Source organism: Dasypus novemcinctus, chromosome 10 (assembly GCF_030445035.2).
Source record: "Dasypus novemcinctus isolate mDasNov1 chromosome 10, mDasNov1.1.hap2, whole genome shotgun sequence".
Taxonomy (NCBI): Eukaryota; Metazoa; Chordata; class Mammalia; order Cingulata; family Dasypodidae; genus Dasypus; species Dasypus novemcinctus.
The window spans coordinates 95,295,586-95,367,674 of record NC_080682.1 but is presented as its reverse complement, the minus strand read 5'-3'; the positions used below and the strand labels follow the sequence as shown (position 1 = coordinate 95,367,674).

General features: G+C 37.4%; 1 pseudogene; it reads left to right on the top strand.

Moving 5' to 3' along the window:
* The first annotated feature begins 34,259 nt into the window (after positions 1-34,259).
* LOC101434806 (olfactory receptor 52A1-like) lies at positions 34,260-35,196 on the top strand (annotated as a pseudogene).
* Positions 35,197-72,089: the final 36,893 nt, after the last annotated feature.

Genomic DNA, 72,089 nt, shown 5'->3' with positions numbered 1-72,089 from the left:
GAAGACTCCTTTAAGAGGCATGAAAACTTAAGAAGCGATTTTAGGTTTGAATATTGCCTTAATACACCAACCTTCCCAGACTTCCTGTCATCAGGGTCTCTTTGGTGCACGGAGATGAGCAGAAAGTCCCTGCACACATTTCTCCAGGAAAATTGCAGTCTAGGACCGCCCTGTAATAGTGTGAGAAGCTTGCTGCTCAGGACTACAATCCAGAGAGCTCAGCTTTCCCCAAAAATCATTCACAATCCTGCTTTCCTGAGCCTGTCAGCTCTGACTAGAAAGCTGGAAAACCCTCTGACCATTTTTCACCCAGCCTATGACACAAATAAGAATGGCTGGGCCCTCTCCCAGGGTTTCTGTGGGAATAGGAAGAACACTTGACCTCAGGAAAGCAGCACTTCTCTCATGACTTACACCTTTCCAAATGATCTCAGTCGTGGATCTGTTTCCAAATATCTATGTCTCCCATGGGTTTGTGGTGAGCGTGACCTCCCCATAATGTTAGGGAAAGAGGCCATTGAGAGTAAGATTTAAGTGGAGAATTGGACTTTTAAGTACTTGGTACTGACTTCTTAATAGAAGGAGAATCCAGAAAAAGGGGTGAGGAGAGGGAGGAGAGGAGTAAAAGTCTTCCCAACTATCTCTGGAGCCTGCTTCTCAGCAGGATTGCTTATGTTCCAGAATGTTGGTTCTAAAAATATCACATATATATGGAACAAGGGAAGACAAATATTTTCTAGTTATTTTGTTTTAAAGAATGCCTTCTTATTTATTTTTAAACTCCATTTTAAAAATTGATATATAATTCACACTCCATAAAATCAACTGTTTTAAAATATGCAATACATTAATTTTTAGTATATTCATGATGCTGTGTAATGTTCATAGGTTTTTTGTTTTTTAAATATATTTTTTATTGAAGTATATCATCCATACGTGAACACATAAAAATAAGTGTATAGTGAAGGTTGTGAACTTACAAAATAAGCATGCGTAACATCATACAGGGGTCCTTTACATCACCTCTCCACCAACACCTTGCATTGTTGTGAAACATTTGTTACAAACTGTGTATGAGCATGGTCAAAATATCACTACTAACTGTAGTCCCTATCTTATATTTGCTGTATTTTTCCTCAAACCCACCTATTTTTAAAACTATGTTTTTATTATAGAGTTTGTGAACTTGCAAAACAATCATGCACATGGGTAGAATTCCCATTCAATACCCTTTCACCAATACATGACACTGAGGCAGAATATTTGTTACAGATTATGAGTTAATATCATCAGACTATTACCACCAACTATTGTCCATAGGGTACATTTTGTACACTTTTTCCATATCCCCATTATCAGCACAGTAAATCTTTAGCACTGATGCCAGAATATTATAGTATTGCAGTTAATCATAGTCCATAGGTCGCTCCAATTATATTTTTCCCATGTTTCTTTACATTCCCATCACTCTGCAATGGTGATGTACATCTTCTCCAGCTCACAGGACAATCTGGCATGTGTACCATCAACCATAATTCTCATTCACCTTGAGTTCACTGCGTTATTTATTCCCTAGTTATGTTCTAGCTAACTTCCAATCGGCATTTAGTTCCTCAGACTATACTTTTCAGCCACAATCCCATTTATAAGCCAGCTGGTACTCATTGTAATGTGTTACCTTCAATTCTATCCATTTCTACACTTTACAGTCAAGTTTATTAAAATTTCTACATACATTAAACATCAGTAGTTACTCTTAACCCTCCCCTTATCTCTTAATAAGTCCTACTCTAGATTTTTAACTCCATGCATTTATTCTTCATATTTAGTTCATATTAATGAAACTATGAAATATTTGTCCTTTTGTGTCTGGCTTAGCATGTTTCAAGATTCATCCATTTTATCATATGTGTCCCAATTTCATTTATTCTTACTGCAGCATAGTATTCCATCTATGTCTTTATCATATTTTGTTTATCCATTCATTGGTGGATGGACACTTCTGTTGTTTCCATCTTTTCATAGTTGTGAATAGTGCTGCTATGCACTTCGGTGTGCAGATCATATGTGCAAGTCATAATTTTTTGTTCTTCTAGATATATTCCTCAAAGAGGAATTGCTGGATCATAAGGCAGTTCTAAATTTAGCTTCCTGAGGAACTGCCAAACTGTCCTCCACAGAAGCTACATCATTTTACAATCTCACCAACACTGAAGAAGTGTTCCTATTTCCCCATTTCCTGTCTCAGGCTCATCGTTGTTGTTGTTTTTTTTTTGTTTGTTTGTTTGTTTTGTTTTACTAATTGCTATTCTATGTGACATTAAATGATATCTCATTGTTGCCTTAATTTGCATTTCCCTAATAGCTAGTGATATGTAACATTTTATCATGTGATTTTGGCCATTCGCATTTCCTCTTTAGAGAAATATCTATTTAAATCTTTTACCCATTTTTTAATTGGATGCTTGCTTTTTTATTGTTGAGTTGTATGATCTCTTTATGCAGAATGGAACTCAAACCCTTATTGGACATAAGATTTCCAAATATTTTCTCCCATTGAGTGTGCTGTCTTTTTGCCTTACTGAAGAAATCCCCTTTGAATCACAGAAGTGTTTAAGTTTGAGGAGGTCTCATGTACCATGTTTTCTTTCATTACTCATGCTTTTGGTGTAAAGTTTAATAATTAACCACTTACTGCCAGATATTGAAGATGTTTCCCTACATTTTCTTCTAGTTGCTTTATGGTACTGTCTTTTATATTTAAGTCCTTGATCCATTTTGAGTTAATTTTTGTATGAGATAGGGGTTTTCTTCCTTTCTTTTGACTATGGATATCTGGTTCTCCCAGGACCATTTGTTGAATACACTGCTCTGCTCCACCCGAGTGGGTTTGACATGCTTGTCAAAAATTACTTGACCATAGATGTGAAGGTGTGTTTCTGAACCATCAGTTCAGGTCCATTGGTCAATGTGTCTACCCTTATGCTAGTACCATGCTGATTTTTTAAACACTGTAGCTAGGTAATATGATTGAAAGTCCAGAGGTAATAGTCATACAATTTTGCTTTTCTTTTTAAAGAAGTTTCTTGTTATTCAGGACTCCTTACCCTTCCAAATAAATTTGATAATTGTGTTTTCCATTGGTTTAAAAAATACTGGTAGAATTTTTATTGAGGTTGCACTCAATCTGTGTATCAATTTGGGTAGATTTGACATCTTAATGATACTCAGTCTTCCAATCCATGAACATGAAAGTTCTTCCAATTATTTAGGTTCTTTTTTATTTCTTTTAGCAATGAATTGTATTTTCTAAATATGATTGCTTTATATCATTGGTTAAGTTTCTTCCTAATATTTGATTCTGTTAGTTGCTATTGTAAATAAATTTTTTTCCTGACTTCCTCCTCAGTTTGTGCATTTCAATTGTATACAAACACTACAGATTTTTCATATTGATCTTGTATCCTGACACTCTACTGAAATTGCTTATTAGCTCTAGTAACTTTGTTGTAGATTTTTTGGGACTTTCTAGGAATAGGGTCATATCATCTGCAAATAGTGTGAGTTTTACTTCTTCCTTTCCAATTTTGGTGCCTTTTATTTCTTTTTGTTGCCTGATTGTTCTAGCTAGAAACTCCGGCACTATATTGAACAACAGTGTTGATAGTCGGCATCCTCGTCTTGTCTCTGATCTGAACAGGAAAGCTTTCAGTCTTTCATCATTGAGTACAATGTTAGCTGTGGGTTTTTCCATATATGGCCTTTATCATGTTGAGAATGTTTCCTTCAATTCTTCTCTTTTGTGGTATTTTTTTTCAAGAAAGGATGCTGTATTTTGTCAAATACCTTTTCTACATCAATTGATAGATCATGTGATTTTCTTCTTTGATTTATTAATGTGGTGTATTATGCTGATTGATTTTCTTGTGTTGAACCACCCTTGCATGCCTGGTATAAAACCCATATGATCATGATGATAATTATTTTAATGTGCGGTTGGATTCAGTTAGCAAGTATTTTATTGAGGATTTTTGCAACCATATTCATTAGAGTAATGAGTCTGTAATTTTCTTTATTCATAATATCTTTATCTGATTTTGGTATTACGGTGATAATGACTTCATAGGATTTATTTGGTAGCATTCCTTCTTTAATTTTTTTGGAAGAACTTAAGTAAGATTGGTATTAAATCTTTGAATGCTTGGTACAACTCACCTGTGAAACTGTCTGGTCCTGGGATTTTCATTGAGGGAAGCTGTTTGATGACTGTTTCAATCTCTTTACTTGTGATTGGTTTGTTGAGGTCTTCTATTTCTTCTAGGGTCAGTAGAGGTTGCTTGTACATTCCTAGGAATTTTTCCATTTTGTCTACCCTGTCTAGTTTTTTGGCATAAAATTTTTCATTGTATCCATATATGAGTGCTCTTGTTTCTGTAGGGTTAGCAGTAATGTTCCCCTTTTGATTTTTTATTTCATTTATTTGTATCATTTTTTTTCTTAGTCTAGCTAAGGGTTTGTCAATTTTGTTAATCTTCTCAAAGAGTTAACTTTTGGGTTTTTTTTAATTCTCTTTTTTGGGGGGGATTCTCAATTTCATTTATTTCTGCTCTGGTTTTTGTTATTTCATTCCTTCTGCTCCCTTTAGGATTAGTTTGCTGTTCTTTTGCTAGTTCCTTGAGCTAGTTAGGTCATTGATTTTATCTTTCTTCTTTTTTAATGCAAGCATTGAGATCTGTAAATTTCCTTCTCAGCACTCCCTTCATTCCATCCTACAGGTTCTGATATGTTTTGTTCTCATTGTCATTTGTCTCAAGATATTCAATGATTTCTCTTGAAATTTCTTCTCTGACCCACTGATTATTTAAGAGTGTGTTGTTTAATCTTTATATATATGTGTGTGAGTTTTCCTTTTTTCTGCCTCTTATTGATTTCCAGCTTTATTCCATTATGATCAGAGAAAGAACTTTATATAATTTTCATTTTGTTGAATTTATTGAGATCTGTTTTGTGACCCAATATATGGTCTATCCTGGAGAAAGATCCATGAACACTTGAAAATAATATATACCCTGCTCTTTTGGTGTGCAATGCTCTGTATATGTATTATGTGTAGTCTATTTGCCATACTATTCAAGCTCTCTGTTTCTTTATTGAGCCTCTTCTTTATTGAGCCTCTTCCCAGATGTTCTACCCAGTGCTGAGAGTGGTGTATTGAAGCCTTCAACTATTATTGTAGCAGTATCTGTTTTTCCCTTCAGTTTTACCAATGTTTGGCTCATATTTCTTGGGGCATCTTGGTTAGGTGCATATACGTTCATGATAGCTATTTCTTCCTGGTGAACCATTCCTTTTATTAATATTTAATATGTAATGTCCTTCTTTGTCTCTATTAACAGTTTCTCTTTCATTTTTTTTAAATTTTATTGACTTTGTAATAATATTACATTAAAAATATATATGTGAGGTCCCATTCAACCCCACCCCCCCACCCCACCTCTCCCCCCCCCCCCCCCCCCAGCAACACTCCCTCCCATCATCATGACACATCCATTGGATTTGGTAAGTACATCTTTGGGCACCTCTGCACCTCATAGTCAATGGTCCACATCATGGCCCATACTCTCCCCCATTCCATCCAGTGGGCCCTGTGAGGATATACAATGTCTGGTGATTGCCTCTGAAGCACCATCCAGGGCAGCTCCATGTCCCAAAGACGCCTCCACCTCTCATCTCTTCCTGCCTTTCCCCATACCCATCAGCCACCATGTCCACTTTTCCCAATCCAATGCCACCTCTTCTATGTGGACATTGGATTGGTTGTGTCCATTGCACCTCTATGTCAAGAGGAGGCTCAGATTCCACATGGATGCTGGATGCAATCCTCCCACTTTCAGTTGTAATCACTCTAGGCTCCATGGTGTGGTGGTTGTCCTTCTTCAACTCCATCTTAGCTGAGTGTGGTAAGTCCAATAAAACAGATTGTAGGTGCTGGAGTCTGTTGAGGCTCAGGACCTGGTTATCACAGTGTCAGTCCAGAGATTCAAATCCCCTAAATATATCTTAAACCCCAACATTAACTGCACCTCCAGCACATTAGCATGAAAGTCTTATGAAGGGAGATCCCATCTGAGTCCAGATTCATCACACATAAACACCAGTTCCAAAGAGGGGCCATCTGACCTGGTAGTTAACCCCATCGGCCATGACCATAACTCCCATGGGTCTCTTTAGCCCTCAAAGGAACCAATATCTGGGGGTTGTATCTGCTTTATCTGTCTCTCTGACTCTGCTCAGTTGTGCATGAGGGCAATCCTTCTGCCAGCCTCCAGACTCTTTTTTTAGAAACTCGTAGCCATATAAACTCATTTCTCCTTTCCATTTCCCCCTTACTTTAGGTCAAACAGCATTTTAAAGTCATGTTATTTTATGTAGACAGGGATATTCTGCTGATCCGCATTGAACCTTCCGTATAAGGTCATTTTCCAGTTGCATCATCAGTTGGTAGTTGATAGTGGTCCCTCGGTGCCAGGGAGGCTCATCCCCGGGTGTCATGTCCCACGCTGGGGGGAAGGCATTGCATTTACATGCTGAGTTTGGCTTCGAGACTGGCCACATTTGAGTAACATGAAGGCTGACAGGAGGAAATTCCCAGGCACAATGTTGCTCTAGGCCTTGTTCTTATTTTAGGCTTATCAGCTCACAAGCATAGTCATTAGCATCAGGGGCTCACTGTTGAACCCTCACTCCCTCCCGGTCCCCGCCGCTGCACCTGGGAGACTGTCGCTGCTCCCCTAGGGACCACGACAGAGCACCACTGGCCAGGAACCCAGTACCCCCCCTGCTGTGGTTTTTAACTCTTTTAAAGTCTATATCATCTGATGTAAGTATTGCTAACACAGTCTTTTTTTTTTTTTGGTTAGTGCATTAATGGAATATCTTTTTCCAGACTTTCACTTTCAATCTATTAGCATCCTTGGGTCTAATGCGAGTGTCTTGCAGACAGCGTATAGATGGTTCATATTTTCTTATCCATTCTTTTGTTTGTGGAGTCTAATCCATTAACAGCCAATGTTATTACTACAAAGACTGTTCTTATTGCTTCCATTTTGACCTTTGAGTTTTATCTCACATTTTTACCATTCTTTTGACACTTTTATTTACTGTTACTGATGCAGTCATCATTTCTAGGGTCTCTTCCAAACCTCCCTCCTGTCTTTTCTTTTCAGGCTGTAACACTCCCTTTAGTGTTTCCTGCATAGCTGGTCTTTTTTATAAAACTCCCTTACTTTCTGTTTATCTGTGAATATTCTAAACTCACCCTCATTTTTGAAAGATAATCTTGCCAGATATAAAAATCTTGGCTGGCAATTTTTCTTTTGCACTATCTTACATATATTATACCACTACCTTCTTGCTCCATGGTTTCAGATGAGAAATTGGCACTTAATCTTATTGGGTATCCCTTATATATTATGCATTGCTTTTCTCTTACTGTTCTCAGAATTATCTCTTTGTTTTTGCCTTTTGACATTCTGATTATGATGTGTCTCAAGGTTTGTCTATTCAGATTTATTCAGATGGAAAAACAATGTACTTCTTGGACACACATAATTATGTCCTTCAAAGGTTGGGAAATTTTTTATCATTATTTCATCAAATATTCCTTTGGCACCTGTTCCCTTCTCTGCTCCTTCTGCAAATCCCATGATACATATGGTTGCATGTCTCTTGCTGTCATTTTGTTCCCTGAGACCCTGTTCAATTTTTTTCATTCTTTTCTTCACCTCTTCTTTTGAATGTTTCTTTTCCGAGCCATGTCTTCAAACTCACAGATCTTTTTTTCTGCCTCTTCAAATCAGCTGTTATATGCCATACAGTTTTTTTAAATTCATTTCTTGCACATTTCATTCCCATAAAATCTATTTTTCTACGTGTGCTTTCAAATTCTTAGTGCTCATCCAGTATTTTTTAAATCTCTTTAGTCTCTTTAGCTATCTCGCTGAATTTATTAAAGAGATTTGTTTGAACATCTATGATTAGTTGTCTCAAGTCCATTGTCATCTGGAGGCTTTTCTTGTTCCTTTAAATGGGCCATATCTTCCTGTTTCTTTGTGTAGAATATATATATATATATATATATATATATATATATATTGCTAGTGTCTTCACATCTGACTTACTAAATGTATTTATTCTGGGTGCACTTTCTCCCTTTAGTTTAGGGTTTCTTCTCTTTTCTCCTTTGCTTGCTATGTAGTAGGTGCCAAGGATATTGTTGATGCTGTAAGATATGAAGGCTGAAGCTGCCCATGTTGCCCTAAGAATTGATAAAGCTTCTCCCACCTTTCTCCTCTGCCAAGGATAGGGACAGAGCTGGAGCAATTTGTAATAATCCAAGTTGTGCAGGACAGGACTCTCTATAGTTGCCCAGAGAGACTGATGAAGTTTCATACCCTTTCCTCCCCTACTTGGGCAGTGCTGTAGCTGCAGCTGTGGGCAGCAATCTATGCTGTGTGTATCCGAAATTACCACAGTTCACAGGTAGAATGACATAGCACTAGCCTCCCCCTCCCTGCCAAGGGTTGGGATGGACCTCTAGAGTGCTGAACAATCTAATCCATGTGGACCAAATATACCTGCAGTTGTCCTGAGAGGCTGAGGGACTCTGTCCCTTCTGCCCTTTAGGGGATGGAAATGGAACACCCAACAGCCAACAGTTCAGTTCCTTTAAGCGAAAAGTACCCACCATTGCCCAGAGAGGCTGTGGAAACACCAGCCCCCTCCTACTTTATTGGATGGTGGGAGTGTCTCTGCCTGTGCCCAACAATTTAGTACCTTTAGGCCAAGAGTATATGATATTGACCAGGTAGCTGCGGAAACACTAGTCCCCTCCTATCCAATTAGGGCATGGAGTTGGATCCACAGGAAACCAACAGTTCAGTCTCTATAGGCCAAAAGTACCCACCGTTCCCCAGAGAAGCTGTGGAGATGCAAGAACTCTCCTATTTTATTGGGGGTGGAGGTGAATCCAAAGACACCCAACAGTCTAGTTTGTGCAGGCCAAAAGTGCCTGCCATTGCCTGGAGAGGCTGTGGAGACACCAGACCCCTCCTATCATATTGCAGGTCGGGGTGGATCAATAGACATCCAACAGTCCATGCAGGCTGAAAGTGCCTGAGAGTTCCTGGAAAGGCCTCCTTTCTTTTTGGGAGATGGGTGGAACCACAAGTACCAAAACCTGCAGTTACCCAGAGAAGCTGGGCGAACACTGTCCCTCTCTTGTCCTATTGGGAGTGGGGATGGAGCCACAGGAACCCAACAATTGAGTTTGTACAACCTAAATGTGCCTGCAGTTGCTGTGAGAGTCTGAGGGAATACCAGCCTATCCTATGTGGGGGCAGAGGTGGAGATTGACTCAAAGTACTCAACAAACCAGTTCATGTGGGCTGAAAATGCCTACAGTTCCCTGGAGAGGCTTAGGCAACCCACCTCCTCTCCTATCCTATTGGGGTGCAGGGATACAGCCCCAGGTGTCTGACTATTTAGTCTGTGCCAGCTGAAAGCACCTGAAGTTACCTGAAGAGCCTGGTGCAGGTCCCACCAGCTTCCTCCCTATTGGAGATGGAGCTGAAGCTTAGTCTAGGGCTGCAATACAATCCTGGTGGATAGAAGCTAGTCACCAACTCAATTGTGATTTTCAGTCAGTCCTGCCTCCCCTCATTCCTGGGGTGGAGTAAAAAATGGTTACTGTCCACTTTCCAACTTGTACAAGTTCATTCTCTTAGCTGTTCCTAGAATTATACTTTAGCCAGCCAGGCCAACCAATCAGTAGCTGAAGACAGTGGACAGCTGTCTCTATCTCTCCCATTTATGGGAAGTGGAACTTCTAACACCAGTCACAGAATAGCTCCTGAAGTGGCTTGTGCTCCTTGAGTAGGATGGGCAGCAGCCTCTCTGGTGTGTCTTGCAGTTTTCCAAAGAGGTGATGCAGGTACTTCAGCTTCCTCTCTGCCGGAGGTGGGTCTAGACCGCAATCCTTTCTGGGTGGAAAGAAACAGTTCCTTACTGGCATAGTAATTTTCAATCATCCCTGCTTCCCCTCATGCTGGAGGCAGAGTTAAAATGGCAGCTACCAGCCTCTTTCTGACTTGGACAGTTTCAAACTTTAGCTGTTCTTAGGATTATACTTTGGCCTGCCAATTTTACTAATCAGTAGCTGAAGTTGGTGCCACGCTTAGTCTTCCTCCCCATTTTTGGAGAATGGAGTTTCCAACTTTAGCCATGGAATAACTCCCAATATGGCTTGTGCCATCTGCCCTTTCCTCTGCAGTGTAGAGGGCTCTACTCAGGAATCTTCTCTGTAGATGGGCAGTCTCCTCCTTCCATACATTCAAGGATGTTGCAGGATGCTCTTCTAGTCTCCTCGGGTCCCCAAACGGGTGCTTTAGATAGCTCTCCATAATTACCAACCACTCTGTAGTTGAGCCGACTCTTGGAGCTTCTTACTTGGCTACTATCTTGGCATAACCCCTGTTCATAGCTTTTTTCAAAAAGAATATAATTGGGATCTATGATTTTGTACTGGAAATCTGCTCAGTCTATGTGGGAACCAGATGTTCCCTTATTAATTTACTTATTTATTTTTTAATGAGGTGTTACATTTTTTTAAAAGTACAGAAGTGAACGTTTATGAAACAATCATGAGTACCATACAGGACTCAAATACACCGACTGACTACCAATGCATTGCATTGTTGTGGAAAAGTTGTTATAAATAGTGAAAGAACATCATCAAAATATTACTGCTAACTATAGTCCATATCTTACATTTGATGTATTTTTCACACAATTGTGTTAGTATTTTATATTTGTTATAGTTCATGAGACAACAGTGTCATATTTGTATTTTAACCACAGTCCAAGTACATTTTTATATTGTTATATGTGTTTCAATCTGTGATCTCTGCTTCATTCTCTTGGTAATTCATTAGAAATAAGTTTTATGGAAAATTCATTAAATATGTAAAATAAATAAAAAGTCAAATTTAATGAGATTGTATTACACGTAAATGTGAATGTGGAAAATCTGACACCTTTAAACATGCAATCCTAGATTATCGCTTGGTTTATCATGAATACCAGGCTTCCTTTAGATCTCTTCAAAGAATTTAAAGCACTTTGTGTCTATTCACTGAGTTCATTAAATGTAGAAATTGACTGTCCTAATGTGGGTCAAGTAATTCCATCGAATGCAATATAGGTGGAATTTCACAAGTAAATATATTATCTTTTGTTTTTATTTCTAACTCTACTCATTTTTTCATTACAGTTTTTCTTAACTTTTACAGAACTTTTGCAACTTGTTCATCTTTTAAATGGCATTCTCTTGGTTTTTATTGTTGTGTTAGCTACCACATTTATTATTTATCTTCATAATTTTCTCCTATTTTTTGAGGTATCATTGGTATTTTTTAATTATTAAGATCAAAGTTAATGCATCCTATTTATTTTGCATTTTAATACTAATATATCAAAAGTCATACGGCCTGTGGATTTGCTCTAGTGCTCAGGAGTGGAATTATGTCATGTGGATGACATACTGTTCTCATATTTTATAAATGCTTTAGATTTAATTTAGTATTTAATTAAAGAGTTGTTCTGAAGAGCACTTTTAATGACGTAATATTGAGTGTATTATACTAGCCCTTTACACTCTAATACCTTTTGGAATTTATATTTTTTTGCTGAACCAATTTTTTTTTAAATTTTTTAATTTTTTTATTGATTTTGTAAAAATATTACATTAAAAAAATATATAAGGTCCCATTCAACCCCACCACCCCCACCCCACCACTCCCCCCACCAGCAACATTCACTCCCATCATCATGACACATCCATTGCATTTGGTAAGTACATCTCTGGGCATCTCTGCACCTCATGGTTAATGGTCCACCTCATGGCCCATACTCTCCCCCATTCCATCCAGTGTGCCCTGGGAGGATTTACAGTGTCCGGTGATTGCCCCTGAAGCACCATCCAGTGAACCAAATTTAGTACCCAAAATAAATCTTCAAACTTATTTATTAAGATCCAATTTCCCATTTCTTTATCAAATAATTTCAGATTTCCTTTATTGTCTATACACTTATTAATTTTAAACTGAGAAACATCTGCCCAGGGTCTGTGAATGCCAAATCTAAAATTGAATGGTATGTTAATTTTGTGCTCCCTCACTATTCCCTATGCTTTAAAATTATTAATTTATCTAACTCTCCAACCCATATCTGAAGTAGGTGTTAAGAACTATAACACAGAAGTTATGCGTCTTCTATATATTTGCTGAGGGGGACTTTTTGCTCAATCTACTTCTTTTACCACACTAGAATAACAGTGATAGATTTTTATAGTTGTTTTTCAGGACTACTCCTCCCGTGATCTTTCTTGTTTAGATTATGGGTACAATGTACAACCATTACATATCTTGTTTGTAAAATGTCCTGAGAGTTGAAGGTAGGATTTCTGAGAATGCTAGAAATTGTGTGTATATCACTAAATTCTGAAAGTTCTCCTGCAATCCCTAGAACACTGTAGTGTCAACTTGTTAGAAAGGATGAAAAAGAGAAGCAGTTTGGAGGTTGAATAGATGATAGAGAGAGGATGTATAATGCCTAACTAGAAAATAGTTACTTGGTATTAAATGGTTCCTCCTCATTTTATGGTTAATTTGAGAAGATAGTGCGGAATTAGAACTTTCTAATTCCTTTGGAAGTTAAGTCTAGAATATAAATCACAAAAAAAAATGTTACATTAAAAGATATGAAGTTCCCACATACCCCACTTTCCACCTCCCCACCTCTCCCACATCAATAACCTCTTTTATCTTTGCGGCCCATTCACTGCATTTGGTGAATATGTTTTGGAGCACTGCTGCACAGCATGGATTATAGTTTACATTGTAGTTTACACTCCCCCCCAGTACATTTAGTGGGTTATGGCAGGAAGATATAATATCCAGGTCTGTCCCTGCAATATCATTTAAGACAACTCCAAGTTCTGAAACTGCCCCCATATCACATCTCTTCCTTCTCCCTGCCCTCAGTAATGACCTTGGCCACTTTCTCCAGAGATCTGCTACCGTTTCTCCCATTACTAGTCACAATAGTTCTATATTAAAATACCAGTAAGTTCGCTCTAATATATAGTTAGTTCCTCCATCTTGTGGACCCTGGGTTGGTGATACCCACTCTCCATATTCACTTTAGTATTAGAACAGATTCCAACCTAAAAAAAATGAGCACATACCATTGTGCCCAAGCACATGGTATTTTTTCATTGCATGCAACTTTGACTGCTCTGATCATCTATACTACTTCCATGCCCAAATATCTCAGCATTTTTTGGTTCCTCCAAGTTATTTTTTCTCCAAAATTCTGAAACCAATTCTTTCCTTAAGTTTCATTCACTTATGGTGAAATGACATGATCCCTTTCTCTAGAAGCATGGATCCCTACAACTTTTACTTGTAATATAATAATTAATTAGCATCGATTCAATTCTCTTCTCCTCAGTTGACTTGCTTAGGAAATGGTTGACCTGGTTAATTTTTTTCTGATTTGCCTGATACAGCCAGTATCTTCACTAGCATGTGATCACTTTTATTGATGTGTTTCCTCTCACAAAAAATAGTATTAAAATCATGTTCATATTTCTGACTGTTTAAACATATTGTCTTGTTTTCAACATTGTATTATATAAGAGTGAATAAACTGGCAAACATGTCTGAAATTCTAAATTGGAAAATAAATAAAATAGTGTTTAAGGTAGTTAGCTTTCAAGCCAGACTGCTTTTTGATTTCCACATCATTGCCTAGAAGCTGTGTTGACTTTATCATTGTTTAAACTTTCTCTGCCTTAGTTTCCTCAACAGTAAAATGGGAATATTGATAGTAGCTGTTTCATAAATTAATTTTTATACCATTCTATCTCCTACATGTAATTAAGTTTCAGTGGAATGGATTTCTAGGCAGCTTGAAAACCTCAAGCCTGTAACATTCAACAATGATTAACCATTGAGTTAAGGTTGGCTTGGAAAGTCAGAGAATGTATTTGGTCAAAGGAAAAGTCTCTCATCTAACATAGATGATTACAAAGTAGTGGAGCGTCACAAAATTTCTCCTGCTAAGTTGAGGGTCATGTTTTACAAGGAGGTGGATCTTGAGACACAGAACGGAAAAATCTCAGTTGGCACACCTGAAAATTTTGAAAATGCAGCCTAAAACACAAAACATAATAAAACAATAATGACAATATTCATTTGAAAATGAATAAAAAATTTGACATTTCCTGATATACCTCTTCAGATACTAAAGGCAACATCTTCTACACTGAGATAAAGTCTCCAAACCATTTACTGGGTAACAGGAAAAAAAAAAAATGCAAGGCTGTGTTTGGTCCAAAACAAGAAAGGGGCATGAAGTAGGTCTTTGCTGAAGTGTACACAGGGCAACATTTTGGATCATATTACCCGGCAGTTCCTTTACTAATGAAATAGTAGTAATGACAAAAGGTACCAGTGTAGTTTATGACAAACTCCATTAAGAGAAACATTATATAGGCATCTAGATTTACATGCCATTTGACACAAACAAGATAAACCTGGTTCTTGTTATTTTACCTGATACTGATACGTACAGATGTATAGAGCACTTGACCATCCCCAAAAGGGACTATAATGGACAAAAATCCCCATTGTTACCTAAATTCCATCTGATCATTAAAGTTTTAAGTTCAATGGAACAGCACAATTCATTCTATGAAGGAAACATATATCTTGGATCAGACACAGTTATGTGTAAGCTTCATAAGGCAGTGTCTTTGCTTCTGTGACATTCATTACTCTTGTATTATCACAATACACACCTATGGACCCAGTTGAATGAAAAGGAAAATTAATTCATTTGGGTTCATTAATAGGTATATCATTGCAACTAATGAATTGACTGCCTCTACACTGAATTAGTACTCAAGGTTGTCCCTGATAGATAATTGTTTTTTTTAATTACGTATTTTTTGAAGATACCTAGATCATGAAAAATGTTACATTAAAAAATATAAAAGGTTCCCACATACTCCACATCCCTCCCCCACACCCTTCTCACATCAACAAGCTCTTTCATCATTGTGGCACATTCATTGCATTTGGTGAATTCTTTTTGGAGCACTGCTGCACCACATGATAATAGTTTACATTGTAGTTTACGCTTTCCCCAGTACATTCAGTGGGCTATGGCAGGATATATAATGTCCAGCATCTGTCCCTGCAATATCATTTAGGACAACTCAAAATCCCCAGAATGCCAACACATCACATCTCCTCTTCCCTATCCCTGCCCTAGCAACTGCAATGACCACTTTCTCAAGAGCAGTGCTAAAGTTTCTTCCATACAAGTCACAATAGTTCTATAGTAGAATACAAAGTTAGTCCACTATAGTCCATATTTTATTCCTCCATCCTGTGGATCTTAGGATGGTGATGTCCACTCTTTCTTTACAACGAGAAGGGGCTTAGACCCACATGGTTGTTGGAAGCGATTCTCCTGCTTGGAGTTGTAGGCGCTTTCAGTTTCCTAGTGTGGTGGTTGACCCTCTTCACCTTCCTGTTAGCTGACCTGGGTAAGTCCAACAAACCAGAGAGGAGAAGTGTCAACTCTCCTGAGGCTCAGGGCCCAATTGGCACATGGCCAGTGCAGAGATTCAAGTGAAGAGGAATGCACCCAATAGGCATAGCTTTAAGGGGTGTACCTAATTTTCCATTTTGTGTTGATAAAGGAGTGGCATAAAGAAAGTTTATATACATATATACTCCTGGGCAGTCATGAATGGTTGCTTGTTTAGCATACTGGATAGAGAAATGATGGACTATCAGGAGGAGCAGACCTGGGGAAAAGACTTGTAACTGGATACAAAGGAGTGAACACAAAGTAAAAGTGTATGTATTTAAGGTTAATTTAATCAGAGAGTACTTGGCAGAGAAGATGCACAAAATAGAATAGGCAAAATGACTTGACCCATTGGTGGAAGCCATGCTCATCATTGATCATTCCCACTGTTGGAATAAAGATCAAGCAGCCAACATGGGGGCACAGGAGGAAGTTTTGATCAGGTGCAAATGTGCATACCAAGTATATGCTACTCATTGCTTCCAGAAACAGAGGTGATATGATTCCATCCATTGAGGAGAACATTTAGCCACTTGGTGGTAAATTAATTACATTGGACCCTGTTTACTACTAGGAGGACCTCAGTCAGAACAACTGTTTGGTTTATAAAGAGTTTGATTTCCCAAAACAAGATTTTGTAAAGTGACACAAGACCAAGAAAACAAGTTACAATTCATGTGTGGCAGTGGGCTCATGGCCATAATATCCACTAGCTCTAACATGTATCACATGACCCAGATGTTACAAGCCTGAAAAAGTAATGGAATAGCCTTTAAGGTACTCCAGTAGCAATAATCACACTTGGACTCCAGATCTTGATTTATAAAAGCCCACCAAAATAGATTACAAAGGGTTAACTTAGAACAATTTTAGCATGAAAACAATGAATTAATTTTGGATTATAACATGAAATTATAAAAGAAAGAGATAAGGAAGGAATGAAGGGAGGGAGGGAGGGAGGGAGGAAGAAGAGGCATATCTTGCATGCAGAATAATTAAAAATTATTTCAGTTGATATTTAGCCTCAATGAGATGGAGTGTAAGACCCCATGCCTTAAATGTGAATTGTGCATTGCCTCCTTTATAGGAACTGTATTATGAAAAGTGGCTAGAGGATAGCTTTCTCAATGGAAATCCTGAACAAACACTACTGCAACCAGGTGATCAAGTTTCATATCAATAGTTCCTTCATATTGGTAATATATTTTCCTTTTCTAACTTTGTTTTTTAAAAAGTTTTAGATTACAAAAATGTTATATCAGAAATATAGGGTATTCCCACGTACCTGCCCAATCTTCCTCTCACATTTTCCCTTATTATTAACACTTTACATTAGTTTGATACATTTGTTACAATGATGAAAAAGTACTGAAACATTGCTATTAGCCATGATCTATTTTTTACTTTATGGCTTAAACTTTGCACTGTAGATTTTTATACGTATTGACATAGTGAAGTATATAATGCACCACATCCATCATTGCAATAACACTCAGAATAATTCCAGTGCTCTAAAAAATACCTTATGTTCTACCTATTCTTCCCTTCCCATTACCTCAGAACCTTTGGTAACCACTATCTTTATATCAGTGTTACAAGTTCTTCCATTACTACATTAATAATGTCTACTGTGGTCCATGGTTGCATCCCCCCTTATATTTGTTTATTCCTCAATCTTGGGGATTTGGGCATGGTGATGCTCTCTCTGATTCAGATTGAGTGGGCACTTAGATCTTACAAAGCATATAGAATGAAGTGTTTTCCTTGCAGCTGCAGTACTCTTTGCTTTTGGGGATGGAGGTTGTTCATCATCTCCATTTTCTACATTGTCCTGGGTAGTGCTAAAGAACTGGAGAGTAGGTAATGACCATAACTTTGCTGAGATTCATTGCTCAACAGGTATTTGAAGAGACTGAAGATTTAAGTCTCTGAGACATGTTTAACTGGTATAGTGCTAATTATAGGTTCAAATAAAAGGAGTTGAAGAATCATGTGCAGGGAAATTATAAATGAGTCTAAATCTGTTACATTGGAAGAAATAGATTATCGTATATTGCAAAGAAAGGCCCCTGATTTCCTGGGGCTGTGTGGCTTGTGTACAGTGTTCAGGTGTCCCTAGAGCCTCTGGGATCCCCTCTCCTTGAGGTATGGTTTACTGCAACTATTAGTGAGATCCACCTGAGATGTGAATAAATGTAACTTCTAGAATACAATCCTGACTCATTTTGAAATCTCTTAGCCATAATAACTATTTTGTATTTAATTTCACCCCTTTTGGTCAAGGTCTTTTTCCAAATGCATCACTGGTTGAAACTTGTTATTAATCCCTCAGTGCCAAGGAGGCTTATACCTTGAGTTATGTCCTATGCTGAGTTTGACTTAGAGAGAGGGCACAGTTGAGTTACAAAGAGATTTTCAAGAGATCAATTTCAGGCAATGGATATTAGCAGGAAATAGATATTTCTAGGCTAAGTTTCAATTTTACAATATAGCATTCATTAATTTTGAGAACTTGGTGTATTACTCTATTTTCTTTTATTAGGCACTGCCTATATACTCTAAAAAGTCTTGTCACTCTATTAGAGAATGGAGTAGTAATTCTCTGGATGTATACTTATTCTTTTGTTTTTATCGTGTGGGTCTCCATACACTGATGCAACACACTATGACCACATGAACATATCTGTGTTGCATAGAGGTAAGCACCAGATGTACCCTTCCCACACATTGCCACATCACTACTATCCTTTACCAGTGACTTTCCCATGCCGTTGTAGCCAAAGGAACACTCCCATAATTGTATTCTTAATGGCAGTCTTCTATTTCCCCAAGAATTCACCTGTTCCTTCATCCAGCCCTCTGTACAACTCTATGGATAGCCCAAGCCACCCATCAATCCCACTCACACTCAGACTCCAGCATCGTAGACACCATTCACATCACTACATTGTCTTTACCCCTGTCCACTGCCAAACCTCCCTTATCCACCTTACCACAGATTTGGCCCAGATGGAAATTCAGCTCACCACTCTTTACTCCCTTTCTATCTCATGGTAACATATCTTCCAGACTCTACCTTTGCGAGTCTGATTAATACCCTCAGTTCAATCAGTGAGATGATGCAATATTTGTTCTTAGTGACTGGCTTACTTCATTCAAGATAAGGTCTTCAAGATTCATCCATGTTGTTGCATGTTTCAAAATCTCATTCATTCTTACTGTTCAGTAATATTTCATCATATGAATATACCATATTTTATATCCATTCATCCTTTTGATTGACACTTGGGTTGCTTCCACCTTTCGGCAATTTTGAATAATCCCACGATAAACACTGGTGTGCGTTTTTCTGTTCATGTCTCTCCTTTCAGTTCTTCTGGTTATATTCCTAACAGTGGTATTGCCAGATCATGGGAAAGTTTTACACTTTGCTTCCTGAGGGACAGTCAGACCATCCTGCACAGTGACTGCACCATTCTACATGCCCACCAGCAGTAGATGAGTGTTCCTATTCCTTCATATCCTCTCTAACACTTGTACTTTTTTATTTTCTGAATAGCAGCCAGTCTAATTGGTGTACAATGATATCTCATTTCAATTTTGATTTTCATTTCCTTAATAGCTAGTAATGTTGAACCTCTTTTCTTGTGCTCTTAGCCATTCCTTTTTCCTCTTTGGAAAAAAGTCTATTCAAATTTCTTGACCATTTTTAAATGTATTGTTTGACTTTTTGTTTTTGAGATGTGAGATTTCTTTACATATGTAGGATATAAGGCCCATTTTCTTCTAGGAGCTTTATGGTCTTAGCTCTTATATTTAGGTCTTTGATGCATCTTGAGTTAATTTTTTAATAGGGAGTGGGATGGTGATCTTCTTTCATTCTTTTTATTTATTTATTTTTTTGTATATCCACTTTCTCAGCACTGTTTGTTGAAGAGATTAATCTTGAGTGGGCTTGATGACCTTGTGAAATATGAATTGGCCAAATATGTGTGTGTCTATATCTAAACCTCAATATTATTCCATTGATCAGTATGTCTATCCTCATGCCAATACCATGCAGTTTTGGCCTCTGTATCTTTGTAATATGCTTTAAAGTTAGATAGTGTGATTCCCCCAATTTCATTTTCCCTTTTCAAGATGTTTTTGATTATTCAAGGTCCTTTATCATTTCAAATCTGTTTGACAATTGGTTTTTGCAGCTTAGTAAAACCTGTTGGAACTTTCATTGGGATTGCATTGGATCATTAAATCAATTTTTGTAGGATAGACATCTTAGTAATATTTAGTTTTCCAATCAATGAACATGGAATAGTCATCCTTTTATTTGAGTCTGCTTTGATTTCCTTTAGCAATGTTTTGTAGTTTTCTGTGTATAAGTCCTTGCCATCTGTAGTTAAGTTTATATCTAGATATTTTATTCTTTCAGGTGCTATAGTAAATGGAGTTTTTTTTTCCCCTTGAATTCCTCCTTGTATTGCTCATTACTAGTTTATAGAAATGCTACTGATTTTTGAGTGTTGATCTTATATCCTGCTACTTTATTGTATTCCTTTATCAGCTCTACAAGCATTGTGGATTTTGTGGGATTTTTATGTATAGGATTATGTCATCTGAAAATAGTGGAAGTTTTACTTCTTCCTTTCCAATTTAGATTCCTTTTATTTCTTTTTCCTGCCTGAGTGGTCAGGCAAATACTTCTAATACTATGTTAAATAAGAGTGGTGACAGTGAGCATACTGATCTTGTTTCTGATCTTAAAAGGAAAGCCTTTATTCTTTCACCATTGGGTATGGTGTTTTTTTAAAATGTCTAAGTTCATTAGAGAGTTTGTTCTGTAGTTTTCCTTTCTTGTAAAATCTGCATATGTCTTTGGTATTAGCTTGATGTTGGCATCACAGAATGAGTTAGGTAGTGTTCCCTCCTCTTCAATTTTTTGGAAGAGTTTGGGCAGGATTGGTACTAGTTCTTTCTGGAATGGTTGGTATAATTCCCCTGTGAAGTCCTCTGGTCCTGCACTTTTATTGGTTGGGAGGATTGATGACTAGTTCAATTTCACAAGCTGTGATTTGTCTGTTAAGTGCTTATATTTCTTCTTTTCTCAATGTAGATTGCTTGTGTGTTTCTAGAAATTTGTCCATTTAATCTAAATTGTCTGTTTGCTGGCAAACAATTTTTCAAAGTAAGTTCTTATGATACTCTATTTCTTGTGCTTAGTAATGATATTCCCTTTCTCATTTCTGATTTTATACATTTGATTCTTCTTTCCTTTTTTCTTCATTAGCCTCATAAGGATGTGTTTTCTCAATCTTATCAAGGAACCAGATTTTGATTTTGTTAATTTTTATAGTGTTTTTTTTAATTTTTAATTTCATTTACTTCTGCACTATCCTTTATTTCCTTCTTTCTTCATGCTTTGGAATTAGTTTGTTGTCTCTTTTCTAGTTCCTCCAGGTGTGCAGCTAATCTTTCAAATAGCACTTTCATCTTTTATAACATAATTATTTATGGCCATAAATTTAACTCTTAGCACTGCTTTTGCTACATCACATAGGATTTGCTATATTTTGTTCTCCTTTTCATTCATTTCTAGTCAGTTACTGATTTCTCTTGCAATTTCCTCTTTGACCCTTTGGTTATCTAAGAGTGTTTTTTTTTTTAACTTTCATATCTCTGTGCTTATTCCGGTTATCTGCTCCTTATTAATTTCCAGTTTCACTCCATTGTGGTCAAAGAAAGTATTTTGTATAATTTTAATCCTTCTAAATTTACTGAGAATTGTTCTACCACCTAACATGTGGTCTATCCTGGAGAATGCGCCATGTGCACTTGAGAAGAATATATATCTTGCTGTATTTGGGAGTAATATTCAGTATAAGTCAATCAGATCTAATTCCTCTAACATTATTCAAGTTCTCTGTTCCTTTAATGAACCTCCAATGCGATGTTCTAATTGTGAAAATGGAGCACTTCCCTCTCAGTTTTGAATGCCAGTTTTGCTGGATGCAGGATTCTTGACTGGAAATTTTTTTTTTATTTTTATCACAATTATTATTTCATACATCTTCCTTCTCATCTCCATGGTTTCAGATGTGAAATCAACATTAATTTTATTATACTTGCCTTTAAATATGATGGATATCTTTTCTGTTGTTGCTTTCAGGATTCTGTCATTGTCTTGTGCTTTTGACAACATGATTAATATATGTCTCCAGGTGAGTCTTCTAGGATTTATTGTTCTTGGAATAGGCTGCCTTCCTGGACATGCATATACATAAACCTCATAAGATTTGGGAAATTTTCAACCATTATTTCTTCAAATACTCCTATGCCTCCTTTCCTTCTCCTCTCTCTCTGTGATGCCCATAGTATATAGTTGTACATTTTGTATTGGCATTCAGTTCTCCGTGTCCCTATTGAAATTTTTCCTTTTGTCTGTCTTTCTGTTCTAGTACCAGTGTGATTTCTGATATCCTATCTACAACATCATTAATTATTTCCTCCACCTTTTACAATCTACTATTATATGCTTCTATTTTCAGTTTCTTACATTGTGCCTTTCATCGATGTAATATGTATTATCTTTATGTAGCTTTACAATTTCTTTTGTGTTCTTCCAGTTTATTCTTGATATCCTTTATCTCTTCTTCATTTAATTGAGTTTTTTAAAGGATATTTGTTTAGACATCCTTGATTAGTTATTCCACATTGTGCATCTCCTTCTGCTTTTTAGTTTAATTTTTCAGAATGGGCCAAGACTTCCTGTTCTTATGATGGCTTGCAGTATTTACTGATGTCTAGGCCTCTGTTTATATTGGTGACCTTATTCTGTTGTTTATAATTTCTTTTTCACCTATGGTTTTGTTTCATTTTGTTTTGTTTTGTTTGTTTTAGGAGTCTTCTTTATCACACAATTTCACTTATTCTATATCATTGTATTTAAACATGTTCAAAAGGAAAAAAATATTAGATCCACAAAAAAAGGAAAGATAGAAAAGAAGAAACAGAAAAGAAAAAAAATGAAAAAGAAGGAAAGAAAAAAAATTAATATTATCAGGGAAAATAGGAAACAAAAATTACAAGGGTGAAAAGAGAAACAAAAAATAAAATAAAATAGCAAGCACATAAATTAGATAAATGGACCTTTCAAGGAAACTCCAAGAGATTTTTGAGGAGTAGTAATTTACTTAAAAATCAAAGAATGACTGATCACAATTTTTCAGAAGTCTCTCAAGACAAAAACTGTGTTTCATTTTACTAGTTGTCTCCCAACAGTGCTGAGGCTGTGTAACAGCCAGCAGCAAAAATCAACATCTTTAAATAGAAAACATATGAGCCTAGTTTACAAAGGCAGAAGGAGGTCAAACTTCAAGGATAATGGTGCAGTAGAGACACTAGGAGTCTCTCCTCACATCTAAACAAGTATTAAATAGACAGGTACTGTCTGAAGCCATTATTTTGAAAATCCAGAGAACAGAAAAACACTTGTACAGCATTGAGAGAAGAGTAAGAGAATGGTGCAGATAAATTTGGTAAAGAACACTAAATAGCTCTCTGCTCCGAACTGGCGGGGGCGAGTTCTAGGACCTGTGGGAAGGAGCGGAGGTAGGGGACGAGAAGAAAGGAGGCAAGACAGGATTCTGATCAAGCCTCGTTTATTGGGGGTAGAACATGGGAATTTATACTGAGGGAAAGGAACGTGTCCATAGGTGATAGGCTGGTCTTGTGGGTGGCAGACATTCCAAGGAGGGGATTGGCTGAAAGTTTGTGCTGGGTCTGCGGAGTTTCCCGCCTTGCGCGTGCGTATTGCTGTGGTCACCAGAGTTGTGGTGGGAAGGGGAGAACAAAGAAACAAAGAAGAAGAAGGAGGAGGAAATGATGGGGCAGGGCTGTGGTAGTTATGAAATCCGCCATGTTGTTGGAGGCTGTAAACAGACCTTACAGTGGGAGGCTCCCCACAGCTCTCCTTATGCTGGGGCGGGCCGTTCACCCCATTCGCAACAGATGTAAGCAGGGTTTAATCTTGGATAGCTGCAGTCAGCAGAAAGTGTCTTAAAAATTTTATTCCACAAGAACAATAACTGGAACAAATTACTGACCATGGTTTTTGATGAAGAAACTTAAATCACTGATTCCCACCTCAGTCTTTTTTCAACCCCCAGTGGACATAAGTGGTGGCAACCATTCTTTCAGCCCCACCCAAATAAAAGCAACAACAGCATTGTTTCAAACAACTCAGTGAGGGGCACAGCTCTTGGAGATTTAAAGTCATAGCACTTCCTCATAGCTGCAAGGGACATTTCACTTCAGGGCTGCATTTACTGGAAATGCCAGGAAAGCTCATCTTTGCAGTCATTAGAGAAACATCTCAAGGTGTTCTTGATCACCCTTCCCAGGGTAATTTGGAGCTGGTCTGCATCACCTTCATTGTTCTGTGGCCCTGTGTAGCTGGGAAGTGGACAAGGGAAAGTCCTATCTGGGATAGCTCTTCTACCAGTATTTCATTCCAGAGGAAAGCAACATGAGACAAGAAAAAAGGTGTAATAAACTATAGAGGTCTACAGTTTGGGATAAGACTTGCTCACAATATCCAGTAAAAACATGGTCTAACTTCTGGGAAACAGAGGAGACAATCACATGTCTGTAAACAGGGGAAATAAAAAACAACTAATTAGCAGAAGATCAGGAGAAGACAGAAGCCCAGAAAGACAGGGCACTCCCTATAAACTGCATTCACCAGGGCTAACTTTCTTGCTAGGAAGGCTGAAGCTTAAGAAATTCTCTTTCTCTGTCTTTCACCAGCTTGTTAAAAAACCAAGAATAGACTTACCAGGGTGTAATCCCAGAGTTAACATTTTAAAATACTAAAATATACACTGTGCAATGAATGAATACAAGACAAACGAAGAAAGAGGAAATGATAGCTCATCTAAAGGAAAACGATAAAAATACAGAAAACATCAATGAAGATGAGAATGTGGACATAACAAACAAAATCTTTAAAAATTTATCTTAAAAATGCTCAAGGAGATAAAGAAAAGTATAGAGAAAGAATTCCATGATATCAGGAAAACAATGAGTGAACAATATGAGAATCTAAGTAAGAAATTTTAAAAATGGTGTCAAGCAAACATAAGAGAATGGAGGGGAGAATGCCCTATGATGACACTCCCAAAATTGCCAGCAAACCACCAGAAACAAGGAAGAGTCAAGGAAGGATTCTTCCCTACAGATTTGGGAATTCTTGCCTCCAGAACTCCATCTTCCTCATCAGCAGTGAGCTGCCCACCTGCCAGGCATGTGAATTGTTCATGTGGAAAAATGGCCAAGGAGATGGAATTAAAAACGCATGTGTGAAAGTAGAGGCCACAGGTATACTCCAAGAACATTTTCATTATTGAAATGAGGGAGTTTGTTGTTCTGTTCACCATCAGCAAGAATTCACTCTCCTCCTCCCTTGAATTTCACTGAGACTTCACAAGAAAGATTTGGAGCAGAGCAGAAGAAATGAGAGAGACCCTTCTCTGTGGTACAGGTGCCCATGGCTGACCTAAGCTGAAAGTGGCAGAAGAACCAAGCCTTCTGCATCCCAGGCAGTGAGTACTGGAAGATTGTGTATGACCACTGGAGGAAGGGCAGGAGTGTTACAAGAGATCCCATCAGCTAAGACAAAGAGGCATAGCACTTCCCTAAGTCTTCAGAAGAAGTACAAGAAACCCTTTATCTCTCAGAGCCTCAAACTAACTATGAAGGAGCAGAAGTCTAACACTATGGGAGTTTGAAGACTATGCAGTATAGCATGTAGCTAAACCTAAGGTCAAGATCTAGCTCAACTATAGACTACATTGACCCAGCATCTCACTCAAACAGGCTACAAGGAAAATTTGTATATGCTTTTATTGGAAGAAATAATATTTACATCTGCCTCTATTGTTCTATTAAAACAATGTTGGTATTCAGCTAAAGTTATGATTAAAAATAAACAAAGAAACAAAAATAAACTACTTGAGTGGAGACCACAATAACTGAAATGAAAAAATGTCCTGGAAGGTTTTAAGAGCAGATTGGAGCTGATGGAATAAAGAATCAGTGAACTTGAAGACAAGATGCTTGAAATGATTCAGGCTAAGGGCACAAAGAAAAAATTTTAAAGCAAAAATAGACTAAGATAGCTATGAGACACATTAAGTGCACTAATATAGGCATTATGGGTGAGAGAAAGGGGCAGAAGGGATAGTCAAACAATAATGTTAAAGAACTTCACAAAAAAAAAATTAGTGAAGATGTGAATATGTACATTACAGAAACAAGAGAACGTTAAAAAGGGTAAATATGAAGAGAAATACACCTTGTTATATATTGATTACACTATCAAAGGCAAATGTCAAGGAGACATTCTGAAAGCTACAAGAGAAAACAATGCGTTATATGCAAGGGACTCCCAAATAGATTGAATACTGATTTCTCACCAGAGACCAAGGAGGCAAGAAGATAGTGCAGTGAAATAATTTAAGTGCTGAAGTAAAACAACTGTCAGTCAAAATATTTATCTGGTGAGACTCTCTTTCAAAAATGAAGTGGAAATTAAGATATTCTCAGATAAATGAAAGCCGAGGGAGTTCACCTCCACTAAACCAGCCCTACAAACAATGTTAAAGGGAGTTGTTCAGACCAAAAGGAAAGGACTCTAGGCAATGATATAAAACAACATAAAAAAATAAAGACTACCCATTTGTGTATGTAAAAATTCCAGTATTTTTGTCTAGTATGTTTTTATATGTAATTCCATTTCTTCTTTCACATGCTAAAATGCAAATATAAAAGTTAATGTTTCTAGATTTATGGACATGCAATGTACCAAAGTACATGTTGTAACAGGTGAAAAAAATATTGTGACATGACAGAGTGATATAGGAATTGTATATGTACATTTTATGAAGTTAAATTGGTCTCAAATATTTGACCTGGATTGTATACTTTTGTCTTTATGCTTATTTTTGGTTTTGTTTTACAGTTTTTAATTTCTGTATTTTTAAGCTAATAGTTTGGTTTTGGTTGTCATTTTGGTTTGGTTTTAGCTAGTATAAAATATACAGACATTTTCCAAAGCAATTGCACCAACTTAATTTTAAGAAAGTTCATACTAATCACTATCCTATAAGGTGAATATAAGTGTTCCAATATCACCAATATTCTCACTGGTTGTAAGGATTATTCTTTTAAAAGGTTCTTTTCAATTTTCTCATCAAAGTGTTTTATCTCATTTAGGCTTTAATTGGAATTTGCAAAGTGGGATTTCTGAATATTTTTATATTGTATGAATTATATATATATTTTTAAGAATGCATATATATGTATTCTTAAAATTTTTGGCAGTGTGACATTTCTTTATTTATCTTCTTGATTGAAATATTATTAACAATTAACAATTCATAAATCTGTCAGTAATGCTTTCAACTATGAGTAGTGAATGCAAACTGAAAAGTATCCTCAACAATCAAGAAATTACATTATTAACATAAGAGATCTATAGTAGGATGTAAATTCAGAATTGGTGAATTCATTGTTCTAACACTTTATCAAGGACCTTCTGTTATCTCATTCTCAATTCATTGACTGAGTACCATCTGTCATTTAAATTCTATTTATCAGGCATCTGCAATGTTATAAGCACTGATTAAAGCCATTTTCATACAGAAGTAAACTAAACATCCACAGCCTCTGTGTTTATGGAACTTCTAATTTAGGGCCTGCAAAAGTGAATTAATCACTTGCCATATGTTTAAATGACCCAAATACTAATCATCTAAAAAAGTATATGAAAATATGCTCAACATAACTAACATAAGGAAATGGAGATTAAAACTACAATGAGAGAAAATTTCATGCCTTACAGAATGGCCAATACTAAAAAAAAAAAAAAAAAAACAGAAAATTACAATTGCTGGAGTAGGTACAGGGAAATAGACACCTTCACTGTTGGTGGGAATGTAGGGAATGTAAGGAATATAGGACAGTGCAGCGTCTGTGGGAGGACAATTTGGCAGTTCTTCAGAAAGCTAAGTACAGGGAGCAGATGTGGCTCAAGCAGACGAGTGCCTGCTTCCCACATGGGACTCCCTGGTTTGACCCCAAAGCCTTCTTTAGAGAAATGAACAAACAACAAGCAAACAAATGAAAACAAAAAAAACCCTCAGGGGAGCCGATGTGGCGCAGTGTTTGAGTGATAGCTTCCCACATATGACTTCCTGAACCCTTTCTGTGGTCCCTGTACCAAAAAAAAAGAAAGAAAGCTAATGACAGAACTGTCCTATCATAAGGCTAATCTGCTGCTGGGAATATATTCTGAAGAATGGAAAGCAAAGACACAAAAAAATATTTGAACACTGATGTCCATGGTGGCATTATTCACAATTACTGAAAAATGGAAACACAAAAGTGCCCATCAACTAATGATGGCAACTATTCAGCTGTAAGAAAAAATGAATTTGGGGTGCATATGATGTCATGGGATAACACGGAAGTTTTATGTTGAATGAAAAAAGTCAGACACAAAAGGATGGCTATTGTATGTTCTCACTGATATGAACTAAATAAGGTGAGTAAACTCATGAAGTTAAGTATAGAGTAAAATGTTATTTGGAGACAGAATGTAAGATGAGAATGGGGAGCTGATTCTGAATATAGAATGTTTAATAAAGTTGACTGTAAATATGTGAAATGGATACAGTTGATGGTAAAAACCTTATAAGGAGTTTAACTAACATTACTGATTTAAAAACGTGATTGTGGCCAAAAGGGATATTATAAGGAGGTTAATGTTAATTGAAAGATAGCTAGAGAATAATATAGGGCCTGTGTAATATAGGGCCTGTGTAATATAGTGGCAGATGAGGATTCTGTTTAATAATACAAATAAAGAATGGTCCTCTGTTACAAGGTGTTAAGAATATGGTGATATATAGGGAAAACACAATTAATGTAACTTACAAACTATAGGTAATGATATTTTTGTAGCAAAGCAAAGAACGTACTACATAGGATTTGTTAGACAACAGAAGGGTCACAGCTGTGGCAGGGGAGGATCACTGGTGCAGGATGTGGGTGATGGGGGGATATATGGGGAGGGATTCACCTGGGGCATGCTTCTAGGGCATATGAATGTGTTCAAATGTTCATGGGGCATTGTTTTGGGGGGTAGAGATCCACACAATGACTGAAAGAATATTAAATTTCCATCCTGGAGAGTTTTGCTGCATTCTCCTGAGTGCAAGGGCATTGACTAATGAAGAAAAAGAGACCATTACACCAGACCCTTGATACTGATGATTGTACTTATGAAGCTTTACTTGTGAAATGAATATTTGGCCTAGTATTATATATTGCCTAAGAGTTACCTTTGGAAAGCCTCCTTGTAGCTCAATTGTGGACTCTATCTAAGCCAAACACAGCATATAAACACACTACCTCCTCCCTCCCCAGCATGGGACATGACTCCCAGGAGTGAGCCTCTCTGACCTGAGGAATTATTACCAAGCAACAACTAGCAATGCATCTCAATTCAGACCTTGACCAAAAGGGGGGATTGATAAATACAAATGCATTTTTATGGGTAAGAGATTTCAAAGTGAGTTGGATGTGTTTATTCACATCTCAGCAGGATCTCATTGACTGCTATAGTAAACAGTGCCTCAAATAGTGGGACTCCTGTGGGGTTTAGAGATATCCAGACCCTAAAAGCAGGGTAGACAGCTCTAGAATTTGGCACCCTGTCAGTGGTGCTTACATTTGAATTTATGCTTCCCAGTGTAACAGAGCTACACATGGCTCTTCTGCCCCTACTGTTTGAACCTATACTTAGCACTATACTTAGTAAATACATGTCCCAGAGACTTAAATCTTTTGTTTGTCCATTTGCCAGTAGAGCCCTGAATTTCAACAGAGTAGCAACACCTACTCTCTATTTCATTGGACTCACCCAGGAAAACTATCAAGATGATGATAGACAACACCCATCCCAAGGAACACAGGGTCTACCACTGCAAGCAAGATAGGTCCATCCATCTGCCTCATGGGATCTAAGCCCACTCTCAATTAGAAGCTCAATGTGACCAATGTGCCAAAATAGGTCAAATCTAAGGCTAATGGTAGTACTGAGATTTAAAATAAGAAATGGATCTCTATTCTGGCTTAGTTGCCCATTTTCCAATAGTTTCTAAATATGCAATTCTCCATGAATGAGTCCTCTTGCCTCATATACTGCTATTGCTCATTCCATGCTATCCTGAGGTTGTTTTACTCTACACATTTTGCAGTATGGATTAAAGAATTTCAACTGTCTATGTCTACTTTTTTAAATAGGCCAACAATTTTAAGGACTACATGGGTTAGAACTATAGATAAAATGAAGTACAGTTTAATTAAAGTTTAAAATACACCAGGAAACTCTGGCCCAAACTAATTAAAAGGAATTGGTCTGAGATTTATTTTTACTGAAGCCTCTTCTTTCAAATTCATTTCAAGGACATCCCATTGTACATTGTTATAGGTGATATATATATATATATATTTACAGATATAGATTTATAAATGTGTTAGACTCTTGGATATCAGCTGGTCAGACCTTGGAAATTTGCAGTCCCAGACTGAGAGTCACTGGGCTATACACAATTGGGAATAACAGATTACAACAAGAATGGCTAGATTGTGGCTTGGGGATAGGTTTATTGAAATGTGTTTATTATTTTTTTTTATTAAAATTATTTATTTTTTAAAATTACATTAAAAAAATATGAGGTCCCAATCAACCCCACCACCCCCACCCCCCACTCCCCCCACAGCAACACTCTCTCCCATCATCGTGACACATCCATTGCACCAGGTAAGTACATCTCTGAACATCACTGCACCCCATAGTCAATGGTCCACATCATAGCCCACACTCTCCCACGTTCCATCCAGTGGGCCCTGGGGGGATCTACAATGTCCTGTAATTGTCCGTGAAGCATTACCCAGGACAACTCCACGTCCCGAAAACGCCTCCACATCTCATCTCTTCCTCCCATTCCCCAAACCCAGCAGCCACCATGGCTACCCTTCCCACACCCATTCCACATTTTCTCTGTGGACATTGGATTGGTTGTGTCCATTGCACATCTATGTCAAGTGGGGACTTAGATTCCACATGGATACTGGATGCACTCTTCCTGCTTTCAGTTGTAGACACTCTAGGCTCCATGGTGTGGTGGTTGACCTTCTTCAACTCGATGTTAGCTGAGTGGGGTAAGTCCAATAAATCAAAGTGTAGGAGCTGAAGTCTGTTGAGGCTCTGGGCCTGGGAGTCGTATTATCAGTCCAGAGATTCAAATCCCCTAAATATATCTTAAACCCCAGCACCAACTACAATTCCAATAAAGTAGCATGCAAGTCTTGTGAGAAGAGATCCCCTCTGAGTCCAATTCCATCATGCAGAAACACCAGCTCCAAAGAAGGGTCATCTGCTATGGCAGTGAACCCCATCTGCCATGACCATAGAACCCGTGGGTCTCTTTATCCCTCAAAAGAACCAATACCTGGGGTTGTATCTACTTTATCTGTCTCTTAGACTCTGCTCAGTTGTGCATAAGGGCATTCCTTCTGACAACCTCCAGACTCTTTTTTAGAGACTCATAGCCTTATAATCTCATTTCCTCCTTACATTAGGTCAAACAGCATTTTGAAGTCATGTTATTAGATGTAAACAGGGATATTCTGCTGATCCGTATTGAACCTTTAATTCAAGGTCATTTTCTAGTTGCATCTTCAGCTGGTATGTGGTAGTGATCCTTCGGTGCCAGGGAGGCTCATCCCCGGGTGTCATGTCCCACGCTGGGGGGAATGCACTGCATCTACATGCTGAGTTTGGCTGTGAGAGTGGCCACATTTGAGTAACATGAAGGCTGTCAGGAGGAAACTCCCAGGCATAGTGCTACTCTAGGCCTTGTTCTTATTGCAGGTGTATAGGCTCAAAAGCATAACCATTAGTATCAGGAGCCCACTGTTGTGCCCTCCTTCCTTCCTGGTTCTTGCCGTTGCACCTGGGGGACTGCCGCTGCTCCCCCTGGGTCCACGACAGTGACCCCCCAGCCAGGGGCCCAGTACCCCCCCAGCTGTTGTTTTTAATTGTTTCCACTATGAGTATATCTAGACATTACTATATACCCTGGGCATATGCCCTGTATAACTCCCTGTCAGTCATATATATCCTGTCAATAACATCCTATATCAGTATTCCTCTGCTGCCATTGTTGAACCACTCTGTGATCCAAAACTTCCTGTAAAGTGAATCCCAACATAATGTCAGCTTCACAAGAGTCTTAGATCACCAAAATTCATATATACAATATACATTACTTCCCCAGATCCACCATAAAAACTTTTCCCTTCCACAGCGATAATCTTTTAGCTTATTCATATCATATTTCCTGAAACTGATGTACAGATTCCGAGACAATAGCTTTCAAACTAGGTGACATCTGTGCTTACTATGTGGTCCATACTTTAGATTGTACAGTTTTCTAAATTTTTTAGTTATCCTATGTTTTGCCTTATGGTTTACATTATTAGTCTGTCATCCCCTATATGTTTCTGGTGTAATATTACATGTTTTATTTTCATCCTCGTGTACTCTCACAGAACTCCTCTCTTGCCCCCATATTTACCTTGTTTCCATCCATTCCACATCCATTTTCCCCTCCCCTTGGGGCCCACAACGCCAGCCAATCTCCATTTCCCAAGAAGCCATGTCCAGAGATGCTTGCAGCAGTATTCAGGACCTGACTTTCTCAACTGCCCTAATGCCCTGGGAGCCATCCTTTCTCACGAGAGATACAGTTCTATTTGACGGCATTGGTCCTCCCCAGGATGTGGTCCACCCCAACTCTCACTTCTTGGGTCTCTTCCCAATGGTACAACCCACCTTGGCAAAATGAGCCTTCAGCTATTCCCCCGAAGTCCATCCCGCATCAGACCATACCCCCTGAGCATCCTAAACAGGTAACCCTCCTACTTATACTTTGATACGATTTTCTCAACATTTTGTTCTCAACGAACACCTGACACTCTCCCATGTTTATATGTTGCCCCTCCCTCCCCCCAATTTTTGGACAATATTACCCCTCTTCCCATCCCCAGCCCCCCTCAAACCCACAAAGCCCCACCCAAAGGCAACCCCTTGCCCCCATTTTGTCCCTTCTTTGTGCTCATACTTACCGCCAGCTCATCACAGATTCCATCCCTGCAGATGTTAACTCACTTCCTTCCTCCACCCCCTGATTTCCTGTAAGCCTCTTTTCCAGACTCTAGCTCTCTGAGGCAGTTTGCTTATTTCATATCATTGAGGTCATGTAGTATTTGTCCTTCAATGCCTGGGTTGCTTCACTCAACATAAGATTCTCAAGGTTCATCCATGTTATCACGTGTGATTGTACTGTATTTGTTCTTACAGCAGAGTAGTATTCCATTGTGTGTATATACCACATTTTATTGATCCACTCGTCTGTTGATGGGCATTTGGATTGATTCCAACTTTTGGCGATAGTGAACAATGCTGCTATGAACATTGGTGTGCATATATCGGTTTGCGTCCCTGTTTTCAGTTCTGCTGGGTATATACCCAGCAGTGGTATTGCTGGGTCATATGGCAAATCTATGGCTAGTTTTTTGAGAAACCGCCATACTGTCCTCCAGAATGGTTGGATCCTTCTGCATTCCCACCAGCAGTGGATGAGTTTTCCCCTTTCTTCACATCCTCTCCAGCATTTGTATTCTTCTGTTTTTTTCATACCTGCCAATCTTATGGGAGTAAGATGGTATCTTATTGTAGTTTTGATTTGCATTTCCCTGATAGCTAGAGATTTGGAGCATTTTTTCATGTGCTTTTTAGCCATTTGTATTTCTTCTTTGGAGAAGTGTCTGTTTAAATCTTTTTCCCATTTTTTAAATGGATTGTTTATATTTTTGTTTTCAAGATATATGAGTTCTTTATATATGCAAGTTATAAGTCTCTTATCAGATATATGGTTGCCAAATATTTTCTCCCATTATGTGGGTTCCCTTTTTACTTTCTTGACAAACTCCTTTGAGGTGCAGAAGGCTTTAATTTTGAGGAAGTCGAAATGTGTTTAAATGCAATTTCCAAACAAAATGAACACTTCTAATTTTTCTTGGTCACAGGTCTGGAACAAAATTAACATTTATGTTAACAGGTTTGTGGTACACCCAGATGATTTTGCTGTGCTAAAAGGCAGATGTCCTGCCATGCAAATAACATTTTCTTACGGCACAATGATGGTGAATGCCTCCGCTGAAAGCAAAAATGTTTCTTACGGATCTGCTTTTTCCATCATTAATATGAGTGAGAAGAATGATATGATCTAAAAGTTGTAGCAAAATCAGACATACTGACTAGTATGACTTTGAATAAAAATAGGAAGTAGAAGAGAAATTTCAGTGCTGACAGGAAAAAATTATTTGGCTGCAACAGGAGGACCAAGGGAACGATGCGCATTTCCAACATTACAGTCTTCATGCCTACTGTGTTGACACTAGTAGGGATCCCAGGGCTAGAGTCTGTGCAGTGCTGGATTGGGATTCCATTCTGTGCCATGTACCTCATTGTATTGGTTGGAAATCCCTTGCTTCTGTTCATTATCAAATCTGAGCGCAGCCTCCATGAGCCCATGTACATTTTCCTAGGCATGCCTGGAGCCACTGACATTGCCCTTGATAGCAGTATAATGCTCAAAATGCTTGGAATCTTCTGGTTCCAGATGTCAGAGATCTATTTTGATTCCTGCTTGCTTCAAATGTGGTTTATACACACATTGCAGGGCATAGAATCCGGCATCCTGCTTGCTATGGCCTTGCACCAATATGTTGCCATCTGTTATCCTCTACAACATGACACCTTCTTCACCCACCAGCTGGTCACCCAAATAGGAGCTGTGGTCACACTCAGGCTTGCCATGCTTGTAGGCCCATGCCTTGTGCTAATAAAATGTCGGCTTCAATTTTATCATACAACGGTCATCTCCCACTCTTATTGTGAGCAAATGGCCATTGTGAAACTAGCTGCAGAAAATGTCTGAATCAACAAGATGTATGGCTTGTTTGTTGCCTTCACTGTAGCAGGGTTTGACCTCATATTCATCACCTTGTCCTATATCCAGATATTTATCAGTGTTTCGTTTGCCCCAAAAAGAAGCTAGGTTCAAGGCATTCAACACCTGCATACCTCACATCTGTGTCTTCCTGCAGTTCTACCTCCTAGCCTTCTTCTCCTTCTTCACACACAGGTTTGGTTCTCATATTCCCCCTTATATCCATATCCTCTTTTCTAGCATATACTTGCTGGTCCCTCCATTTCTCAATTCACTTGTCTATGGTGTAAAGACCAAGCAGACCCGCATTCACGTAGTCAAAATGTTCCATTTGTAAAGTTCACATTTTCAATACATTCTTTCATTCTTCTTTGTAAAGAGATCCATCTGTCAAAATAAAATAAACAAAAAATAAAATAAAATAAAATAAAATAAAATAAAATAAACATCAGATTCCCTGAATTCTTTGATTTTCACTTAACTTTTCTTTAAATTCCTACTCTAGTAGCTTGTTTATATATCTGTGTATTCCATGTTAGTTATTTTTTAATTATTTTATATCCTACCTGAGTACTGAAAGTGAGAAATGTGGTGAGAAGAAAAAAAGGAATATATATTTTCCTTTTCCATATTTTTTAAGAACCTGCTTGAGTTTCATCCTCTTGAAACCTCCACGAAAAATATGCATTAATTATGTCTATCTCACATTAAAGTTGAGAAACATCTAAAGTCATTGCTCTAGAGTTCCTAGATACTGAAGAAAAGAAAAAAAAAAACAACTTTGCCTCTCTTTGTTCCTGGATCCTAGACATAACAACAGGTACGGGTGAGGATATTATGTCTTACACAAATCATCTTTGGGAGTCTGATGAAAATGAAATAATAAATTCTAAAATTTTAAAACTGTATCTAGAGTCATTCAGGATGCTATAGGAACAAAGTTCATGACAACTCATATGTTTAATTTCCATATCAGTAGTTTTTCAATATCTACACCATTTACTTTGTATTAAATCAACAAATGTTTTCAAGTTCCTACAGTATTGTAAATATTTCTCTAGAAAAAGTAATACAGTAGTAATTTCCTCACAGTGGTTATGTTTAATGAGCTAGTGGACTTAAATCCCTGAAACAGAAAAGGGGAGAAAAGAGTAAGGATATGACTGAAATAAGAAATTAGCAAAGAAAATGAACTATCAGAATGTAACTGGAAGTAGTCAGGAGAATTGCTTTTGTTCTATTTGTATAATTTTCAATCAGATAGTATGAATCTGGAAGCATACATTATGAGTGCCCAAGACACTAATGACAACCATGCTGAAGTAATGATTTTGGAGAATTAACTAGAGAATGTGGATTAAGGGACCTGCACTTTTTTTTCCCCAATATGATTTGAATGTAAGGTAAAATTTGGGGCAACAATGAAAATACAAATATGAAGAATATCCTTGAAGAGTGTGTAAAATTGATAAGACTTAATACTGATAGGCAAAATTTGGTAATGCAACATGTCTCTCTATGAGAAAGTTACTTGTGTGTGTGTTTGTTTTCTCTAGGCTTTTATCAACACAGTCTTTCAGTAGATATAAACCATGTGCTTTTAAGAAAATCAAGGTTATCAGTGGTCAATGATATGGAGTTGTTCACCTAAGATGAATGACCTGAGAAATTAAGATTAACGGGTTGTTTTTGAAAACTTCTGCAAAAAAGTCATTCTTATTAAAGATCATGGAAAATATTCACATGTGTGCAGATATCCATGCTTTGATTTCTCAAATTCTCCTTCTATGTAAGGTATATTGGACTTCATGGCATGTATCTGGTGGATAATTTTTTCTATTTGTGGACTGGACCTCATCAGAACCTATGTTAGGATGAAGATTTTATAAATCTAGAGGTTTTCATGAGCATCTTTTGAGACCATTTAAATATCAATACACTTAAGTGATGAAAATTATAGAATTGGACATTAAAATGGTGTTCTTTTACTCAGATACTATACTTTCACTAGGAAAGATATTAAAATAACAAACAAAATTTCTTATTGTTTTTAGTTAGGGGTCAGCATTAATTTTCTGTAAATGATGAAACAATAAATAATTTAGGCTTTGCTGGCCATAAAGCAAAATTTGAGAAAATGATGTAGGTTATTCTTATACTAAAGAGAAAACACATTTCCCGTTAAGTTTCATTGATAAAATTCAAGATCTAATAATATAATGATAATTAAATACAGTATATTTATAATAAAGATCTACACATTGAGAAAAATGGAGAGGTATTTGTGTGTATGTGTGTGTGTCTGTTTGTTTTTTTGCTAGGTGAGACTCTAAGCTAGTTCAGGAAATTGAGTGCAAATTTCCATTTCTAAAACCCATTAATAACTATTAAGCCAAAACAGTGGCAGCAGTATTATTTGGATGATTTACTATAGTAGTCCATAATAGGTGAAATTTTAAAATATTTCTAACAATTTATAAATTTAACAGTCCAAGGAAAGTATGTGGGAATATAGGTTATTACTTGAGAGTGTATGAGAAACCAAAAAATATTTGGCCAACTTCATTTAACAGTACTTTAGTAAATATCAAGTCATGAGTTCAGATTATTCAATAACTACAGGCTTCGAATTATCCAGACAAGTTCCAAACTGAAGAATAAAAATTGAATAAAAACAAAGAATGTTAATGCAAAGACAAGCAGCAGGACTCCCCACACTCTTATACACTTAGTCCTGAATAATCATGAAGTAAATGGCAAATATAACTTCCTTGAAAAAATAAAATAAAATTTGTAAAGAGTTCTTATAAACAATTTATAGAAATATGAACATTAACCTCCATAAGTATTAAATCCATTCAACAATGACTAAAATAAATGGTTTGTGTGAACTCTTAACAATACTGGTTATATCAAATATTTAACCTTTCATAGACCCATGGAGGAAAGATGGTTTTCCTTTTCATGTGCACTTAAGAGAAAGTGAAATATTTTTTCTGCCATGATATTTACACATTATTTCTATGAAATAATTTGTATATCCTTTGTACAATATTTTCTAATTGTGTCCATCTTTTCCTTCTTGAACCTAAAATTTGATGAATATTGAAGTAATTATGTTCAAGATCTTTACTCCTCAGATTTCCCAAAAGACATATAAATGAGTCCCTGACATCTCTTAGTAGGAGTGATTTCATACAAACAATGGAGCTTTATTACTAGTGATTATTGACCCACTTGGAATGAGAGTTCATTCTTCTCACTCTTGGCATTGGCTGTGGGGTGAAGGATCCATAATGTACTAATCTTCTGAGATTTTGTAGGTGAATCATTTAGGAAGTACGGCTTACAACTTTTACCTCATCTCTACCTTTCTTCTTGGGAGAAGAGTTGTGCGGCTGCTACTGGCAAACTCTCATCTTTTCTGTGGGAAGTTCTCCCAAAATCATTACTACCCTCACCTGATGGTTAAATTGGTCTCATTCTGTGGTTCTGAAAGCAAGCCCATTTGCCTTTCCTAATAAACTATGTCCTTACATTTAAAACTTATTAAAAATACCATGGCTATTTGGTCCTACAATCACCATTTCTATGTATAATTTATAAAATTGTTCACAACTGAAGGCAGAAAGCCAGTAACTATTTCTCAGGTCTCCTCACAGACTCTCCATCAAAGTCTAGATATCGCTGAAGAAAACCTATCAGATCAAAAACACTTGGAGTGATTCACTCATATACAATGATTGAAATGATATTCTTAAATTTTTTTATTAAAAGCTCTTAATTCAAGAAGTCAAATTGAAAATGAATGGTAGGATGAGGTACTAATAAATACCTATCCACCATAGCTGAGATTCTATGTCATTTAGGTAATAATTCTCAAAAGAATATAGGACAGGAGCTGAGGATAGCAACTATACTAATCCTGTGTGCAAGGCTGAGGCTGCCATTCCCAGAACCAGTTGCAAAAGTGTTATTCATAGAGGACCCAATTTTTAAAAATGAAATATTCTAATGAGGATATCAATGAAGTTAATTCAATAAATTCAATAAATAGATAATTAAGCAAGATTATAAGATATAAGGTTCATATATGAATTACTTTCAATTCAACACATTAATAATTAGGAAATTTAAAAAAGATTGAATTCCTATTGAGTGTAAACCCACAGCTCCTTTGGAAAGATTTATTTTTCCAATATAATGAATAAAAAGTATTTTCAACTGCCAATACTTACAAAAACACTGTTAAGAGAAGTTAGGCAGTACTAAAGAAAAAGATGGCTATTTGCAAGAAAGTTAAGGAAGTGATCAAATTATAATGGAGGGTATGTCAATAGAATCCAAGATCTCACTGGAAGGGGCACTCTCCGGCCAAATTAAAGCCAATTTGGTCATCAAAATAATTAAGAGGAACTCAAATCCATCAAAGAATATCAGAATCCATGAGTCCCTATGGATATGAAGGACACAAAAAATAAAAGGTTGAAGGGAAATTGCTCCTTTTAATATAATTGCAAATAATAAATATGGAAGGAAGTTGGAAGTAGAAATTCACCAGTAGAATGATAAAACTAATGGGTGAAATTTTGAGGACAATGGTTATTTACACAGTCTAAGAATATTGCACTACAAATTATAAAGTACAAGAGAAGAGCAGCTCAAAAATGAAGAAATTTGTCTGTCATCCCATTTACCATGTAATCAAAACTAAAATCATTACAATTAGTATAAAGACGTATGATAATATTCGAGGTATAGTGAATATAGAAAGAAACCTCATTATTCCACACAAACACAAAAGAAAACAAATTATGTGAATCTAATAATCAGGAAACCTCAGAAACCCTAATGAAATTCATTCTAGAAAATAAAATCAAGAAAGAAAAATAACAGAACAGGGAATAAACTGTGGCAAATTAAAGAATCTAAAGTGACATAAAGTTAAATCCTTTGCATGATCCTGGAATTCACTCTGGATATTAAAAATGAGGTTAAAAGTACTTATTGAAACAACAAAAACTGCTGCCTAATTTTGATTATGACCTGTAGATTAAGTTATTATTTTATTCAATTTATTGAATAATTTCTTAAACTTAATCATAATATTGTGGTTATGGACTAGACTGTTTAACACCTTAGGAATTCCACACTGAAATACTTAGGTATAAATTAATTCCCTATCTCCTTCATACTATACACAGTTCGGAAAATATATCTTTCTCTTATATCTATCAATCAGTCTATCTATCTATCATCTAACATTTATAGCTCCTTCTATCATATATCTGTCTGACTCTCTCTTCACCTATTCACATCAATCTATCTATATTTATTATCTATGTTATCCATGATAAAGCAAAATGGGAGCAAAACATAATTGTGTGCCTGTGCAAATTTTATGAGTGTTTCTTATACTTCTCCTTCTTCACACATAGGTTTGGATCTCATATTCCCCCTTATATCCATATCCTCTTTTCTAGCATTTGCATGCTGGTTCCTCCATTTCTCAGTCCATGTGTCTATGGTGTAAAGACCAGGCAGATCCCCATTCATATGGTCAAAATATTCTGTTTTTATAATTCACATTGATTAATATTTTTGTGCATTCTTTCTTTTTGAACAGTATCCATCTTTCACAATATAACAAACATTGCATTACTCGGGTTCTTTGATTTTTCATTTAATTTTCTTAAAATTTACTAGCATAGTAGTCTTGTTCCATGTTAGCTATCCTTCAAGTTGTTTATATTCTACATGAGTACTGGAAGGCAGAAATGTAGAGATGAACAAAAAAGTGAATATATATCTTTTTTTTACTGTATTTTTGAAGACTCTGCTTGAGTTTTCTTCTCTAGAAATCTTCAGAAAGATTCATTAATTACATATAGCTCACACTGATGTTTAATACATCCATGGCTCATTGCTCTGAATTGTCTAAGTGCTGAAGAAAGAAAAGTTGTTGATCCCCTTTTTCTGTATCATCCTAGTCAGAACACCAGTTAAGGATGAGTATAATATGTTCCTATGCACAAGCCTTTATGGAGGCTGATGAAATAATAAAATCTAAAAATTTAAATATATTTCCATAGTCATGCAGGAAGTTACAGACACAAAGTTCCTCACAACTCAGGCGTTCAATCTTCACATCGAAAATTTTCCACAACCTACACCATTTACTATCTATTAATTCAACAACTGTTTTCAAGGTCGTACAGTATAATATTTCTCTAGAGAAAATAGCACAGTAGTAATTTTCTGACAAAGTTTGCATTTCATGGGCTTGTGGAGCAAAAGAGAGTAAGGATGTGTTTGATACATGAAATTAAGAAAGAGAATGAACCACTGGAGTGTAGCTGAATGTAGTCAGGAGAATTGCTTTTGTTCTGTTTGTACAGTTTTCAGTTAGATGGCATGATTATGAAAGCATAAATTATGAGTGGTCAGGGCACTAATGACAAGCACACAAAGGCAGATGATTTCAGAGATTTAACTAGGAAAGGTGGGTTAAGGGAACTGAACATTTCTTTCAGTGTAGTTTGTAGGCAGCATAAAATTTGGGGAGATAAGGAAAACCCAAATGTCAAGAATATCCTTGAAGAATGTGCAAAGTTGATAAAACTTTATACTGGCAGGCAAGATTAGTTAATACAACAAGTTTTTCTATATGAAAGTTACTGTGTCTGTTTGTGTGTATGTGTGTTTTCTCTTGGGCTTCAACAGCACACTCTTTCAGTAGACAAAAACCTTTTTTTTTCATTTTTTAATTATCTTTTTTTTTAAAGATTTATTTATTTATTTATTTCTCTCCCCTTCTCTCCCACCCTGGTTGTCTGTTCTCTGTGTCTATTTGCTGCGTCTTCTTTGTCCGCTTCTGTTGTCAGCAGCAAGGCAATCTGTGTTTCTTTTTGTTGCTTCATCTTGTGTCAGCTCTCCGTGAGTGCAGTGCCATTCTTGGGCAGGCTGCACATTCTGTCGCACTGGGCGGCTCTCCTTACGGGGCGCACTCCTTGCACGTGGGGCTCCTCTATGCAGGAGACACCCCGTATGGCACAGCATTCCTTGCATGCATCAGCACTGCGCATGGGCTAGCTCCACACGGGTAAGGAGGCCCGGGGTTTGAACCACGGACCTCCCATGTGGTAGACGGACACCCTAACCACTGGGCCAAGTCCGCCACCATGTTTTTTTTAAAAGATACATAGATCACACAAAATGTGACATTAAAAAAATATAGAAAGCTCCCATATACCCTACTCCCCACACCTGCCACTCCTCCCTCATTGACAACTTCTTTCATTAGTATGGTACATTCATTGCATTTGATGAGTACATTTTGTAGCACTGCTACACATCGCCATCCCAGAGTCCTCAGGATGGAGGAATAACATACGGATTAGAGTGGACTTACTGGCATTCTACAATAGAATTGTGGTTACTCCAGCAATGAAAGAAATTATATCATTGATGTGGACACAGTGGCCACAGACATTGCTGAAGGCAGGGAGAGAGAATAAGAGGTGTGATATTGGAGCATTTTTGAGACTTTGGGAGTTGCCCTCAGTGATATTGCAGGGATAGATGCAGGACTTATATATCCTGCCATAACCCACTAAATGGACTGGAAGAGAGTGTAAAATACAACATAAACCAAAACCATGTCCTTTTAAGTGAGTTAAGGTTATTATATCATGAATGATATAGAGTAGTTCATCTAAGATTAATGACTTGACACATTAAAGTTAATGGATTGTTCTCAAAAACTTCAGTACATATTTATCTTTTAAAATATAATGGAACGTATTCACATGTGTGCAGACGCCTATGGCTTGGGTCTGGACCTCATCAGTTACCTACGTCAGGATGAACATTTTAGAAATCTAGAGACTGTCATGGGCACTTTTTGAGATCATTTTAAGTATCAGTACTCATGAGTGATGAAGTTTATTGAGTTGGATTTTAAAATTGGTGTTTATAAATAAATAATTGTAATAATAATAGCCAGAAATAGCAGCTATATACAGCAGGGAAAACAGAGAAAGATTGAGAGGTGAAGAATTTTCTTGTTTGTCTGTCTTTTCTTTATTATTATTATTATTGAAATAATGAAAATGCTCTAATAGTGTTTGAAATGATGAATGCACAACTATATGATTATACCAAATAAAACTGGTTATATACTTTGGTTGAATTTATGCTTTATTAATATGTATCAATAAAATTGACTTTTAAAAAAATGGTGCTGTTTTACTTAGATAAAGTAATTTCTATAGAAATGATATTAAATGGTATAAGACATAATTTCTTATTGTTTTAATTTAGGGGACAGTAATAATTTTCTGTAAAAGGCCAAAGAATAAATAATTTAGGCTTTGATGGCGATGAAGTAAAATTTGAGAATATTATGTAGGTATTTATATAATAAAGAGAAAACACATTTGCATAAAATTATCATTGATGAAATTTAAAAACTAATAATGGTAATAGTTAAGTGCAGTATATTTATAATACAGATCTACTCATTGAGAAAAACGGAGGTTTTTTGTTGTTGTTGCTTAGGTGAAGCTCAAAGCTAGTTCAGGAAATTGACTGCAAATTTCCATTTCTAAAAACCATTAATAGCTATTAGGCCACAAACAGTGGCAGCGGTATCATTTGACTTACCTGCTCCAGTTCTTGTATTTGATGAAGTTTTAAAATATTTCTAACTATTTCTAGTTCGAACAGACCAAGGAAAATAACTGGGAATATGGATATTATTCGTGCAAAAAGAGCATGTAAAACCAGAAAATATTGACCAACTTCATTTAACAATAGTTTAGCAAATACCAGGTCATCAGTCCAGACTGTTCAATAATTGTAGCCTTCAAGTTATCCAAGCAAGTTCCAAGCTGAAGAATACTAATGCAATAGAGAACAAAGTCGAGTCTAGGACATGTGGCAGAACTCCCCACACTCTTACAGGCTTAGACCTGGACAATAATGGGGTAAATGGTGAACATAAACTTCCTTGGAAAAGTAAAATAGATGTTTTACAGAATTCTTATTAATGACTTTTAGAAACCTGAAAATTAACTTCCATAACAATTGTAACAATTCAAAAATGGCTAAAAGAATTTGTTTGCTCAAACTCTTAAAAACACTGCTTACAATGAAAAATTTTAACCTTTGAAAGACAAATGGAAACAATGTGGTTTTCATTATAATGTACATTTAAAAGAGAATGAAATATTTTTCTGCCATGGCATTTATACATAATTTCTGTGGGAAACATTTGTGTTTCCTTTGCACAATATTTTATTATCTGTGTCCATCTATTCATTCTTGAGCTTAAAATTTGATAAGTTAAGTCTGAAGTAACTATGTTCCAGATCTTTACTCCTCAGAAATCCCAAGACAGAAATATTTGTGTGCCATTTATCTGATGAGGGCTTAATATCCAGCATATATTAAGAAATCCTACATCTCAAAAATAAAAAGGTAAACAGTACATTTTAAAAATGGGCAAGAGATCTGAATGGGCACTTTTCCGAAGAGGAAATACAAATGGCTAAAAATCACATGAAAAGATGCTCAACATCAGTAGCTATTAGGGAAATGCAAATCGAAACTACAATGAGATATCATCTTAGACCTGTTAGACATGTGGCTTAAAAAAAAAACAAAACAGACAACTACAAGAGTTGTAGAGGATGTGGAGAAAAGGAAATCTTCATCTACTGCTGATGGGTATGTATAAAGGTGCAATCATTTTGGAGGAGAGAGTAGGTTTCTCAGGAAGCTAATTATAGAATAGCAGTATGATCCAACAACCCCACTGCTGTGCATGTACCTAGAAGAACTGAAATCAGGGACACAAACAAATATATGCACACCAATGTTACTGGCAGTGTTAATCACTATTGCCAAAAGTTGGAAGCAACCTAAGTGTCCATCAACAGATGAATGGATAAGTAAAATGTGGTCTATAGATACAGTGATATTACTCAGCTAGAAAAAGGTATGAAGTATTGACACACACAATAACATGGATGAATCTTGAAGACCTTAGGTTGAGTGAAGTAAGCCAGTCACTAAAAGACAAATATTTTATGACTTCACTAATACGACCTAAGAATATTGAGCAGACTCACATAGTTGTTCTGTGTCTTTTATTTGAACCCATAGTTAGCACTATACAGATTAAATATATGTCCAAGAGACTTAAATCTTTTATTTATTCATATGCCAGTTAGGCCCTAATTCTCAGCAGAGTTGCAGCCAACATCTACTCTCTAATTTATTGGTCTCACCCAGGAAAATCAACAATAGGATCATGATGGACAATGTACATCCCAAAAAACAGTATCTAAACTGTAAGCAAGACAACTCCATCTATCTTCCCCATGGGATCTAAGACCCCTCTCAATTGGTAGCAGAGTGAGCATCACCATCCCTAAAATGTCAAGACTGATGAATGAACAAATATAAGGAGGGAATGCAAATATGGGCCAAAGTAGACTATTGTTATTCTAGCATTGGAAGAACGTATAACATTGATGTAAATAGTTTCTGAGGGGAGAGTGAGGGAAGAATTGGGGCATTTTGGAGACATTGGGATTGTTTTGCAAATATTGCAATGATGGAAACAGTGCATTATATATATGCATTTTATATATTTTGTCACACCTGTAAAATTGTGCAGTGAAAAGTGCAAACGACAAGAGAAACTATAGGCAATTGTTAGTGGCAGTGTTCCAATATCTATTCATCTATTGTAACAAAAGCACCACATTAAGGAATGTTGTGGTTGGTGGGGGATTTGTGGGAGGAGGAGTAGTAATGTATATGGTATATTGCGACGGTTTGCTCTGTCGGTAGAGGTGGGGTCTGGCTGCGGACGAGGGGTCAGTCCAGCTCAGGATGAGGGGTCGGTCCCGCTTGGGACGAGGGGTCAGTCCGGCAGCAGATGAGGGGCCGGTCTCACAGGGGTTGCACGGTTCGGCTGACGGGGTCGCCCGGCGAAGCCGGCGACGAGGGGGTCGCGTGGAGAAGCAGGCGACGAACTGGGGACAAGGGAGGCCAGGCCCTTGTCGGGGGCTCTCAGGACTGGAGGGCGCATGGCAGAAGAACTACTGCGGAGACAAGGTAAACAGGCAAGTCCACTTTATTGAGGGAGAGGCAACAGTTTTATAGGGGCTGGGGAAGGCTGATTGGTTGAAGCCACGCCCTGTTCTGATTGGTTGCCGGCAAAAGGTCAGTGGGCGGTGCTGGATGGGGGAGGGGTGGTGGTTAGGGATTGGCTGTCGCTGTTGCTGGGGGAAGGGGCAGGGTTTAGGGATTGGTGGCTGCTGTTGCTGGGGTGGAGGGCAGACTTGAGTTTCCCGCCCACGCCTGGCTGTTGCTGCTGTCAGGGGGAGGGAAAAGGGCAGACTGGATTTTTCCGCCCACGCCTGGCTGTTGCTGCTGTCGGGGGGAGGGAAAAGGGCAGACTGGATTTTTCCGCCCACGCCTGGCTGTTGCTGCTGTCGGGGGGAGGGAAAAGGGCAGACTGGATTTTTCCACCCACGCCTGGCTGTTGCTGCTGTCGGGGGAGGGGAAAAGGGCAGACTGGATTTTTCCGCCCACGCCTGGCTGTTGCTGCTGTCGGGGGAGGGGAAAAGGGCAGACTGGAATTTTCCGCCCTGCGCCTGCGCAGGGAGAAAGAAGAAGGGTGCCGCCCCACAAGGCATCGTGTGGCGCCATCCGGGAGGAGGGGCGGCCGCGGAAGCATGGCTGCCGAGAAGGGGAGACCCGAGGGCACTCTGCACCCATGCCGAGCTTCCTTCAGGGGTGGCGGTGGGCCCGACCAACCACCCTATTATGGGGGCAGCGGAATTAGGCCTACCGCAGCCACTCCCCTCGCCAGGCCAGCAAACCACACTTCAGCCCAAGGGGTGACAGCAGTATATTTATTTAAAAATAAAGGAAAAAAATTCCAGAGATTTTTCACTGAGTTACTGCATATTTTTTGTAGGAATGACTTCAGACATACAATGGAGTTTTATTACTAGTGATTATTTGACCCAGTTATGGTGAGAGTTGATTCTTACTCTTGGTATTGTCTTTGGTGCAAACAATCCAAAAGTATTAATTCTTCTGATATTTTATAAGTGCTTCATCTAGATACTCCATTTAGGAAGAATGCATACCACTTTTAGCTCATCTCTAACTTTCTTCTTCTTGGGAGAAGAGCTGTGCAGCTGCTACCAGCAAACCCTCACCTCTTCTGTGAGAAGCTCTCCCGGTATCAGTATTACCCTCACGTGATGGTGAAATTAGCCTCAATCTAGGGTTCTGATAGCAAGCCCATTTGACTTTCCTAATAAATTCCTTACATTTAAACATTTTGAAAATTATCATGGCTATTTGGTCCTACAAATACAGTTTCTATGTACAATTTATAGAATTGTTCAGAACCCAAGGCAGAAAGCCAGTAACTATTACTCAGATGTCTATACAGACTTTCCATCAAAGTCTAGACATCACTGAAGAAAGTATATTAGAACAAAAAAGCTTGGAGCTATTCACTCATACACAATCACTGAAATTATATTTTGAAAAAAAAAGTTTTAAAAGCTTTTAATTCAAACTGCAAATAGATGTTAAGATGAGGTACTAATAATTACCTACCCACCATAGTCTGAGGTTCTGTGTCATTTAGGTGATTACCCTCAAAAGAATATAGGACTGGAGAAGAGAAGAGTAACTGTACTCATCTTATGTGAAAGGCTGAAGCTGCCATTCCCAGAAACTTTCTTTGTAGTAACACAGTGTTTAAAAATGAAAGATTCTATTGAGTGTAACAATAAAGTGAATACAATAAATTGATGAGTGAACTTAACAATTTAAGATATAAGGTCCATATATATAGTATTTGTAATTCACAAAGTATAAAATAATAATTAGGAAATAACATAAAACATTGATTTTCCATTGAATGCAAACACACAAGTCACTTAAGATAGATTTATTTTTCCAATAATATGAAAAAGAAGGATTCTATTTTGCAAATACTGAAAAAAACACTGTTAAGAGAAGTTAGGCAAGTACTAATGAAATAGAGAACTATGTGAGAGAAAGTATGGAAGTGTTCATAGTATAACTAAGGATATGTCAAAAAAAGAAACCAAGATCTAATTGGAAGGCACTACTCTGAGGTCTAATTAAAGGCATTTTGACTATCAAAATAATTAGGGGGAAATTGAATTAATCAAAGAAAAGCAGAATCCCTGAGGCCCTATAGATAGGAAACACACAGAAAATAAAGTGTTGAGGAGAAAGTATGTCCTTTTAATATAATTCCAAAGGATAAGTATACAAGGAAATTCATCAGTAGAATGCTAAAATTAATAGGTGCATGTTGGAGAAAAGAATAGTTATTTACACAGTCTCAAAATATTGTGCTACAGATTATGAGTTACAAACAGTAAAAGAGAATCTGAAAAATGAAGAAATTTGGATGCCATCCCTTTAACCAAGTAATCAAAACTAAAATCATTGCAGTTAATATAATCAGGTAATATAGTATTCTGAGTATGCTGAATATAGAAAGAAACCTTATTATTACACGCACACACAAGAAAACAAATTATGTGAATCTAATCATCAGGAAACTTTTAGAAACCCTAATGATGAACACCCTGGAAAATAAGAACAAGAAAGAAAAAGAACAGAACAGGGAATGAACTGTGGCAGATTAAGGAGTCTAAAGTGACCTGAAAGTGAAAACCAGTGCACGATCCTAGAATTCACTCTGGACATTAAAAAAAGAAGCTAAAATTACTTATTGAAACAATAAAATTGCTATCTAATGTTGAAAATGTACTGTGGTTTAGGTTATAGTATTATTCCATTCTAATTTCTTGAACTTACTTATAATATTGTGGTTACAGACTAGATTGTTCTACACTTTAGGAATATTACAATGAAATATTTAGGTATAAAGTGGTTCCCTCTCTTTCATACTATATAAAATTCAGAAATACATCTATCTTTTTGTCTTATCTATCTACATATCTATCTATCTACTGATTTAACGATAGATCAATCTATCCTATCCTATAATATAGTGGTCTGACTATCTGTTTACTAATTTAAATCAACTAATCTATGATTATTATCTATGTCACCCAGGATAAAGTAAAATGGGAGCAAAATATAAATAATTGTGTACCTGTGCAAATTTTATAATAGAGTTACTTGTACTATTTCTTGCAAAGTTCTGTAGGTTTAAAATTATATGCAGGAACAGATGTAGCTCAAGTGGTTGAGCACCTGTTTCCCATGCACAACTTTCTGGATTTGATCCCTGGTACCTCCTTTAAAAAATCATATGAATATAAAACTTTTAAAAGGTAATTGCTTATGGAATGATCCCCAGTTCTGAAAGTACACTGCCCTACACTCACTTTATCAATTCAGAAATTCAGTCCTTTGCTTGAAAATTGGCCTCAATTTCACAATTTTTACCTTGAGATATAAACTCAAACCATGGGTTTATGTCCATCCCCCAGGGCAAAAAGCCTCTTTACCCCAACCTCAAACCTGAACCTGGAACCCTGAACCCCGTGGTCACACAGCAGGAGGAGAAAAACTCTGAGAGTGAGAGGGTTCTGGTGAAGGGTGCAGAGGAGTCCTATGAGTACAGGTTCAATTGTCTGGACCCCCCTTTTGAGGTTTGAGGAGCATATCTTTTGGATTGAGGTGAATCTGCGGAGGCAGCAAAATTTACCTAATCTCTGCAGGTTACACCTGGGAGAAGGTGGAGCCAGGCAATTAACTAATCCTGTGCAACACACCTAAGGGAGGGGGATAGTAGGAAGGGTTTGGTAGGTTTCAAGAGCATATTTAGGGTTCCTGGGAAGGTGGGAGTGCACTCTCTCAAAGAGACTGAGAGTCATTATTTTCTGTGGCGATTTGGTTCACCAGAGTCCCGTTTGAATTTCAGAGCAGAGGGGTGTCCTGCTGCCTTGGGAGGAGGGAAGTAAGAAAGGGAGAAAGGGGGAAAGGGGGATTCCCAATCAGTTTATTCAGTTACAAAGAGTCTAGCCTGCCCCTGAAAGGGGACTTTTTTTGAGGAGCAGGTTGACCCGGAAGGAGGGTTTATTTCAGTAGAGGAGTTTCAGCCTTGAATGTGCAAGATCCCTGGCTCAGTTCACAACTCCTCTTACAGTGATCCACTGGGATATTAACTAATACTTTGAGAGAGGGAAAGCATAGGTAATATCCCTGCATTAGCTTCCCTTGGGTCTCTTACTTTACCTAAATAACAGCTTAAGAGGGAAGTCTGTTTTTTTCATGGTTTGGTTGACTCCCTGCTTAGGGACTTGTGTTGTGTGTGTGTGTGTGTGTGTGTGTGTGTTTTCTTGTTATCTTGTCTTTCCTTCCTCTTTATCCTTCCCACCCTGTTTTTTTCAATTCTTTCTTTTTTTTCCTTTTTCATTTAGGTGCTGCTGGCTTGTTTATTGTTTGCTGTTCTTCCTCATCCTCAACCTTCTCTTTCCTGTATGTACTAACTTTGGCTACCAATGCTATCTCTTTTTCTTTCTACATTCCACCTTCTGTTGTTGCTCTTTCCTTCCCTCTCTTTGTTTAGCCCCCAATTTATCTGACTTATTTCTAACACTTCTGTTTTCTACTTTTATTAGCTCTTTATCTTATTGTCTTCTCTTTCCTTTATCCATCTCTCCTGATCATGCTAACCTTTTAATTCATACTGTATTCTTCTCCATAATCAGTTTCCTTTTTCATTGTAGGTACTCCACTTTCTTATTCCTGTAACTATACACTTTCACATGAGTTTAATATTTCTTCTCCTAGATCTGATACAGTTCTTCAGCTAACATTTACTACCAATACAACTATTATATTTTTTCTTTCCTTATCTCTTTTGCTTTCCCTGACCCTAATCTTTTTCCTTCAAGGTAACTCAGACAACAAGGTAATAGAATAAGAAGAACAAAGCATCAAAGAAAAATTAACACACACACAAAAACAGCACCTAAAAAAAAATCCATGACTAGAGGGAGAAGCTAATCAACTGAACAAACCCATGAAGATAAAATGATGACTAGAAGCAAAAAAAAAAAAAAAGAAAAGAAAACTGTAAATCAAGCCAATGATCAGGAAGACATGGCCCATTCCAATAAACAAATTAAAACCCAGGAAGAGGAGCAGAACATAGAACATCGAATCAAATCTCTCCAATCAAATATCATGGGCCAACTTAATGAAGTGAAGGAAGAGATTAAGGATATTAAGAAAATACTTGGAGAGCATACTGAAGAAATTGTAAACATACACAAAAAGATAATGGATATGATGGTGATGAATGGCAGCATTCAAGGAATCAAAAATACACTCTCAGCAAATAACAGCAGACTTGAACAGGTGGGAGAAGGAATTAGCGATGTGGAAGACAGTACACCAAAATCAAACAGATTGCAGAATTGATAGATAAAAATAAAAAGTCCAGCAGGGACGTAAGGATTTGAATGAAAACAAATTGCACAAACATACATATTATCAGTATCCCAGAAGGAGAAGAGAAGGGAAAGAGGACAGAAGGGGTGTTGGAGAAAATAATGGCTGAAAACTTCCCAAACCTATTGATGGAGATGGATGTACATGTCCAGGAAGTGCAGCATACCCTAAACAGTATAAATTCCAGAGGTCTACCCCAAGACATATTCTTGTCAAATTATCCTATGCTCAAGACAAAGAGAAAATACTGAAGGCAGCAAGAGAAAAGAGAGCCATCACATATAAGGGAAGCTCAATTAGATTAAATGTTGATTTCTCATCTGAAACCATGGAGGCAAGAAGGCAGTTGTATGACATAGTCAATGTACTGAAGGAAAAAAATTTCCAACCAAGAATACTCTATCCAGCAAAGCTGACATTCAAAGATGAAGAGTTCAAAATATTCACAGATAAACAGAAAGTAAGAGAGCATGCACATAAGAAACTTGCCTTTCAAGAAATACTAAAGGGTGTTCTGTAGAAGGAAAGATAAAAACAGGAGAGAGTTGAAAGAGAGTGTAAGAACAATCCAAAAGTAATAAAAAAGAAATAAAAACATTTGACATACACAAATCCAAAGAAAATATGGCTAATGTAAGTAATGAGCATAATAACATTGAGTGTTAATGGATTAAACTCACCTGTCAAGAGACACAGATTGCCAGAATGGATAAGGAAATATGACCCAACTATACGCTGTCTATAAGAAACCCATCATAGACCCAGGGATACAAGGAGGTTGAAAGTGAATGGCTGCAAAGCAATTTAACAAGCAAACAGCAACAACAAAAAAAAGAGCAGGAGTAGCTATACTAATATCAGACAAAATAGGCTTTTAATGCAAAACTATTTTGAGAAACAAAGATCAACACTGCATATTAGTAAAAGGGGTAATCTTTCAAGAACAAGAACAGTCAAAAACATTTATGCACCTAATAAGGGAGCCTTGAAATACATGAAACAAACACTGGAAAAAACTCAGTGGAGGCATAGATGACTCTACAATTATAGGGGCAAACTTTAATACACCATTATCACCATTAGACAGTACATATCAACAGAAAATCAATAAAGAAACAAAGACTTTGAATAATATATTAAAGAATCTGGACCTAATGGACATATACAGAACATGAGACCCAAATACAGCAGGATATACATTCTTCTCAAGCACACATGTATCATTCCCCAAGAGAGACCACATGACAGGCTCAGAGAAAGTCTCAATGAATTCAGAAAGATTGAAACCATACAAAATAATTTCTCTGATCACAGTGGAATGAAGCTGTAAATCTACCAGGGCCAGAGAACCAGATTAGGCAACAAGATAGAGAAGTTAAGCAACACACTCTTAGACAAACAGTGAGTCAAGAAGGAAAATTCAAAGAAATCAGTACTACCTTGAAACTAATGAAAATGACAACACAACAAATCAAAATGTATGGGATGCAGCAAAAGCTATACTGAGAGGGAAATTCATGCATCATAAATAAGAAAGAACTAAAATTGAAAACCTAACTGCACACTTGGATGAATTAGTAAAAAAACAACAAACTAACCCCAAATGAAGAAGAAAGAAAGAAAGATGATTAGAACAGAATTAAATGAAATAGAAATAAGCACTAGAAAAAAATAAACAAAACAAAGAGCTGCTTCTTTGAGAAGATCAATAAAATGGACAAACCCTTAGCTAGATTAACAAAGAAAAAAAGAGAGAAGATGCAAATACACAAAATAAGAAATAAGAAAGAGGATATCACCACTGACCCCATAGAAATAAAGACTATCATAAGAGGATACTTTGAAAAACTATATGCAAACAAGAAGGAAAATTTTGAGGAAATGGACAAATTCCTAGAAACACATAAGCAGCCTACATTGACAAAAGAAGAAATTGATTATTGCAACAAAAAAAATCACAAGCAAAGAGACAGGAAGAGTCATTAAAAACCTACCAACTTAAGAGCCTCAGGATTCACAGGTGAATTCTACAAAATATTCCAGAAAGAATTAACACCTATCTTGCTTAAAATCTTCCCAAAAAATGAAACAGAAGGAACATTGCATAACTCATTCTATGATGCCAACATTACCCTAACATGAAAAAGGAATATTACAGACCAAACACTCTAATGAATCTAGATGCTAAATTCCTCTACAAAGCACTTGCTAATCATATTCAACAACACATCAAATGAATTATACACCATGACCAAGTGGGTTTCATCCCTAGTATGTAAGGATGGTTCAACATAAGAAAATCAATCAATGTAATGCACCACATAAATAGAATGAGAGGAAAAAATCACATGATCATATCTATAGATGCAGAAAAAGTATTTGACAAAATACAGTACACTTTCCTGATAAAAAGAATGCAAAAGATAGGAATAGAAGGATACTTTCTGAACATGATCAAGAGTATATATGAAAAACCCACAGCTAACATCATTTACAATGGTGAAATCCTAAAATCCTTTCCCCTAAGCAATGAGACAAGGATGTCCACTATCCCCACTCCTATTTAACATTGTGTTAAAAATCCTTGCATGAGCACTGATGAAAGAAACAGATATAAAAGGCGTCCAAATTAGAAAGGAAGAAGTCAAAATTTCATTATTTTCAGATGACATGACCCTGTACATAGAAAACATTGAGAACTCTACAACAAAGTTTGGAGAACTTATAAACGAGTTCAGTAAAGTTGCAGGCTATAAGATCAATGTGAAAAATCAGTAGCATTTCTGTACACCAATGAGCAATCTGAGGGGGAAATCAAGATAAAATACCATTTACAATAGTAAATAAAAAAATCAAATACCTAGGAGGAAATTTAACTAAAGATGTAAAATATTTATACACAGAAAACTAAACAACACTGTTAAAGGAAGTCAAAGGAGATAAATAAATGAAAGAATATTACCTGTTCATGGATAGGAAGACTAAATATCATTAAGATGTCCATCCTACTGAAACTGATTTACAGATTTAATGCAATCCCAATAAAAATCAACACACCATTTTTTTTTTTTTTTACTGAACTGGAAAAACTAACTATGAAATATATCTGGAAGGGAAAGAGGCCCTGAATAGTCAAAGACATATTGAAAAAGAAAAATGCAATCAGAGGAATCACACTACCAGATTTTAAAACATACTACAAAGATGGTAAAAATGTCACGGTATTGGCACAAGGGTAGACACACTAACCAATGGAACTGAATTTAGAGTTTCAATATAGATCCTCACATATACAGTCATCTGATATTGGACAAGGCCACAAAGCCCACTCAACTAGGAGAGAATGGCCTCTTCAACAAATGTTGTTTGGAGAACTGTATAGCCACATGCAAAAGAATGAGAGAGGATTACCATCTCGCACCTTAGACAAAAATCAACTTAGGATGGATCAAAGATCTAAATATGAGACAAGACCATAAAGACCTTGGAAAACAATGTAAGAAATCATCCATAGGATCTTGTAATAGGAAATGGCTTCATGAACTTGACACCCAAAACACAAGCAGTAAGGGAAAAAAATGGATAAATGGGACCTCCTCAAAATTAAAGCCTTTTACAACTCAAAAGAGTTTATCAAGAAAGTGAAAAGACAGCCTACCCAATGGGGGAAAATATTTGGTAACCATATATCTGATAGGAGCCTAACATCCAGCATATATAAAGAAATCCTATATCTCAAAAATAAAAAGACAAATAACCCATTCAAATATTAAGCAAGAGATTTGAACAGATGCTTCTCCAAAGAATAAATATAAATGGCTAAGAAGAACATGAAAAGATGCTCTACATCACTAGCTATTAGGGAAATGCAAATCAAAACCACAATGAGATACCATCTTCACTCATTAGATTGGCTGCTATTAAAAAAAAGAGGACTATAACTGTTGGAGAGAATGTGGAGGAATGGGAACCCTCATCCATTGCTGGTGGGAATTTAGAAGGATCTAGCCATTCTGGAGGATAGTTTGGCAGTTCCTAAAAAAAACTAGCTATAGATTTGCCATAGGGCTCCATAAGTCCACTGCTGGGTATATACCCAGAAGAACTGAAAACAAGGACACACACTGATATATGCATACCAATGTTCGCAGTGGCATTATTTACTATTGCCAAAATTTGGAATCAGCCCAAATGCCCATCAATAGATGAATGGATAAATAAAATTTGGTATATACACACAATGGAATACTACTCAGCTGTAAGAAGGAATACAGTACTAACACATGGGATAACATGGATGAATCTCGTGAACCTTATATTGAGTGAAGCAAGCCAGGCATTGAAGGACAAATACTACATGACCTCTCTGATATGAATTAAGAAAATTAAGCTGTCTCAGAGAGCTAGAGACTGGATGATGGGCTTATAGGAAATAGGCGGGAAGAGGAAGGTTTTGAGCTGCTGTCTACGTGGGCAAAATCTATGATAAAGTAGAGATAAGTAGTTGTGCAGTGAAGGGATAAGACAGGCACATACAGATGCTATTGGGTGGGGCTTTGCAGGCTTGAGGGTGGCTAGGGTTAGGAGGATGGGTCAGATGGTATATGGAATTGTGGGGAGGGTTTGGGATGAGTGGGTGAACAGGGGAGAGTGTCAGTTACATGGTTGAAACTATAATGTTGAGAAAACTCTTTAGAAAATATAATAAGGAAGGGTTACTTGTTTGGGGTGTTTGACACAGGGCATCTGGCACAGAGTGCACCTGGTGCAGGCTTCAGGCTTCCAGGGAGTGTGAGTGCGCATCTTGTCATTGTGTGCTATATCATTGGGTGGAGACACATACAATGAGCAGGAAAGTGTTGCACTCACATCCTGGAATTGACTGATGTTCTCAAACAGAAGAACGGATATGCCTTGAAAGCGTGGGTGGCTCCCAATGGGAGAAGACAGACTAGAGTGTCAAGTCCTTATCATTGTTGTAAGTATCTATGAATCTTGTCCATCGAGCAGTGAAGACTGTTGTCACTGTGGGCTCTGAGGGGAGAGGGAGAAAGAAAGAGAATGAATGGAAGTGGAGGCAACTGGGGGTCAATGGAAGTGTTCCACAACTTTGTGCAACAATGGATATAAGTCATGTTAAATTTCACCAAAATTTATAAAAGTGCATAGTCTAAAATATAAACCAAAATGTAAACCACAATGTAACCAAAAATTTATAAAAGTGTGCAGTCTAAAATATAAACCATAATGCAAGCCATAATGGAAGATAGTTGGTAGCTATGTTTCAATATCTGTACAGTAGCTGTAGGAAATATAACATAAATATGTAAAAAGATTATTGCTGGGGAAGTGGGAAAAGGGTTTGATGTTGGGTATATGGGAGTCCCCTATATTGTATATGTGATGTTACTGTGACCTAAAACTTTTTTGAAGACAAAATTAAAACTTAAAATAAAGGATGTAGACACTGAGGAAGGAATGGATGAGATCGCCTTGCCACTCCTATTAGTGTGATAAAAGGATGTCAAAAACAAACTTTTATGATATTTTTCATTTTTCACTATGCCAAATTATTTTTTACTTTATTTTAGATTTTCTAAATTTTTATGTATTCTATTTCAAATCTTTAAACCTGTCAGTACAATTTCATTTCCCTAAAAATTGAATTTGGCAATATAGTAGGTTTCATTTTTGAAAACGTTTTGGATCACAGAGGGGTTCAAGCATGACAGGTGAGGAGGACTGGGATGGGATGCCACTGATGGGGCATGCATGCATGGGAGGGAGGGAGTTCTCCAGGGCATGCATATAGGGTATAAAGATATATTTATATGTTCATTGAGTATTGTCATAGTGGATAGTTACACATGACAACTGAGGGAGTGCTGAGTTCCCATTCAGGGGAGTTCTGTCACATTCCCCAATGGAACAGCAACAATCCCCCAAGAACAAAGGCAAAAACCAGTGATGAAGGATGGTCCAATGATGGGCCATTGATACTGATGACTATGCTTATGAGCCTGTGTGCATGAAATTTCAACTAGGCCTAGAGCTGCAGGGTGCCTAAGAATTACCTCCTGAGAGCCTCCATGTTGCTCAAATGTGGCCAATCTCTAAGCCAAACTCAGCATGTAAATACATTACCTTTCCCCCAGCATGGGACATGACTCCTGGGGATGAGCCTCCCTGGTGCTGAGGGATTACTACCATCACCACCTGGTGGTGCAACTAGAAAAAGACCTGGAATAAAAGGGAGAAATAGTAAAGACAAATGAATTTTTGTGGCTAAAACTCTTCAAAAAACTGCTGGGAGTTCATCAGAGGGGTCATGCTTATGAACACCTCAGCAGGATTCCAGAGACAGTCAAAGTAGATGCAACCACAGGTACTGGTGCTCCTGCAGGCTATGGGGACACACAGGTTCTACAGTCATGACAGATGGCTCTGGAGTTCATTGCCCTGCCAGTGGGCCCTACTTTGTAATTTGTGCTCCCAATTGTGATGGAGTTGGACTCAGATGTGACCTATTCTGTCACTTTTACTGAACCTGTGATTGGTGATGCAATTCATGTATGCTCAGGATATTTGAATCTCTAGATTATCCATATGCCAGCTGGACCCTGAGCCTCAGCAGAGTTGCAACATCTACTCTTAGGATTGCTGGACATTCCCAGGTCAGCTGACAGGGTGGTGAGAATGGTCAACCACCACACGAGGGAATGGAGAATGTCTACAACTGCAAGCAGGAGAATCAACTCCATCAGCCATGTGGGATCATAGGCTCCTCTCAATTTAGTGGTAGAGTGGACATTACCATCCCAGGGTCCACAAGATGGAGGAATATAATATGGATTGGACTTGCTGGTATTCTACTATAGAGCTGTTTAATTCTAGCAATGGAAGAAATTGTATCATTGATACAGAGATGGTGGCCTCAGGAGTTGCTGAGAGCTTGGACAGGGAGACAGAGGTGTTATATGGGGCATTTTTGGGACTTGGAGTTGTCCTGAACAATACTGCAGGGACAGATGCAGAACATCACTTATCCTGCCATAACCCACTGGAGGGAATGGGGGAGAGTGTGAACTACAATGTAAACTGTGATCCATGCAGTGTGGCAGTGCTCCAGGGCTAATGCAATGAACATGCCTCACTGATGAAAGGGGATGTTCATGTGGGAGGAGCAGGGGGTGGTGGGGAGAGGGGTATATGGGAACCTCTTATATTTTTTAATGTAATGTTTTGTGTGATCTATTTATCTTTTTAAAAGGACAATTAAAAAAAGACATTGGGTGAGCATAAAGAGCAATTTGAAAGACTGCAAAGAAAAGTAACAGAACTAATGGGAATAAAAGACATGATGGATGAGATTAAAAATACATTAGAGGCACAAAAGAGCAGATTTGAATGTCTCAAAGACAGAATTAGTGATTTCAATGACAGAACATCTGAATGGGAAAAAACAGGAGAAGAGAAAGAGAAGAGAATGGAAAAAAGGAACAGTCTCAAGGAATTGAATGACAATGCAAAACACACTAACATTTGCATGATCAGTGTCCCAGGAGGAAAAGAGGCAGAAATGATCAAGGAAGTAAAGACTGAAAACTTCCCAACCTTTATAAAAGACATAAATATCAATGTCCAAGCAGGAAAATGACCAAAACCAGAATAAATACACATTGACCTAACCCAAGACAAATATTATTCAGAATGTCAAATATCAGAGAAAAACAGAGGATCCTAAAAGTAGCAAGAGAAAAACAAAACATCTCATACATAGGAAATGTGATAAGATTAAGAGCTGACCTCACATCAGGAATCATGGAGGGGGAAAAAAAGTGGTATGATGTATTCAAGGATCTGATAAAAACTGCCAGCCATGAATTCTGTATTCACAAGACTGTCCTTCAAAAATAAGGATGAGTTCAATGTCTTCACAGACAAACAAAATTTGATAGAATATGTTACCCAAAGACTAGAATTCAAAAGATGCTAAAGATAGTAAAGACAGCCTGAAAGGAAAAAACAAGTGCAAGATACTTGGAAAAAAGTATATTTTTTCTTTATTTATTTTTTTAATGTTACATTAAAAAAATATGAGGTCCCCATATACCCCCCCACCCCCCTCACCCCACTCCTCCCCCCATAACAACAACCTCCTCCATCATCATGAGACATTCATTGCATTTGTTGAATACATCTCTGAGCACCACTGCACCTCATGGTCAATGGTCCACATCAAAGCACACATTCTCCCACAGTCCACCCGGTGGGCCATGGGAGGACATACAATGTCCGGTAACTGTCCCTGCAGCACCACCCAGGGCAACCCCAAGTCCCGAAAATGCCTTCACATCTCATCTCTTCCTCCCACTCCCTACCCCCAGCAGCCACCATGGCCATTTTCTCCACACCAATGCCACATTTTCTTCGATTAGTAATCACAATAGTGCATGAATAGAATATCAGTAAATCCACTCTAAACCATACTCTATTCCTCCATCCTGTGGACCCTAGAATGGCCATGTCCACTCCACATCTATATCAAGAGGGGGCTTAGATTCCATACGGATGATGGATGCAATTCTCCTGCTTTCAGTTGTAGGCACTCTTGGCTCCCTGGTGTGGTGGATGACCTTCTTCAACTCCATGTTAGCTGAGCAGAGTAAGACTAATCAACCAGAGTGTAGGAGTTGCGAGTCTGTTGAGCCTCAGGTCCTGGCTATCATATGGTCAGTCCAGAGATTCAGATCCCCTGGGTATGCACTAAACCCCAGCACCAACTACAGTTCCAGTAAAAGTAACAGGAGAGACTTGTGGACAAAGATCACATCTGAGTCCAGCTCCATCACACAGAAACACAAACTCCAAAGTAGGGCCAACTGACATGGCACTGAACTCCATCTGCCATGACCATAGAACCTGTGGGTCTCTGTAGTCCTCAGAAAAACCAATACCTGTGGTTGTATCTACTTTTCTGTCTCTGGGACTCTGCTCAGGTGTGCATAAGGGTAACCCCTCTGATAAACTCCTGGCTCTTTTTGGAGACTCATAGCCATATAAACTAATTTGTCCTTTCCATTTCCCCCTTTGATTCAGGTCAAATAGCATTTTTTTTTTTTTACTTAAAATTATTTATTTTTACAAATTACATTAAAAAAATACGAGGTCCCAATCAACCCCACCGCCCCCACCCCCCACTCCCCCCACAGCAATACTCTCTCCCATCATCGTGAGACATCCACTGCACGCAGTAAGTACATCTCTGAACATCACTGCACCCCGTAGTCAATGGTCCACATCATAGCCCAGCATTTTTAACTCCTGGTATTATATGTAGACTGAGAAATTCTGCTGGTCTGAGTTGACCCTTTTTATTCAAGGTCATTTTCTAGTTACATTATCAGCTGGTACTTGGTAGCAATCCCTTGGCACCACCAGAAAGCCAAAGGACAAATGGATAAAATAAAGTAAGTCTTTTACAGTAAAAACTTTGAATGTTAATGGTTTGAACTTCCCAATCAAAAGACATGGACTGATAGAGTGGATAAAAAAATATAAGCCATCTATATATTGTGTATAAGAGATTCATCTCAGATAAAAGGACACATCTAGGTTAAAATGAAAGGTTGGAAAAAGATATTCCATGCAAATAAAAACCAAAAAAAGAGCTGAAGTAGCAATATTAATATTGGACAAAATAGATTGCAAATGTAAAACTGTTATAAGGGATGAAGAAGGTCTTTAGATATTAATGAAAGAGGCAATTTCACCAAGAAGAAATGACTATACTAAATACTTATGTACCTAACCTGAGGCCCCAATATACATGAGGTACACATTGACACAACTGAAAGAAATAGATGTCTCTACAATAATAGTTGGAGACTTCATTATACCATTCTCAGTATGAATAGAACATCTGGACAGAGGATAAGTGAAGAAAAAGATTTTAAATAATATGATAATCAACTATATCTAACAGATGTCTATAGAGCATTCACCACAAAACTGCAGATTGTACATACTTTTCAAGTGCTCATGGATTCTTTTACAATATAGAACATATGTTGGGTCACAACACAAGTCTCAATAAATTTTAAAATATTGAAATTATACAAAACACTTTCTCTGATCAAAACAAAATTAAGGTGGAAATCAATAATGGAAAGAAAAAGGGAAAACTCATAAATAGATGGAGATTAAACAACACACTCTTAAATAACCAGTGGGTCTAAGAAGAAATTGCAAGAGAATTTAGGAAATATCTTGAGACAAATGAAAATGGTAACAAAACATATCAAAATCTATGGGACACCTCAAAGGCAGTTATAAGAAGGAAATTTCTAGCCCTCAATGCTTACATTAAAAAAGAAGACCTAAAGTTGAAGATGTAACTGCACACCTGGAGGAATATAAAAAGAACAGTAAACCAATTCCAAAACAAGTCTAAAGAAAGAAATTATAAACGTCAGAGCAATAATAAATCAAATTGAGAACAACACACAAAAAAAGTAGAGAGAACCAACAAAACCAAAAGTTGGTTCTTTGAGACCAACAAAATCTATAAACCTTTAGTTAGACAGACAAAGAAAGAAGGAGAGAAGACGCAAATAAATACAAACAGAAATGAGAGGGGGGCATTAAGTGACCCTACAGAAATGAGAGATCATAAAAAGATACTATGAACACCAGTATGTCAAAAAATTAAAATGTTGACTAGATGGACAAATTTCTATAAACACAAGGACCAACATTAACGCAAGAAGAAACAGAAGAACTCAACAAACCAATCACAAGTGTAGAGATTAAAAGAGTCATGAAAAACCTTCCGAGGATTAAAAGCCCAGAAGCAGATGACTTCACGGGTGAATTTTACCAATAATTCAAAAATGTTCCAATACCAATCTTGCTTAAGCTCTTCCAAAAAACTGAACAGAAAAGAACGCTACCAAAATCATTCTATGAAGCCAACATCACCTTAAAACCAAAACCAGATAAAGATACTACAAAAAAGGAAAATCACAGACCAATATCTCTAATGAATACACATGCAAAAAGGCTCAACAAAATACTTGCAAACAGAATCCAAAAGCACGTTAAAAGAATTATGCACACAATCAAGTGGTTTTATCTGAGATATGCAAGAGTGGTTCAGCACAAGAAAATCAGTGTAATAAACCACATTTATAAACTTTAGAGGAAAAATTTCATAATCCTTTAGACTGATGCAGAGAAGGAATTTGACAAAATATAGCACGATTTCTTGTTAAAATTACACTTTAAAAGATAAGAATATTGGAAAGCTTTCTCAATACGGTAAAGTCCATATATGACAAATCTACTGCTAGCATTATGCTCAGTGGTGAAAACTGGAAGTTTTCCCGCTGAGATCAGAAACAAGACAAGGTTGTCCACATTCATCATTGTTATTCAATATTGTGCTAGAGGTTCTAGCTAGAGAAATTAGGCTAGATAAACAAGTAAAACTTTCACTCTTCACTGACATGTTCCTATATCTAGAATATCCTGAATTTTCTAGATATATGAAAGGAAAGGAAGAAGTAAAACTTTCACTATTCACTGATGTTATGATCCTATACCTAGAACACCCAAATAGTAAAGGAAGAAGTAACACTTTCACTATTTGCTGATGATATGATCCTATATCTAGAAAATCCTGAAAAATCCACAACAAAGCTACTAGAACTAATAGACTAGTTCAGCAAAGTAGTGGGATACAAGATTAATATGCAAAAATCAATAGGGTTTCTATACACTACTGATGTGCAATCTGAGGAGGAAATCAGAGAAAACATTCCTTTTATAACCATAACTAAAACAATCAAATACTTAGAAATAAACTTAACCTAGGACAGAATAGACCTGCATTCAGAAAAATGCAAAACATTGCTAAAAGGAACTAGAGAAGACTTAAATAAATGGAAGGACATTCTATGCTCATGGACTGGAAGACTAAATGTCATTAAGATGTCAATTCTACCCAAACTGATTTAGAGATTCAATGCAATCCCAATAAAAATCCCAACAGCCTTTCTGGAGGAATCAAAAGCCAATAATCAAATTTATTTAATAGGGTAAGAGACCCAGAAAATCCAAAAACTGTTTTAAAGAAGAATGGATTTGGAAGTCTCTCACTTCCTGACTTTAAAGCATATTACAGTCACAGTTGTAAAAAACAGCATGGTACTAGCCTAAAGAGAGACCCATTGACCAATGTAACTGAAACAAGAGCTCAGAAATACACCCTAACAACTGCAGCCAAGTGATTTTTGACAAGGCAGTCAAGCCCTCCCAACTATGCCAGAACAGTCTATTCAATAAATGGTGCTGGGAGAACTGGATAGCCATATCAAAAAAAAAAAGAAAAGAAAAGAAAAGTTACCCCTATCTCACACCTTATTACAAAATATAACTATTTTTTATGAAATATGTTCATGGTTCTTTTATTCTTATCCAGCAAAATTCAATAACCTTCTCTGAATTCAGGAACTCACTCAGATTTTGCAAATCTAGAAACTAAATTTTACGGTTAAAAAAAAAAAAATCTATGAAAATGACCACAAACTGTGGGCCTTAAAAAGGGCTACAAATGAGTTTAAATAACTTTAAAGTCTCAGGGGTTAAAACAAAAGTTGTTCTGTAGTCTATTTACAGCAGATGAAAAACACCTATCTTATTTCAACAGGAATTCATTTATAAGTACTTAAACGTACTAAACTGGACGCTTGTCCTAAATCTCTGTTTTTTGAAACATTCTCTCATAATAAATGCAAGTTTAAGAGCCTATCAAGGCATTGCCTAAGGGTAGGTCAATTTCTTGAAATCACTGTGCGCCCTTACACTCAAAAAAATTTCGCAAAATAATAATCGATGTATAAAACCCGAGTGCAAAACAAAGAGAGAAAAAAAGCCAAGTGTAACTAAAAGACGGGCGTGAAAAAGTCTAGGAGGAAGGGGGCACGAAGCCTTCCAGGGGACAGTCGCGGGCCTGGAGGGTGCCCCGGTGCGGGCTGTGACAAGCACGGCCCACCCTAGGGGAGCATCGCCCCTACAACTTGGTGCATTTTCTCACAGGAATCTCGAGCCTGTCCCGTCAGTCTCTGAGAGCTTAAAGTGCAGCGCAGCGCCCGATTCCAAGCAGGAGTTGGGGGGCGGAAGGTCGGTCGTGGGGGACGCCCAGACCCTCGCCCCCCACGCCCTCCTCCGTGCTGGGGGAGAAAGTGTGACCAGACTGGCGTCTCCCGTGCTGGAAAGGTAGGAGTGCGGGGAGGGGAGCGCGTTCCCGCCTTAAGTCCCCTCCACACCCTCAAAGTGGAAACTCCCCAAGTTTCCCCGGCGCGGATGGCGAGCCGCCCACGGGGCCTCCCGCGCCCTGCCCCGGCCCCCGGAGCCCCGCACCTCCCGTGCTCCCTCTCGGCTCACTCGCAGGTGTTCTCGGTGGGCCGCTTCACCTCCGCGGCCCCCACGAAATGCTGCGGCCTCCGAGTCGGCAAGCTCGGGACGCTCGGCGGGGCCTTGTGGCCGCTGACTGCGGGCGGCAGGGGCGCAGGCGCGCGGCAGAGGGGCCCCCAAGAGCCGGCTGCCGCCACAGCCTTGGGCCGGAGAGAGCCCGCACACGCCTCCACCGCACGCAGAGGTGTCGAAAGATGTGGGGGCCGCTGCCGCTGCAAGCAGCCAAGAACTGAGGAGACACCCAAAAAACAACTCGAAATGTATCAGTGACCTAAATATGAAAGTGAGAACCATAAAACACCTAGAGGAAAAGGTAGACAAACATCTTCAAGATCTTGTGGTAGGCGGTAATTTCCTAAAACTTACACTCAAAGCACAAGCAAAAAAATGAAAAATAGATAAATGTACCTTCTCAAACTTGAATACTTTTGCACCTCAAATCACTTTGTCAAGATGGTGTAGAGGCAGCAGACTCAATGGGAGAAAATATTTGGCAATCACATATCCAACAAGGGTTTAACATCCATGATACACAAAGAGTTCATACAACTCAATCATAATAAGAAAAACTACATGATAAAAAAATGGACAAAAGACTTGAAAAGACAAGTGCCCAAAGAAAAAATACAAATGATAAAGAAACACGTGAAAATATTCTCAACATCACTAGCAATTAGGGAAATTCAAATCAAAACTACAATGAGATACCATTTCACACCCATTAGACGGGTCACTATTAAAAAGTCAGAAAACTGTAAATGTTGGAGAACATGTGGAAAGATAGAAATACTTATTCACTGCTGGTGAAAATGCAGAATGTTACAGCCACTGTGGAGGACTGTTTGGCAGTTCCTAAGGAAGTATAGACTTACAACAGAACCCAGTAATGCCATTACTAGGTATATACCCAGAAGAACTGAGAGCAGAAACACATACAGACATCTGCACTCCAGTGCTCATAGTGGCATTATTCACATTTGCCAAAAGTTGGAAACAACCCACATATCTATCAACTGAGGACTGGATAAACAAATTGTGGTATATACACATGATGGAATATTATGCAGCAGTAAGAAGAAATGAAGTTTTGAAGCATATGACAACATGAATGAACCTGAAGGACATTACTTTGAGTGATGGAAGCCAGACACAAAAGGACAAATACTGTATGGTTTCACTACTATAAACTAAATATATTGCGTAAACTCGTAGAGTTAACAATTAGAATATAGTCACCAGAAAATAGAAGGAGGGTAGTGAATGGAAAGCTGAGAGTTAATCTACAAAATTGATTTTTTTTAAGTTTTTTTTTTTTTTGTAAATCTTTGGAAATAAATAGAAATGATAATAGCATGATATGGTGTTTGTAAGTAGCAAAGTTATTTTATGCTTATTACATTGGTTGAAAGGAAAAGTCTAAGATTATGTATATTACTAGAAGTAAAGCTAAAAAAATGTAACATGGGACTGTATATGATAGTAAAGTTTCATGCAAAACACAAATATGGTGATACTGCATATATAAGACAGTGTTTTGAAAATATAAGTACAAATATACTAGAGAAAGGAGAAATAAGAGCAGGGGAAGCCAAGAAAGATTAAATGCTGATGTGTTTTGCCTGTTTGTTTTATTATGATTATTGTTTGAAGAATGACAGTGCTCTAAGGAATGATTTAAGTGCTGAAAGCACAAATATGTGATTATACCAAAAACCATTGATTGTATACTTTGGATGGATTTATGCTTTATTCATAAGTATCAATAAAACTGATTTGTTAGAAAAATAATAAAAACTAGAAACCTGAAGACAAAATACCAGGGTGAAAGATAGCGTATGCATAATTCTTTCCAAAAATTAATCACTCTCTTATTATTAAAGGTAACTAACTGAACTCCCTATAAAAGGGAAAACTTTAATGCAGTTATTATGTCTGTTATTAATTTTTCCCCAAAAAGAACACACGGCATTATTCCTTATACGAAAGCATAAAACAATTCCTAGAAAGGAAGAGAAGAAGGGAGAAAGGGAGGAAGGGAGAAAGAAAGGAAAACTGAAACTAAATAGAGAAGAAATGCAGTAAATATTAGTAAAAACTGTACCAACATGGACAGGGTTCAACCTGATCAGACCCAGATGTCCATTAGAATGCTCAGTCTAAGAATATTACTAATTTTACAAAAAAAAAAAATTCAAGAAAATAAAAATGTGACGATGTGAATACAGGAGACTGAAAGGTAAACATTGTACGTCATAAAAGAGTATTTATGGAAACAGATTTTTTCCCAAAAATACCAAAGTGGGAAAAGAGGTAGCATGAATATTTATTTGAAGAGAATGGAATTTGTATAGGAACAGGTCTGTGTTTAAACAGCTTCAGAAATTTTGCAAACAAGGAGAGCAACAAAGAAACACAGCACACTTTGCTGTATAAATATCTGCTTGAGTCCCTGCTTTCAGTTCTTCTGAGTATACACTTAAAAGGTCATATGGTCATTTTATACTTAACTGTGAGTAACTGCAAAACTGTCTTCCACATTGGTTGCATCATTTAAAACTCTCATCAGCAATAAATGTTTATATTTCTCTACAACCTCTCCAACACTTTTTTCTTAAATAAAAGAAAAAAATTACTATTAGCCCATCTAGTGGGTATGAAATATCATCTCATTGTGGTTTTGATTTGTATTTCCCTTAAGGCTAATGATGTTGAACATGTTTTCATGTGCTTTTGAACATTTGTACATCCTCTTTGGAGAAATGTCTATTTAAGTCTTTCGCTGATTTTTAATTGGCTTGCTTGTCATTTTATGGTTGATTTGTAGTTTTTTAAAATATGTGTTCTAGGTATTAAACCTTTTTAAGATACGAGATTTCCAAATATTTTCTCTATATGAGAAGGGTGTGTTTTCACCTTCATGGTAAAGTTTTTTGATATGCAAAAGTATTTAATTTTGATAAGGTCCCATTTATCTACTTTTTCTGTTGTTGCTTGTGCTATGGGTATAAAGTCTAAAAAAACATTGCCTACACAGGATCCTGTATATTCTTCCTTAACTTTTTTTCCCCCTAAGGTTTTATAATACTAATACTTATATTTAGGTTTTTGATTATTTTTATATGGTATTTGTTAGGGGTCCCTCTTCATTATATTATTTTCTTATCAAGCAGTCTAATCAAAGGCCTCTCAACTGTATTTCCATAAACATTTTATTTTTTTCCTTAATTTTAAGGGAGCTTTAGAGTACAAAAAATGTTACATTGAAAGTAGAAGATTTCCATATACCCTACTCCCTCCCCCTCATACAATTTCCCCCATCAACAACATCTTTCATTAGTATGGTACATTTGTTACAATTAAAGAACAAGTGACTACCAAGCATGGACTACAGCTTACATTATAAATTATACTTTGTATCCAACAACTTTATAGGTTTTGACAAAATGTATAAAGTGTCATATCTATAATTCAATATTATGAAGAACAATTCCAATGTCCCCAAAATGCCCCGCATTACATCTATTTCTCCCTCTTTCTCCCCTCAGAACCTCTGGTGATCACTGTCTTTCTATTAATGTTAGAAGTTCTCCCATTATAGAATAATGATAATATACTTAAGTACACTCTTGCATTCCCCCCTTATATTTGTTTGTTCCTCAGTCTACAGGATTGTGGGATGGTGATGCCCACTCTGCTTCTGTCTTACTTGCACTTGTACATACACTCTGATTTTGGACATTATCCATCATCATCCTTTTGTTAGTTGTCCTGGATGAGTCTAATGAAAAGGAGCATAGGTGTGGGCTGCAACTCTGCTGAGATTCAGGGCTCAACTGGCATATGAACAGGAGGAAGATTTAATTCTCTGGTATATACGTTTAATGGGTATATTGCTATATTGCTAATTGTAGGTTTGAACAAAAGTGGCAGAAGAACCATGTGTAGGAAAATAATAAATGAGTCTAAATCTGATACACTGGGGAGATAGTAATCATATATTCCAAGGTAAGGCCCACTGATGGGGTGACAATTTCCTGTGTGTCTGCCATGCCTATAGTGTCTAGATGTCTCTAAAACCCTCAGGAACAACCCTTCATGAGGTACTTCTTTCTGTGGCTATCTGTGAGGTCCTTCTGACAAGTGCATAGGCATAACCTGTGAATGATCTCCTGACTCACTTTAAAATCTCTTAGCCATAAAAAATCATTTGTATTTAATACTTACCCCTTTTGGTCTAGGTCTTTTTCCAAATGCATTGCTAGTTGGCACTTAATATTAATCCCTTGGTGTCTGGGAGGCTCATCCCTGGGAGTCATTCCCAAGTCAGGGGCAAGGTCATAAATTTATATGCTGAGTTTGGCTTAGAGAGACACCATATTTGAACAACAAGGAGGCTTTCAGGAGGTAACTCTTAGGCAATATATATTACTAGGCTACATTTCAGTTTCAATAGAAGAAGATTCATAAGTACAACCATCAATATCAAGGGTCTGGTATATTGTTCTGTCCTCCTTCCCAAGGCACTGCCCATGTACACTAGAGATTCTTGCCACTCCAGGAAAGAATGTAGCAGGACACCCCAGGATGTGAATTCAATATTCTGTCGATTATTGTGTGGGTCTCCACCTACTGAGACAATACCCCATGACCACCTGAACACATTCATATTCCACAGAGGCATGTCCCAGGGGCATCCCTCTCCACACATACCTCCACAACTGATACCCATACCAGTCATCCTCCCCTGCCACAATTATAACTCTTCTGAAATCCAAAACCTCACCTGAACAAAGCCAACAAAAATAATAATAATAAAATTATAAATAGTTCAAAAATAAAAAATAATGTTTTGGCATTGTGCCCTCCATCAGTGTAAGATCTGCTATCTTTTATGCATATCGACAATTTCCTCTTTATGTTCCCTTGGTGTCTTTTTTTTTCAGGGTATTTTTCAAAAGGTTTAGGTTACAGAAAAGTCACATAAAAATACAGTGGAATCCTATATACCCCACCCCCTCTACCCCTACATTCACCCTTACCAATAGCATCCTACATGAGTATGGTACTTTTGTTACATTTGATGAAAAAATATCAAAGCATTGCTACTAAGTATGGTCAATGGTTTATATTATGCTGTACCTTTTGTATTGCATACTTTTATAAGTTCTGACAATAATGTATAATACTTTGTATCTGTCATCGTAAGATCATGCAGAACAATTCTAATGCCCTCAAAATACCTTATGTTCCACCCACTCTTCCATCCCTCTCTGCTCAGAACCTATAGCAACCTACTAAGTTTCAATTTTTGAGGAATAAGGTTCATAGCTATATGCATTAATATTGAGAGCTTGACATACTGCTCTGCTTTCTTTTATAAACACTACACATATCCTCAAGAGGTTTCTTGACCTTCTATTTGAGAATATAGCAGGTCTCCCTAGGATGAGAGTTTAATATTTTCGTTTTATTGTGTATGTCTCCATGTGCCAAGATGAACACATACATAGTCCATAGAATCATGCCCTAGGTACACCCTTTCTCACATATGCCCCTTCCACCATATTCCTGCTCTGTGAGATGCTGTGGCCTTGGTTAAGGCACAGTTATTTCTTGGGAAAAGGGCACAAAAATGATGATCTGGAAAATAAAAGCAGGTTTACTTGAGATTAAGAGGAACTCAGCATTCTCTTAATTCCTGTTCCGTGTCGAAGAGCATGAAGGAGAGGAAGTGGGAGTGACAATCATTGCCAGAGACAGATAAGGAGAATTTATATAGGTCAGCAAAAGAGATAAAGGCGCAGTTTAATAAAGAAAAACTGCCTCATTTCTTTAGAGATGATTGTCCCCTGAACCCCATTGTGTTGTGTCTTTCTTTTCACCTCTGCGTTCATACAGGTTCTCCTACACACTTTCCTCAGCCATATTTTAAAAAGAAAATGACATTCCCACCATTGTGATTTCAGTCACAAACCTACAAATTCCAAGAGGAATTTGTCATTCTTCCAGTCTTCACCTAAGTTCCATAGATAATCCATGTCAACCCCCTCCATCCTACACCCCTGAATTTCCAACTCCATCTACCCACTCATGTCTGTGTGACTGAGCATAGCTGCCTTCTCCTTCATTTTTTTTCATAATTATATACAGTTCTACCAGCATCATTTGTTGAAAAGACTGTCCTTTTGAAATTGAGTGTACTTGGCAGTCTTTTCAAAAATCATTTGGCCATATTGGGGTCTATTTCTGAACTTTCAATTCAATTTCATTGGTCTATATTTCCGTCTTTGCGCCAGTACCATGCTCTACTTTACACATATACAACTACATACTGTAGCTTTGTAATAAGTTTAAAGTCAGAAAGTGTGAGTCCTCCAATTTCATTCTTTATTTTCAAGATGATTTGGCTGTTCGGAGCCTATTATCCTTGCACCTCAACCCCAACCCTGCTCACCCTCACATTCCAACACCAACACCATGGACCCAACTCATGTAGCTTCCTTACCCTTCAGTTTTTGCATATGAATACCCAGTCCTCCAAACCCTATTTGTTGAAGAGGCTCTTCCTTTGTAATTGAGTATACTTGGCAGCCTAGTCAAAAATCAATTGATGGGAAGCAGATGTGGTTCAAGTGACTGAGCTCCTGCCTACCACATGGAAGGTCCCTGGTTCACATCCCGGTGCCTCTTGGAGTAGATGAGGAAAACAGTGAACAGGCATGATAGGCAGGTGCAGTGAGCTGACGCAACAAGATGACACAATAGAAACACAAAGAGGAAAGAAAAAGAGACAAAATAAGCCAGAGAACAGAGCTAAGGTAGCACAAGAGATTGAACACCTCTCTCCCACATGCGAGGTCCCAGGTTTGGTTCCTGGTGCCTCCTAAGGAGAAGATGGGCAGACACAAGGAGCACACACAAATGGACACAGAGCAGACAGTGAGAACAAATAACAAGATAGGGGTGATAAATAAGTAAGATAAATCTTTAAAAAAATCAATTGACTATAGATGTGAGCTCTACTTCTGAATTTTCAATTCAACTCCATTGGTCTATATATCTATCTTGAACCAATTCCATGTTGTTCTTTATGTACCTATGGCTATATATGGTAGCTTTGTAATAAGTTTTAAAATAAGAAAGTGTGTGTCCTCCATCTTCATTCTTTATTTTTAAGATAATTTTGGTTTTTCAGAACCCCTTACCCTTCCAAATAAGTTTGATGATTGCACTTTCTATTTCTGAAAATAG